This window comes from Sinohyriopsis cumingii, chromosome 4 (genome assembly GCF_028554795.1).
Source record: "Sinohyriopsis cumingii isolate HCF-2022 chromosome 4, ASM2855479v2, whole genome shotgun sequence".
Taxonomy (NCBI): domain Eukaryota; kingdom Metazoa; phylum Mollusca; class Bivalvia; order Unionida; family Unionidae; genus Sinohyriopsis; species Sinohyriopsis cumingii.
In genome coordinates, this window is record NC_142964.1 from 94,402,482 (window position 1) to 94,460,641 (window position 58,160).

Below are 58,160 nucleotides of genomic sequence, written 5' to 3' on the forward strand. Positions count from 1 at the left end.
GATTATTGCAGCTTGGTTTGGGTTCTTTCAGCAGTGCAACACTTTAAAGGTTATATCGTGTAGAGGCAAGTGCCTTGCCAAAGAGATACACCACCGTAACCGCTCCAGGCTTATTCGGGGGGGTGGGGGGGACCGGCACCCTTCTGGTCACGAGTTCAACGCCTTAACCACTGAAAGGTCAAGGCTGAGGTCATTCATCATGTATCACGATACTTACAATATCAATGGCTTAAGTGATTTAAGTAAAACTACATTTTGTAACCTTTATATCTGCACTATAAAACATAAACATGAAAGTCACGAAAAATGTATTATATCTTCGAGTTAGTACCTATGTTAGTACATTTCAACGTCTACAACAAAAGCTAGCTTGATTAGATTAGTTGCTTAGTCACCAATGTTGCTTCAACCATCAGTAATAATAATAATAATTATAATGAGGACATTGTATAGCGCCTTATCTTTAGAAGCTCTAAGCGCTTTACAATATTAGACAACACCTAAAACATAAAAAACATATTTATGATATGATTACAAAAAACAAACACCGTGAAATTAAAAAATATAAAACATGCTGAAAATATTTAAGGTAGGAAACATTATTAGGTCTTTAAGTTTGTTACTGCTGTCGAAATAGGTGAGTTTTAAGAGCACTCTTGAGTGAGATCACTGTCTTTGTGTCAAAGTTCAGTGGACAATTCATCCTACGTTGATGGGCCCTGGTATGCAAAAGAACGTTGTCCATATGACTTCGTTTTCACAGTGGGAATAATGAGTATACGATTGTCAGAAGAGGAGCGTAAATATATTACTGGTGTGTACACATGGGTGAGGTCGGATAGGTATGTTGGACTGGAGTCCGTCAGTAAAAAGTAGCACAGAGGACAAATTTTGTGTTTGATTCTGGATAGAATAGATAGCCAGTGTAGGGTACAGAGCAGCGGGGAGGTGTGCTCTGATTGTGGTACTCTAAGTATGGTCCGAGCAGCTGTGTTTTGAACTTTTTGAAGTTTCTGAAGCAGATATTGAGATGAACCAGACATAACTGAGTTACAATAGTCAAGTCTTGAAAGTACTAATGAACACACAAGTGTTTTATTGGCATCATCTGAAAGATATTTGCGAATGGAGCTAATGCGTCTCAGCTCAAGCTATGCAGCCTTGCATATGTTCATGACATGTTGGTGCAATGTGAGTACTGTCCAGAGTGACACCTAGGTTTCGTACTGACTGCTTGAATTTAATATTGGTGTAGCTGATATTTATTGTTTGAGGTAAAGGATGTGACTGAGAAAGTCTTTATATTGTGATCAGAATGGCCTCATTTTTATCAGTATTCTCTGTAACCCATATTACATCCTGATATCAATCATACACCAAAATCAAGGGAATTAAAGTTTCTTTGAACAATACCTAAGATATACAATGTCTTTTTTAAGTAGCCACTATAACCAGTGAGGAAACACAGGGAAATTCTTTTTCTTTAAAATTCAATACGAAACTGTAGAGCGCCACCTGTAGGAGGTAATGGTAAGATCAGTGTGGTTCACTGTCCGCTCTCCATCTATTACTCTTCGTCATAACGAAGCGAAGAGTGGTTGGGGAACCAGACTATGGGGAGATACTAATGATTTGCAACTGGACCCAGGCAACAATTAATTTTACTATATAATCTACACATTTGTTTCTCAGTACTGAACATTCCACTGCGTGACAGTCAATACAAATCATATGTTAATCAAAAATACCTTCAAAGATGACTTCACGGTGAAATTCTTATTACGGTTTCACCGGCATTTCTTTGAGAGGCTTGATTTTAAACAAACCAAGGTGCAATGAAACAGATTTCACTTCTAGTTCATCACCAAGACCTTAAAACTCACTGTACACTGTCGTTGAAACACACACAGACAACTACACCATAAGCACATATTCTACAGAATAAACAATTACCTTTAAATCCATACCAAGAATGTCTAAATCTAACTGTTGTATCACCACTAAAAGAAGAAAGGAAATAATGCTCTACCTGGCTTATTACTGATTTCCCATTTAGACCAATGTATGTCAGGTTTTTTTTAGTACTATTATCTGCATGTATCTGTTAAGCTTTTATATTTTCAGGAAGACAAGATCAGCAGATTTGGTTCCAGACACTGCCAGTGAAGAGAAACAAGCAGAGAACCACCAGAAAACTGTCAGGTACATTGATATAAGTTTAAAGAGGACATATAATTGGTCTGCTTTTACAGATTAATGTGTGTTTGGAAATGTTTAAGTCCTTTCTTTTTTATTTATTGATTAATTGTTATTATTATTATTATTATTATTATTATTATTATTATTATTTATGTTAGCATATTATAACTTTAAAAGAATATGTTTTCAGAGTCCCATTATTTTATCTTCTGCTTGGAAGAGCTTGCAGGATGAATTTATCTAGCAATGCATCACCTTGTGAGCAAGCTTATGATCATTCATGCAGTAATAATAATAACTGGACAACATTAGACAACATCTATAAGATAAAAAAAAACATATAATGATATGATTACAAAAACAAACACCATGAAATGAGAAAACATTTAAAAAAAACATGCTGAGAATATTTAAGGTAGGAAACATTATTAGGTTTTTAAGATTGTTCTTGCAGTCGAAATAAGTGCGTTTTGAGAGCCCTCTTGAATGTGATCACTGTGTCTTTGTGTCTAAGTTCAGTGGGCAATTCATTCCACGTTGCTGGGCCCTGGTATGCAAAAGAACGCTGTCCATATGACTTCGTTTTCATAGTGGGAATAATGAGTATGCGATTGTCAGACGAGGAACGTAAGTATCTTGCTGGTGTGTACACATAGGTGAGGTCGGATAGATAGGATATGTTGAATTTTCTGTAGTAGATATTGAGACGAACCAGACCGAACTAAGTTACAATAGTCCAGTCTTGAAATTACTAATGAACACACAATTTTTTTAGTGGCATCAGCTTAAAGATATTTGCGAACTGAGCTGATGCGTCTCACCTCAAGATATGCAGCCTTGCAATTATTCATGACATGTTGGTGCAATGTGAGAGTACTGTTGAGAGTAACACCTGTGTGAATTTAATGTTGGTATTGTTGATATTTATTGTTTGATGTAAATGATGTGTATGAGAAAGTCTGTGTGTTGTGATCAGAATGGCTTCAGTTTTATCATCGTTCATCTGCAGCTTGTTACATGTCATCCATGATTTCACATCAGAAATGCACCTCTCTACACCTTGGATAGTAGCATCAACTTCAGTGGGTGGCTAGATTTGTATATTTGGATGTAATCAGCGTACAATTGGTGAGACACTAGATGATGATCTATGACACTTGAGAGCGGCTAAGTGCATAGAATGAAGAGAACGGGTCCAAGAACACACCCCTGTGGAACACCACAACATAAATCAACTGGGCTGGAGTGTATTCCGTTTACGGACACAAATTGTGTCCTGTTGACCAAGTAGGGCTTACACCACAGTAAGGCTGTATCATGAATGCCAAATACATGCTGGAGACGGTGAAGTAATATATCCCAGTCTATTGTGTCAAATGCTGCAGACAAATCAAGGAGGCTGAGGACTGTAATCTTTCCGCTATCCAAAGCAGAGAGAAGGTCAATAACTACTTTTAGAAGAGTAGTTTCAGTACTGTGGCAAGGGCGATATGCAGACTACACATTACTAAGAAGATTGTTTGACTTCAGATGATATACAGGCTACGATAGAACAACGCTTTCTAAGATTTTTTACATGAATGGGAGATTAGAAACCTGGCGGTAATTTTTAAAATCGTTATGGTCGAGTGTTGGTGTCTTCAACAGAGGCTTTACAATGGCAGTTTTGAAAAAATGATGAGAATCCCCCGGATGAGAGGTATTAATAACATCAGTTAGTGAAGGCAATACTGGATATAAGCACTCAAGTAGCAGTGATGTTGGAGTGGGATCAAGTTCACGTGACATTGGTAAACTCTTCATTACGATTGTACGTACTAAATCCATAGAGACAGGTTCAAATGCTGCTAATGGTTGCCGCAGAAATTCTGTATCGCACCTGTATGATGACGACTAGACAGTTGAGATTGTGTTGACAAGCGTATCTCTAATGGTTTGTACTTTGTCAAGGAAGAAATTTGCAAATAGGTCCGGCAGGTCGACTGGATAGAAGGTATTTGGAAGTGGTGTACACACACACGCACACACGCACGCACGCACGCAAAGACATACACGCATACACACATACATACATACATACATGCATGCATGCATGCATGCATGCATGCATACATACATACATACATACATACATACATACATACATACATACATACATACATACATACATACTCAACTGTAACCACCTAATTATTTATAATCATGATCTATCAATTTTCATATTTGAAGAACCGAATAGAAAAGTTGGACAGGAATGTATTCAGATATGGTGCAAATGTAGACTGTCAACAGTTATTCACATTATCGATTATCCGATATTGAGGCGAAAATATAAAAACACTTATGCGCGTCTAAAAATATTTCAATTTTATTGTTTTGAATGTTTACATTAAATACCTAATAAATATATGTTATCCGGTATCGACATTTTCAGTTCTGCTGATTTGAAAATCAATGTCTAGATAAAGGTTAGCAAATTGAAGACCACAAAGCCAGTATTTGCGAACTGATTGCCCCTAACTGTAGCCTTGTCAATATATGAGTCATAATGGATAACTGAATCTATTTATCTTAAATGAAACAGGCAGCCACGAATGTCTATATGTCACGAAATATTGTAGCCATTCAGCTAGTAACAAATAGTTGCTTATATATGATATAATGATGTCTTTAATCATCATTCTACCGAACTGTTTTGCGTTTTTGGCATTTCCTTTTACCTTAATTTCGACTTCCTTATACAAACAATATATCTCGACTTACCTTTGCAGTTGCTTTATGCAAAGTCCGTTCAGATTTAATTCTGCTGTTATATATATGATACGATTATGTTTGGATTGTGTAACTCCTTATAGCATCATTTCTTGCTCGTGAAAAGTGATGTATTACCATATGAAGATTTTATATTTAAAAAGCTTTTATGCAACATCCACACTTACACCCATTAATATAAAATACAAACTTGCAATTATCATTTATCGTTAAAAAGTTCCTAAAAGTCATTAAGTTTAGATTGACTTGGTTTCCCCAGTTTTCTTTATTTTCAGGTTTACCAGGGTGAGTAGATGCATATAAAGCAAAATCATCATCTGTCAATTAAAGTCCGAGTCAACAAACGTAGTTGTTTCAAACATTCGTTCAAGTAATTCGGTGTCTTTCATTGGTTTCCACTGTATTCTGCAGCTTTTTGCTTTACTTCTTTATAGATCGGCATACCTTATTTGTTCTTTATACCCTCCATTATAATTAAATAACTTGACCAAACAATTGTTACCTGTAAATTCTAGACCGTTAACTACTGCTGTAATTACTGATTTGTTTTAACACTGTTTCAAGTGTTTAATTTTCAATACATTTACTAAAATATTCTATTCCAGATGGCATGAAATTTGATTCCTTTACACTGTACAGATTTATATATATATATATATATATATATATATATATATATATATATATATATATATATATATATATATATATATATATATATATATATATATATATATATATATATATATATATATATATATATATATATTCATGACTTATTTGTTTTCTATTAATATGTATGATTTAGGCAACATATTTATTGTACAGTACATTGTGTTAATAATGGGTTGTGGGGGTGAGTGACTCGTCATATGTATTTTGGTGAAAGCTCTAAACTTTAGATGCCAACATAATTAAAGCATTTAGAAGTATAAATCTGACTGAACCTTTAGCACATTTTGCTTTAGCATCAGTATTTGCCTTTTCAGTATTTCTACAAAATATGTCAGGTAATTATGTATACACTGTCAGGCACTGCTTCTACAAAATCTGTCAGGTAATTGTCTATACACTGTCAGGTAATCGATTGTGACCTAAGAGAAGATGGAATAATTAGTTTGTAATTCCTTCAGTAACCTTATTTAATGGTGCATCTGTTAACATCTTAAATAGCAGTAAACAGAACTAATGATATTTATGTTCCTCCAGACTTCGGTCTCAAGGTTAACGCTATGTTATTATTATTTTAAAATGTTAAAGCTTCTTTGGCATTGGCTTATAAGATGTTTACGTCATTCTGTCTTGATGTTACAATTTGTTTTATTGTTCATTGTTAAATGCACCACCTTTTGCAACCAAAACTGGATGATGAAGATTCGGTGAAGAAAGACTTTGCTTTTGACCAAATGAACACTGTTCCTGAAACAGCTACACTACCAATATAAAATAATAAATCCTGCTGTTTGATCTGTTTCAATGTTGTTTCATTTCTTTCCGGTAATGTCATTCAAGCATCGTATGATTGTATTTAATATTGCTATTTCTTCAAACATTCAACTGTGAGTGTGTAAAATTCTGTGGAATGTTTTTAATGTCATTTGCAAAGTTCTACTCTATTCCACAGTTTGGCATTTCTACACTTTCCTGTTACGGTTCTCTGCTGACATTATTATCATTTTTATTATTGTCTTGTTCACCGACCATATACTTAAACTGAAATTTGGAGAGTTAAGGCAACGTGATTTTACCTGTTGCTTCTGAAACAGTTTCAAGCGATGATAAAGGTTAGCTGTAAGTTCAAAATTTCCTATGCTTAAAAATAAACAATGGAAGCAAAGCTATATCTCAAAACCAAATTAAAAAAGATATATGCAGCTATTATATTGATTTGGAAGTTTACCAACCCAAGGAACGATACATACTTCACATGTCTTCTTCGTTTCATTTTTAATTATTCTTTAAATTTTATTGTTCTTTATACCAATTTGTTTTCCTTTATCTCATTGTATGTTCCACTTCCGAAAACTATGTTCAATTTCTGGTCGTACTCTTCAATTTTTGAGAAAATGAGTTGTGTACTATATTTGTCCCCTGTATACTATTTTTCCAGTTGTGTTGTATCCATTTCTTCATAATTTAAATAGCCGAGAAATGTGGTGATGATTTTCATCGCTGATTTGGAAATCCTTTGTATGAAGATGACTATGTAATCGACACAACAAAAATAAATTGACGATGTGTAACTCTTGCTGCAGGTTTTACAGATTGACTGCAGATTCCAGACCTTCACTCCCTATTTTCAACATGAATTAAAAGGACATAAAGTAGAGCATTGTCACGAATGGTATACAGTTCACTTTGGATGAAAAAGCAAAACAAAATATTGCTCACACCAATCATTATAAGCAGCCAGACTTGAAATGAGTTGTTGGTCACAATAGACTGGAGAAAGCAATGCGATGAAAGGGTGTATTCTACTGAGGAGATGCACTCTAAATATCCACTGTTGCACAAAAGCAACAAATGAAAGTACTCGATGTGAGAGATACGAACAATAGGACAGTAATGAGCCATTTGATGAACAGGTAAGATAAGGTGAGTCTATAATTCATGAATCCTTGAGAAGAACTGAAAAAGAGACATTTTACCTGCAGAGAAAAATAGTCACTACACGATAGGAAAGAGAATTTATGGGTTATATAAATGATGTGGAAGTTGTCATTTCAAACATAGCATATTTGCAGTATGATGCTGAAACGTCGGATAAACCGATTGTAAACCAACTATAGGATACCAGCAAAGAAACAGACCTAAGCACAAAAGCTGCATTGCAAAAGCAGTTAGAAAGAGTTGAAAGCATCTAAGTTTACGTAGTTGGACATCTAACACACTTGGAGACAAATATTAAAAGGAGTAATGAAAAGGTTCGATAACAATTATCGTTAGGTAAAAGATTGAAAAGATGCTTCAAACCTAACGGCATAACAGTTGCTATGAAATTAATAGCGATAGCAATGACTACCAACCATTGTTAGTTCTATAGCAAGTTCGATAAGAAGTTGATTTTCTACCTTGCTCAACTTCCATCTTTTACCCCACTTTCTCCTATTCCATATACTCAATTTCCATCAACTCCACATACTCCAACCGAATGGCTTGAAACATTTATCGAGTTATTTGTTTTAGTTAGCGAAAACGTAGCAGTAGCAATAACTGGTATTATCGGTTGTAGGAGAGGTTATCTAAGGGTCCTGTTCAATTTTCTTGCCGATAATATGTTTGCATTGTTGTTCAGTGGTGTAAACAAAGCAACGGTTAGGATTAAAGTTTAGTAACATATTTCAAAACGTAAACTTTAGCAGCTCACGAATTATTAGTATAAATAAAAATGATTGGTTTATTATTCCATGATAAACATTGTTTTAAGGTTTCAAAATCGTCATGTGCTATCATGCTAGGCGCTGTGTATAAGCACACGTGCCGCTATACCATCGGCAGACCTCGCCTACTCGAAAACACAGGCACAGAAACACGCAACGGATGTGCAATTTTGAACATCTAAAATGTCAAATAGTCTTAGATAAAACGTGTTCCAGAGCCACGATCTTATTGGCAGGTGTGACAATACAATTGTCGTCATCATCATCATCATCATTATCATCATCATTCTTCGCTCCATCGTTCCACACACATTTTAGCGGTTTTTGATATTGTCCAAACACACTGTTTGCACCTATGCACCAGACATGCAAACTACACAAGACATTATCGTTTGCTTTAATCTAACACTCTCTCATCTGTTGAATTCGTCACCATTCTGCACAAACACTTAGGTCTAGCCAATAGGTTGATATATGTCTCAATTTTATTTGATCAGCTGACAATAGTATCCAACATTAAAAAGAATCTGATATAGTTATATTTATACTTGTATGAAGCATTCAAATCAGTACATGTAGGCTACACACACACACACACACACACACACACACTTGTATAGTTGTTATGGTCTCCTAGCTATTTATCTATCAATTATTTGCTTGTTTCCATTAGGGTATATCCAGTATTGTGGTCATTAAATTTCAAAATTGTTACATAAATTTCATATTTATGGCACTGTTCTTTGATTTGAATACTTCGCAATGAGGTAAATGCATTTTACATCAGTAATCAGTTTTTGCATATAGGAATAATCATGTAATTGGTATTTGTTAAGTTTATTACATGCTAGTAGGAAATCCAATAACCAGATGTTACCATACATAATGCCCAAATTAGTTCATTTTGCCAGAACTAATGTTACACTGTATAATATATATTATCATCCTCAAAGTTTGCAGAAATGTTATCCGAAATTTTAATGGCTTGCATGTGAAAATTAATACTGTACATGTTAACTTGTCGAATTTACCAGTTTATTGTCTTAACTTGAATCGCAGGACATGGGAAAGGTGATACACCTGCTAGACGTTTTAAATTATCTGGACTCAAGTTATCTACGATAAAATGCTAGCTTTTGCTAAACCATAATTTATATCGAAACTTATTATGAAATTTGTTTTTTGTTTTTCTTGTGTACATATATTGAACCTGTTTTTATTTTGTAATGCACATTCAATTCTTAGTTGATCTCGATCTCTCTCTCCATTCAATATAATAACAGTATAATCTCATTCAGCTGTGTTTCTCTGGTATATTGTAATTCCTTTTTCTATTTCTCAATCAGTTTTTCTGCTACATTTGTAACATTTACAAATTTTTTAAACTCTGATGTCTCTGAAATTAATGAGTTTCGAATATCTAGTTTAATTTCAATTACTAATATATGTAAAGTTAAGTTCATAGTCTAAACACTTTTTCGAGTTCAATGTATTTTTAAAGGCATATAATGCTGTCAAAATGTGTATATATTGTTATCTTTTTCACATGCTTGCCGTTTAATACATCAATATTGTCAGCCTGCCACTGGTCGTTAATATCACTAAAAAAGAACCTGTTGTAGGAATATTTTTTCGCTCTTATCTGTGTAATGGGTACATAGATTTTTAGTCAGTCATTCTGTTCAATTTTAACATATTGTCTGTCGTGTTAGTCCCGTTTAATTTGTTCACTCGGTTGATTAATATCTCTTTAAGGAACTGGACCGTCAGTATCGTACCAAAGATGTCTTAAGTCCTGTTCTTTGCCCGTCATTTGAAACAGCATAAAACATACAGAGAATAGATTATGTTTTAAAAATTGTGATTAACAAAACAGCTGAACATTCGTCTATGAACAGGAACTTTAGTTGTCGAGTTTGTAAAACTCTTTTTAAATGTCTTGAATGATTTGAGATTTATATCAAATTTATCCAATCCTGGTATTGATTTTAAGATATCCAATTATATCATTGACTCTAAGACAGCCAATTATATTACTGATTCGAAGACAGCCAATTCTATTATTGATTCTAAGACAGCAAATCATACCACATGATTCGAAGACATCCAATCCTATTATTGATTCTAAGACAGTCAAGCTTGTTATTGATTCTAAGTCAATCCTGTTACTGATTCTTCGAATACAGCCAATCCTGTTATTGATTCTAGGGCAGCCAGTTCTATTACTGATTCGAAGACAGCCAATCCTGTTATCGATTCTAAGACAACTGCTCAGCTGGTAGACTCAGGGTTGAGTGCCTTGGTTGTATCCTTGGGAAAGGTACTTGTCTCTCGTTTTCTTGGCTTGATATAGCCAATCATGTGTCAAAACTAACCACCCATGCGACGGATAGATAGATAGGTGAACAAAAGTATGGAGTGTGTTTGAATCAGATGGCTGAAAGCACTGAAAAATATAAAGATAAAGTACGTGTGGTATAAATGAAATGAATTTTTATTGTATGTACATTATATATATATATATATATATATATATATATATATATATATATATATATATATATATATATATATATATATATATAACTGAAAATTTGACACATAACCGTTTGATTATCAACTTTTCATCTAGCATGCACGAGGGTCATTTAAAACATTATCAACCTATATCATACAGCTGCGAGTTTTGTTTACGCTTTTACCTCCATGTAATAAATGTCTATTATGTCCTTCACAGCAGGCATTATTTATTTATCTGACCAAACAAAACATTTAATAATCACAAACCACTTGTTTTCGAACCTATCATCCAAATACAGTCCCAAAATCTGTCAAGTCTTTGCTCTTCTTTTTGTGATGAATAAATCTTCTTTCGTTGATTACATTCTCGAGTCTATTATTTCTAGAACGGAGAAATGACAAAACGCTCACGCCAAAATGAAGCAAACTACTTGAAAATGCCAGGGCATTTCTTTATAAATATAGCGCACAAGAGAATGCGTAAACTGGCAAAATTCATCCATAGAAGTTAATAGAGATTGCGCAACATCAAGGGTAATAATTCCTGCAGTAAATGAATAAGTTGAAAGTTATAGGCTATAAATGTCGGTATTAAACCCGGGGTAACTGTGAATGTCTGTCTGGCACATCCCGAAGATAAATCAACTTTCTGAATCGCTTCTGAGCTTTCATTTTTAGGCTTAGAAAATCTTCCTTAGGTGGACATTGAGTAACTTCTATTCTCACATCACCATCGTCTTTCATCAAAATTCTTCTTGTGGATTTTCCAGGCGTATAGTCCAAGAGAGGAGGTATGGTACGATATTCGTTTCTTTGAGACCTCAAGGGTCTGGAATCACTTAGAATGCTGGCTTCATTTTCGGGAATGATTGAGAGAATAGATGGCCTCTCGGATGATAGAGATCTGGATGATTGTTTTGGCGGTGGTGGGGAGACCATGCGTTTTCCCTTTAAATATTGAGATGATTTATTTCCCGAGAGGACTTCATCTTCAGGGATGGCTCCAAGGTTTGGAGTTTGTAGTTTCATACGTTTCGCCCTTTTTGGCCTTAGCCGAAGTATATTAATTTTACCAAATGAGTCATTATTCTTTATGTGGTAAATTTCATCGCCTGAATCATCAGATTCGTCTTCGTTTTTATCTGTCTCACCGCCACTATTTGTGCTATTTTTGTTTTCTTCTTTTTCACTGTCAACTTTTTGATCACCTGTTTTACCATCAATCCCTTTGCCTGTTATATCAATTTGCGGTAGGCTTAGAGCCACATACTTTTTATCACTATCGTCAGTCCTGGGAGATTTGTTCACAAATTTGCTGCTGGAAGGCATAGCATTTTCATAATTTTCAGCTGCCAGGGCGGCTTCTCTTTCCATGCGTAGAATCTGTATACTGTCTTGACGCGTTCCTTTGCTTTTTAAACTGAAGTCCACAATGTCATATAGATCAGATGCACTCACAAAACTAACTTGAACACTGGATCCGGTGTTCTTTAGCCTTTCTGGAAGAGCGGGAAGCAGAACGGCCTCCGGTTGACTCAGAGCATCGGAACTTTTAGTTTTCTCGTCTGTTTTGACGTCCCTTTCGGATAGAGGTCGTCTTTCCAGTTTCGCGGCCTGTGGCCTTTGATCCTTATCTCGACCAATCAATTCATCGAGTGACATCGGTCTTCGCCTTCTGTGGCCTCTTGGAGGATATCTGGGAATATGTTTCGCCCGGACAAACAATGGGTCCGATTGAATCCCATCTCGTCTGGAATCAGTTATTGAACGCATCCGCTCTGTGTAGGCTACCATAGATTCGCGAATGTTTCTATCACGGTTTTCAATCCGTGATACATTCACATCAAAACCCCTTTCATAATGAACCAATCGTTTGTCGTATTCCTGCTTCATTCGGGCTATCTTGGATGTCGTCTGATTACTGTGTTCACTTTGAAAATATAAGGATCCGTACGACATTCTGGAAGAAGTCTTTGGTCACGTGATACAAAAGATGGGAATCGAAAATGAACCTCAATGGTACTTCAATATTTTCGACCGAAACTTGAATACCTGGAATCACGATAGAAAACAATGTCACAATACACATTGATAATAGTACAAAAATGGGGATAATAAGCCAAAACATATCTTGAAATAATTATAATCAATGTTATCTTTCGTCATAATCTCTTCTAATATTTCGATCTTTTTGCATAATGATGTGAAATTATTGAGATTATTTAGACTGCTTTATCTAGGTATCTATCGATATATTTATTCCATGTAAATGTTTTAGAAAGATGCTTCTTGACAAACTAGTGATTGACAAATATATGTAAATGGATAGATAGATATATAGATAAGGCATAAAAACGATATAAGACATTCATATAGACATGCTCCTCTATTATATATATATATATATATATATATATATATATATATATATATATATATATATATATATATATATATATATATAATTTAATCGAAGAGGCGTACACGAGGCGTACACATAGAAATGTAAATACATAAGTATAACCAGCACGCCCTCTAACGCTAATGCTGAGTATTACCAATATACCATATGGACGTTACGAGTACCCTTTTATGTTCTACAAAGTTGTATTGCCCATTACCAACCATAACAGATGATGAACAAGAAGGCTCTGAAGCCGTGGGTTCCAGTCTACAATGTGTGTGTGCGTGTGTGTGTTTTATTATTATTATTATTATTATTATTAAACAAACAATTTTCAAAATCCACCAGATGATGAAGGATGATTCCTTTTGTTCCAGAACTGCACCGCCCAATGTAAAAATATGCACTATCTGTACACCTAATATTTCCATCGATTTCTGAGTAAGATCAGACATACTATATTTCTCTTTTTATGGTATACGTAAATGTATCACTGTGCATAAAGATAACAATTTTTTTTAAATTGTAATTTATCCCAGTAGACTGACCAATATCTGTGAAGAAATAAAGACTAAGTACTCGACAATCTTTCGTATTTTCGACAGAAGCGGATAAAATCAAGCATCTAAATTATAGCAAGAAATGATATTATCTAAACACCTCTATGTGAGTCATGAAGAATCATATCAACCGTTCAGTAAAATTCGACACAACTACATAGATTCCCAATCAAAGCTTACCCTCCATAGCTGAGCGTTAATTCCAACCTATTCATCGGAGTTTTCGGATCAAAATGCTCATCCTTCTCGAATTAGCAAACTTCATCAAACAGGAATTACATAGAACAAATAGACAATGCAATTACTGCCAAAGATTGGGAGAATACGCAGAAATGATACTCATTTAGATGGCAAATATGAAACCACCCTTGGAACAACAATCACAGCTCCTCGTGTTTACAGTAACTTTTGGTCGCGACCCAACCACGATTCCGTGCAAGCCTGAATAACTGCATCAACCAAATATATTTAAAAAATGTCGTATATATTACACGTGTCTCCAGTATTAATGTCAATTTTATTTATATATTTGTAATCAATTCTAATGTATTTTAGCATAAACAAAAGGTTCAGTGGTCAGGCTTGTATATCGATATCCATTTGAGTGTGTGTATAATTCAGCATTGAGATATCTGCCAGTTCCACAATTTGCCGGTAAATACCTAAGTGCGTTTAGCTATAAAGGTATAGAGATTTAACTAGACTAGACTTGTCGATGAATATAAAGAAAGACGATCATAGTCTGTGAATATCACTTTCATAATAATAAATACATCCATCTACATGCACGAAACGGTGACAAAATCGTTAAGCTTCAAACAAACTTTTTTAATCCAGTCTAATCAAAGATTGATGTACTCTGTGTACAGAGATGTACGGCAGCTATTGACAAACTGCCTTACCACGTGTCATCGATTCATATTAAAAGAATATCGATTGTCAAAGTATTTGACAATGCAACTATTGTTGTTTGAATCTTCTGTTATTTAAGTCTAGTATATTGAAATAAATCGACTAAGGAAGGATCACATATCTATTTGGAATAACATTTTAAAAACAGACATACTCCATTCTACTGCGGTCATACTTCAGTGCGTACAAGACTGTGACAATCATTGTTTGAAAATCACCGTACATAAAACTTAACCAATAGAAAACACAATACATCCAGAACTTCCGCAACAGAGTGCGCATGCTCATCAGGATATACGCTGTTGACGTAATGGTCAGTGTTAAAAAATAGGTGCCATTAATGTTCGTCTAAAAAGGCCATTAGCTCGAAATATCCTAATCCTTCAATTCAATTCGGCATGACTTTAAGTCTTTAAGTAGAGTTATTTTGTCACGGTAAATTTTTCCTGAAAATTATAATATTTAATTGCTTCGATTTTCTAGGATCTATTACAGTAATTACGGTAGCTAAGACATTTATGTTTGACTTTGGATTAAGTCTTAGTGACCATAAAGTCTTTACCCACCAGAAACGAAACTAAAACTACATGTAGCTTTACATACTTGTAAGTTCTGGATAAAGTTAATTAGTCACTAAATACTTCTCATCTTCGTAAGAAGGATAAATACCTAATCGTTGTTACATGCCTTATTTATAAAATAATTTATAAGACTGCGCACGTACATTGTGATTACATGAACATTCTGGGTGGAAGTCTTGATAGCCAGGTCTATAAATTTAAATCGTATCGGAATTTCTTTTAACATGCGTTTTGTTTAAACAAAAGATACCTTCACGTCAAGAACTTCAATCAAAAGTTTGCAAAGAAAACAGTCTATAAACAGCCACTTCAATGGCAATATATAATGTGCGAAAGTACGATGCAAAATAATCCATCTGTCAATGGTAAGAGCGGTACGTGCAAAACTAGGTTAAAGTTTTCAATCTCTTGGTCTATATGGTTTCAAAACACATCAATACCAATCAATTATTGGGAACACCACTTTAAGGTTAGCAATTTCAAGGCTGTTTTCTTGCCATATTGAAACTTAAAAACTAAAATATGTACAAGTTAGTATAAATGTTGATAGCAAGGATAATTAACAGTATACTTGTGAGAAATGTATAGACGTTTTTGAAAGTGATATAATTAGCTTTTTGCGGGTTTAAGTGTGTGAATTGATTTGTGTGACGGTAGTAAAATATGAATTAAAGATTTATAGGTATCAGCAACAGGAAAAAAAATTATACCTTGTATAAATAACTTATCACAGCTCATAGTATTGTTTTGGTTCAAACCTGAAGTCAGAAAACTGAAACTTAAAAGAATTACACTACATGCTTTGTTGACTATGTCTTCCATAATAAAAAGAGAAGAATATATGAAATCGAACCTTTGTAGACACTACATATCAAAGTTTCCCTAATCGGTAACTGTTCCACAAAAAAATGAACATAACAGGGACATTTACGGTTATCACGAGGAACAATCGTCTAGCTTTCTTAGCTACACCTAATCAAATCTTATTACTGATGAAAATAATTAATACAGAGATATCTGCAGTTACTATGAAGTACAATCTGATTTCTCTAGCTGCATCTAATCAAATCTGGGTATTGACATTTGCAGTTACCATAAGGTACAATCATTTACCTTCTCTGGCTTCATCTAATCAAATCCGGGTATTGACATTTGCAGTTATCATAAGGTACAGTCATTTACCTTCTCTGGCTTCATCTAATTAAATCCGGATATTGACATTTGCAGTTACCATAAGGTACAATCATTTGTCTTCTCTGGCTTCATCGAATCAAATCTTAGTATTAATGAATATGATAAGCACAGAGACATTTATAATTATGACGAGGTACATACTTTTTCCAGCTGGACCTTACCAGCTGGAGAATAAGGATGAAGATTGATAATCCCAATCTAGAGATTATACAGCTCCTGTACTTTAGTTTGAACTTGAAATCTCTGATAAACCAATTGATAATTGCTGTACTTGTGTACGATCCTGAATCAATACTGATGATGAAACTCAAGCTCATTAGAAGATACATATTCCAACGTTCCAACGTTCAACATATCAAAGTTTATCCATAACGTAACTGCTCCAGAAACATACTTGGTATCAAGGCAATTGCAGTTACCCATAACTTGTAATCATTAGGCTTCTCAAGCTAAACCGGAAAGAGGGTATCCCCAATAGTCCGTGTTTCTTCTGACCCTTGTCACCCCATTTTTAATGTTTGGACATTTATGTTGGGGTGTAGGGTCAGAGTCCATTCCCTATGGAAAAGTTGGAATTCGCCGACACCATTTGGTGTCGGCATGAGGTAGCCGCTTACTAGCCGGCCCAACAAACTTGAACGACCTTTTATCAAAATATACCTGAATGAAATCGATAGGAATATGATTAATTTTCTCAAAAATCATGAGCATAGCATTAGTCATGTCTTTAATCCGCTGACAGACGAGACGAAAGTACGTCGTTGTTAAAATTTGACCTGGATCTGGCCATTTGCATTCCGAGTCACATGACTATACAAATCTCGCAACCTACATGTCAATGACATCAGAGGTCATATAGTGACGTCATATCGACAATAAATAAATTTCCAAAGTTGTTGTACATAGAATCTGGACATATTATATATAAGTCACTTAATGTTTGTAAATAAATATAATGCAAACTTTATTCTCAACATATTTATTCTGAGAACAACGACCAGAAACCTGTCGGTATCGCAGCAAGGTGGAGAAAACCATTTTCAAATAGTACTGTGCACGTGTCAGCGACGTTTTTGTTGGTGTCACGTTACTACCACATTGACATGTGCTCTCTGCGCAGTGAATCTGGTTTTCTTAACATTGCTGCAACATTTACAGATTTTCTGTCGTTGTTTTCGCAATAAATATTTTGAGAAGTTCATGGGGGTTTTTTCCCTTCATTTTTCTAAAAACATTACGTGACTTTCATTTATATGTTCGATTTGTAAACCCAAAACAACAAAACAACACATGAAAGATTCCGAGTTGGTGATGAATAACGATCATAGTGATGTATATACATCACAGAACTACTATGCTTAAGTTTGAACTTGAGATCCGTGCTCAGGTTATTAAAATTTACTGTACTTCTGTAACATTAGTTTCGACTGAAACTTTTCCGCGCATATTTAATTAAAATAGTATTGAACTATTGCACGTAAGCGTGATTCCTATCGTAGACGGAACTGACAAAGATTGTGAATTAGTTTAAAACTTTGCTAAACCGCTCAAAAGATGACTCTCTAACCTCAGGGGATTTGCCACCACCTTCACATAATATCTTCTGTAAGAATATATATGAAAACGGTCTTGATGGCATTTGTTGACTTGTTTTGCCAGGCGTCAGCTAAAATGTACTAAACTATAATGGAATTTTGAATCAGATTTACCCTTGTCATAATTAGTTTTACTTTCTCATAAAACATAATTGCACAGAAAACAATTCAAACTGAGGCAGACACCATGAATCAAAACAGCCTGTGCTAGAAGTGTTTGTGTTCAACAACGCCAACTGAGGGACAGTTTGTCAATGGAATGTAACATGGAATAAAATAAGCCCATGAGAAATTGTATAACATGTCGCCATGGTGAATATAAGTTCAGATGGGTATAATGTCATTGTTTTTCTTTTAAGAAAAGACAACTCAGGATACACAAAGAACACCGGATAGAAATTATTGTAGGAAAAACAAAGAGCCACAGGATATAAATGACCGTTGAAAACGTTTTAACTTTTTCATTAACTTAAAATTTTACAAATGATATAAAGATTCAAACCCATGGACATGTGGCCCATCTTGTGAGTTACCCGACGCGAAGTGCAAATGCTGCACTTATAGTTACCTTTTTAAGTTCATCCTATGCCCAATTAGTTATTTTCAATACTTTATCGTTGCGAAAGTCTAAATTAAACTCCGAGGTAATTCTAAAAGCGTTTATAGAATGCTGACTTCTTTTTATCTCTGAAGTTGAGCCCAACATTTGTAAATAAGACAAATACACTCACACAGAAGAAGAAGAAGAAAACGTTCGTAAATATAGCCTCAGAGTGCGCATTTCTGAACTATAGATTCAAGGCTAATTGAGATTATTAGTGAAACAAAATCTCTTCATTTGAGTAGTATCTGGATGGGTTTTCCTGCATAAACGTCAAAACATTCTAACTCAACCTGAACATCATGAATGTTCTCGCGTAATAGCGTGGATCGCTTAGCACTTAATTAATAGTTAGAAGTATTTCCCCTCGTAAACAGTCAAATTATTAAAGCCGATGTATTTATTTATTTCCTGCGACAAAATTTTTCTCTAAAAAGTCCTTTTTTTATATTCAATAGGGTCATAGTATACAATTTACATTACTGAACTAATGTAATAGAATATCACTGGAACCAAGATTTAGGTTAAAATTTGCCGATCTCTCATAATCATCCAAACTGCAAGGACGCAGATTAAATGTAATTCGATCGAAATAAATGAAAAGAACTGATATGTTTTGCTACTAAAAGCAGGGAGGAAGTTTACTGGTATATAACTAAAGGAAGGCATGCAGCTACAATAATACAAAAAGGATAATGATTGACATGGTTTGACTTCTTCATAAAGGTACCTATTTTAAAAAAAAAAACAATTTTGAAAATCAAATTATTAAATGGCGGCCTTCAACTGCAAAAACTGGGTATAATGAATTACATTAACTGTCCAAACAAGTATAATTAAATTGCAATCAGTCAATATTTAGTGAGCTAATTAAAGGTTAAAAACTGATATGTAACCTATGCTATACCTGAGCGGTATTTGCACATGTGCTCGTTGTCCTATCGTGTTTAGAGTCTTCATTAATTGAATCTCGCGAGTTGTGCATTTGGGTGGTGCAGTATTCAATTGCGTCAAGACAAAATAAAGGGCATACAAAAGGACAACAAATAAATAAAAGCAAGATGGAGATAGATGGGGGGAGGAGGGAGAAAGAGAGAGAGATTACAAAGAATGTATGTACGTATTTGCTTCCATACCTGTGGCCCATGAACATAATAAATTTACAAGTATCATTTTAAACATACATAATCCTGTAGCAAATCTTCCAAATCATCGTGAACCCCATCAGCCTAACCTCGGCAGGTTGATAATGATTTAGGACTATCGCTGAAGTGTAACTTCATACAGGAACAATCCGCTAAATACACACTCACTATGAGTACCGCGCTTTGATGTAAAAGTATGTGACGCTCAAAAATCATTTACACAAAGTTAAAAAAATACTGCCGCCTGGACTGAGCATAGCAGCTACCATTTAACAGCACTGGATGCGCCTTGTCGAACAGTGTTGTGTGTTTTAGAAGAAGAAATACAAGCGTACTGCTTAATGTCCACGACTGTTCAAAACATGCCAAACGTGCCAATTTTATAAATTACTACAGTGTCTTCGTGTAAGTATACTGACCGTTACTGCAATATAACCATTACATGGACATTTACTGGCTGTTTTTCGCGATTTTGACTGAAATGAGCTGGACCACATGGTTTTATAGTTACCAAACAAACTACGCTTCAACCTTTTACAAAGCAATACAAATAAAAGATTCTCTGTTCTTTTATATGTTGGCAGCAAATCTGATGATCACATTTGCTAACACAATTTAATTATAATGGTGAAGTATATAAGCTAGGGAAATTGAAGGCTAGTAATCTTCAAAAAAGATTATATTGAAACTTAAAAAGTGAAATATGTACAAGTTATTTTAAATGTTGATAGCAAGTGAATTGGACATTACATCTGAGATATTTATACAGGCTTATGAAATAGATGTAATTGGCTCTTTTGCGGGGTTGAAGTGTGCGAACTGATATTAGTAAAATTTCATTTAATGATTTGTAGACATAAGAAACAAGATTAAACAAGTATTCCTTTTATAAATAGTTTATCAGAGTCCATGCTATTATAATTCAGTTCCAACTTGAAATTGGAAAACTAGAACTTAAAAGAATTGCACTTCATACTTTGTTGGCTATGAATTCCATAATAAAATGAGAAGAATGTAAACAATCAAACCTTTGTAGACACTACATATCAAAGTTTCCCAATTGGGTAACTGTTCCGAAAAGATAATTAGAGTAGGAACATTTTAGGGTTATCACGAGGTACAATCGTCTGGCTTTCCTAGCTACACCTAATGAAATCTTAGTATTGACGACGATAATCAATCAGTACAGGGATATCTGCAGCTAACAAGAGGTACAGTCATTTGCCTTTCTAGCTGTATCTAACCGAATCTAAGAGGTACAGTCATTTGCCTTTCTAGCTGTACCTAACCGAAATAAGAGGTACAGTCATTTGCTTTTCTAGCTGTACCTAACCGAATCTAAGAGGTACAGTCATTTGCCTTTCTAGCTGTACCTAACCGAATCTAAGAGGTACAGTCATTTGCTTTTCTAGCTGTACCTAACCGAATCTAAGAGGTACAGTCATTTGCTTTTCTAGCTGTACCTAACCGAATCTAAGAGGTACAGTCATTTGCCTTTCTAGCTGTACCTAACCGAATCTAAGAGGTACAGTCATTTGCTTTTCTAGCTGTACCTAACGGAATCTTAGTATGGACAAGAAAAATAGTCTTAATCCAAATATTATAGATCTCTTTTACTTTAATTTGAACTTGAGATCTTTGATCAACTATTGTACTTTTGTAACATCATTTTATATTATTGATGATGAACCTCAAGTTCAAAGGATTATAAGAGTTATGTATATTTAATTTGATTTGTTTGTTAGTTCGTATTTTTATTTTTTTATTCATTATATGTTACGGATAATTGTATTTTGGACTTGACCTTGTCCAAAATCAAGTTCATTTTTTACCTGAATCATTGATATTGGTTTTGTAGACAGATTGTTTATGTCAATCTGAGTCCAGAACATTGGTAAATTCCCACGAAATGCCTGGTTTACTTCTTGTTTACCAAGGTGTTACCTTGGAAACATTTGGAACCTTCCAGAATGAAATTTTTCCATTATATCATAGTTCTTTTAAATTTAAAAAAATGCTAATTGTGACCTGAGGTCAAGTAGATGCCTATATAATCTTGTTTATCTAAAACTTATTCATTCATGCTGTAAATCTGAGCAGAATCAGTTGTATTATAGTTGTTTCCAGTATTTCATTTTGGCTGTAACTTATTTATTCAAATTATTTAATTCTAGTTATTCTTCTCTGGAAATAAAAAAAAGTTCAAAATAACATTCATAGAAATAGAGACTTGGATTTATAATGAAATGCAAATATGAAAATATTCTTGGATTGTATTATTGTGATTCAACAAATGACTGTGCACGTCACTGGGACACATGCCATCACAGGCACATCAACACTTCCCGTGTTCGATTTGTATTGGAATGTCACTAAAAGTTTATTCAGAACTTGAATCATTCGGACAGGTATTAGAAATTACATGATTGTTTTGGATTTACTTCGCAATATCCTTAAGTTCTTTTTACATTTGTTTCACTTTGTATTCGGGGATATATATTTTTCCTTGAATTTTACGAAACTGGTAGGGGCCCCGAGTGGCCGAGTGGTCTAAAGCGCTCTCCGTTACCGATCACTGCCATCTCACCTCTGTCTGCGCCGGTTCGAGTTTCGGATTCAGCCAATGTGGATATGTGAGAAAGTTTGCCAGTAGCTTCTCGTGGGTCGGTGGTTCTTTCCGGGGGTTTCCCCTGGTTCTTCCTCCACCATTAATACTGGCCGCCATGTGTAGCCTATCCTGTGCTGAAAAATGGCGTTAAACCCCACAACAACAACAACAAAACTGGTTGGTTTTTGCTCCTTTCTATTACTTAGTTTAAGACAATAGAGTCGTAATATAAGCAATACAATGTTCGAAGATTCAACATATCAAAGTTTATCCATAAAATAACTGCTCCAAAATCAAAATTGGTATCAAGGCAATTGCAATTACCATTAGGTGCAATTATCTGGCTTCTTTAGCTTCACCGGAAAGAGTTGGAATATTTGGTCAAGAAAAATAATGTAACTCCTGTGCTTTAGTTAGATCTTGATATCTCTGCACAATCGATTATAAAACTGTGTAGTTTGTAGCATTATTCTCGACTAAAACTCGAGTTCAAAAGTTTGTATTTTGTTTGAGAATTTTGGGGGAGGGGTTGGGGTGGAAAAAATGCATATCAGTCTTCTACACATGTTTAGTTAAAACTGGTCAGCAAGTGGTATTGACGATTGCACGTAAGCATGTTTCCTATCGTAAACTGAACTGGTCGAAAATTAGCGATTGTCGAATACTAAAATTTACAAAACTGCTCCAAACGCAGCTCTTTTGCTTCATTTGAATTCGCACCACTAGCACAATGTTTTTTGTAAGAAAATTTACGACAACGGCCTTGATTTTTTTCTTACCCTGTGTTCCAAAACGTTTACTAAAAATGTAATAGAATTAAATGTAATATAATTAATGTAATGTAATATAATGTATGTATAATAATTAATGTAATATAATTAAATGGCATTTACATCAGATCATGCCTTGTCATAATTTGTTTTTCGCACGTTTTCGTCCAAAGGAATTGCAAAAATAACAGAAACAACTCCAGCTAAGGCAGGCACCATGGGTTAAAATAGACTTTGCCAGCAATGATGGTGTTCAACAACGCCAATCGAGGAACAGTTTGACAATGGAATTTAGCATGGAAGAAAATAAGCTCAAGAGAAATTGTATAAAATGTCGCCAAGTTGAATATAATTTCAGATCGGTATAATGTCATTGTTTTCTACAAGAACAGACAAATCAGGAAAAACAAAGAGCAACCGGCTAGAAATGACCGTCATTAAAGTTTTATTTAAAGTTTTTTTTTTTCATTAACCTAAAATCCTACAAATGATTCAGATATTCAAGCCAATGTACTTGTGCTCCCTGCTGTGAGTTACCTGACTCGATGCATAACTCTCACAATGATAGTTACTGTTTTAAATTTATCATACGCCCAGTGAGATATTTTCAACGCTTTCTGGGCGCGAAAGCTGAAATTAAGCTCGGATATCATTCTGAAGGCGTTTAAAGATTACTAACAGGTGTTTTAGCTTTTAATTTGAGCCTAACTTTCGTGAATAAAAACAAACACAGAGAAAAGAAAAACATATTAAAAAAATATGGCATAGGGGCACTCAATTCTGAAATATAGTTTCAATGCTAATTTAAAATAATGAGTGCAATAGAACCTCTTCATTTGACTAATATCTAGAAAGGGGTGGGTGTCGTCCATAAACGTCAGAACATACTAACTCAACCTAAAGATCACGAAGTTTCTCACGTAATAGCCTGGACTCATCAGCACTTACTTAATAGTTCGATGTATTTCCTTACATAAACAGTCAAATTATTAAACAGATGTTTGGATTTATTTCCTGTCACCAAAATGTCCTGTAAAAGGATCATAGTCCATAATTTAGATTATTGAATAACTGTCATACAATAACACAGGCCCATTGAATAACTGTCATACAATAACACAGGCCCATTGAATAACTGTCATACAATAACACAGGCCCATTGAATAACTGTCATACAATAACACAGGCCCAAAGACTTAGGTTAAAATTCGGAGACCTCTAATAATCGTTCAAAATTGCTAGGACGGAGATTAAATGTAATTCGAACCTCTAAATTGAATATAATTGATATTTTTGGGCGATTAAAAATGCAGGAAAAAGTATATATGTATATAAGTAAAAACAGATATACAGTTACAAAAATAAAAATAAAATTGATGATTGGCGTGGTTTGACTTCTTCAAAAAGATGACAATTAAAGACATAGTTTAGAAAAACACATTATTAAATGGCATCCTTCAATTGCATAACTGGCATAATTAAACCTGACTGTCGTAAACGTATAATTTAATTGCAATCAGTCAAAATTTAGTGGGCTAGTGAAAGGTTAAAAACTGATTTTTAACCCATGATGTACCTGAGCAGTATTTGTGCATATGCTCGTTGTCCTATTGTGTTTATCATTGTCGTTAATTTAATCTCATGTGATCTGTCCAGCATGTTATCTGTGCAGTATGTTATCTGTGCAGCATGTTATCTGTCCAGCATGTGGATGGTGCAGTATGCAATTGCGTCGAGACAAAAAGTAAATAAAAGGGCAAACAATGAATGGGGGGTGGAGGTGGAGGAAGGAGAGAGAACCCTAAGAATGTATGTACTTATAAGCAGTGGCGTCGCTAGGGGGATGCGGCGGGTGCGGACCGCACCGGGTGACACCATCTCAGAGGGGTGACACCAAAATGAAAAATTGCAAATTTTACAGAGCACACACTGCTCGGTCTAGTCGGATTTCATAAGCGGATAACCGATCATAGTTAAATACATGACTAGCAGGCACAGCAGTGGCGTCGCTAGGGGGATGCGGGGGGTGCGGACTGCACCGGGTGACACCATCAGAGGGGGTGACACCAAAATGACATTACTAAGGATTCTGTATGGTCTGTTACGGAAGGAGGACCATGGGGTGATACCATGAGCTACCGCACTGGGTGACACCAACACGAGTGACGCCACTGCTTATAAGCTTCCATACTGGTGGCACATGGACATAAAATATGTTCAAGTATCAATTAAAAACATAGATAGTCCTGTAGCAAACCTCTCGATATCGTCATGAACGCCATCAGCCTAACCTTGGCAGGTTGATAATGATTTAGGCCGACAGTCTAAGTGTAACATCATGTATGGACAATCCGCTGAATACACACTCTCGCCGAGTACCTCACTCTGATGTATATTATTTGACTTTCAAAATAATTTACAAAAAGAAAAAATTGTCAAACGTAAGGTAACAGTTCCGGGTGCTTTTTGTCGTGCAGTGTTGTGTGTTTTAGAAGAAGAGAAAACGTAGTATTTAATGTCCGTGTTTGTTCTAAACATGCTAAATCTGCCTAATTTAATTATTACTAAAGATTCTTCGTGTATGTACATTGACCGTTACTGCTAAATAACCATTACATGGAAAATGAATGACTGCTTCATAAGGTGATTTTTGACTCAAACGAGCGAGACTACATGGTTTAACAGTTACTAAACAAACCACTGCCAATTTTACAAACACTCACGGTTCAAAAATAAAACTTGAAATGTTATTTTTTTTTATCTTGAAAGCATATATGCAATCATATCTGATTACACGATTTAAATAAAAATTGATGTTTGCTAGCTAGGGGAATTCTTTGAAAATACAATCGTGTCAAACGGAGAACTAAGGGGCCGTCCATTTAGTACGTTCGCATGGAGGGAGGCGGGTTAACCCAAATGCATACGCTTGCGTATTGGGGGGGGGGGGTCTACTGATACTGTGCATAAGCATAGGAAACGGGGGAGGGGTGAAACCTCGATAATAATTAGTCTAATATGTAACCTGTTCGACTGGGTTCATTCGGCGTTTGAATTTTAGCGGACACTAGATAAACTTTTTAAAGTTACGCAGCTTATTTCTTTGATGCAGCCAGACATTCAACGTCGGTGGACTCTGTTTCATTGAACACGTTAATATTATTAATCCTCGATCGTTTCTGCGTGGATTAAATATAGACAGTTCCATATAATGGGGGGGGGAGGGTTTCAGGCGTACGTACGCAGGTGGGAGGTGTAAAATGTACGCATGTTTACGGGGGGGGGGGTCAAGCTTTGCCAGTTTTTGCGTACGCACTAAATGGACGGCCCGTAACATGTCTTCTTTTCCTTGCAACTTTTTTAATACTTTATACGGTACGTGTTTCTTGTTATTCGCGGTATATGTGAGCACATGAAGGGCCGTAAAAAGCGATCACGGGCCTTGGGGTAAGAAACACCCGGGCGTGTCCTAGTTCTTGTTCAAAAACAAATTTCTTTTATAAAATTAAAAAATGTTGTTCGGCCTGGGCACCTTTACGGGACATATCCCTGGGTTGCCCCCTCACCATCCACCCACCCCTACTCTTGTCGGCCCTGAGTACATGCAAGAAGAATACACATTGTTTCTATTATTTACTCACATAGTCTTTAAAATTAAGGCGATCCCCTCATTTTTCTCGAGAGATAACTCTGATAGGCATACCAATTAGAAAAATAGGAAAACTAGAAAACCGGGATGAAACAAAATGACTACACTACAGAATATCCACAGAAAGAAAAATGTAGGTGTTGGAAAGAATGATGCGTTTGAAAATATACTCTTCAAACAAGTAGAGAAAGAGAAAAGAAAGAAAACCAAATGTGCACCGTAATCTGGTTAATTTTGTTTTTTTTTTTGGGGGGGGGGGTAAATAAGGAGTAAAGCCTTGCTGAGTGCACGAAACTTGTAATGTCTATCTTTAGTCGGATGTTATCATTCCATACTGAACTGAGTAGAAAATTGTATTATCACAGCCGCTCCGGATCTGGTTAACATTCACGTATGTGTGCTGTACAGGAACTATACTTCATATAATATCCAACAGAAGGAAAATAAAATTACAATTATTGGCAGCCGTGTACGTGTTGCGTGTCTATTTTGGGGGAACATACATGCTTATTCAAAGTCAGCATTGGGAATTCGGCATTTTTACATTAAATTTTTTAAAATAATAATGCGAATTGTGGCAACAAAAACTCTGTCCATTAAGTGGTTGTACTTCTACCTTTTAAGTCGGAATCGGCAGCATGCTCATTTCCCTAGGCATGGACCATTTTATCTTCTCGTGATTGGGGGTAGGGGTACCCGGTATTTTCTTTCGTTCATAGTTCTCTCGAAAGGTTATTTTGCTAATCATTTATGTGCAACAAAGGAAAGCGATTTACTTCTACAGCAAAACGAAGACAAATATTTAAAAGCAAACACAGTAAGAAAAAGAATAAAAATCGCCCCCTCCAAATCAGTCAGCGTGAAGGTTAATTAAACATTAGAGTTGGAATGCAAGCACTTATGCAATCAACACAAAGATTTACCTACTCCATCAAGTACGTACAATGTTTGGTCAGTTATCGACTGGAGGCATATGGTAACAATTTATATTTTTAAAAATATTAAAGCTATTTATCAGGACTATCAGGTTGACACTACAGATTGATAACTTTGGGTTTAGCTTAGAAGACAAGCTGATATGTCACTGCGTTCCAAGACCTAGTTACTGATTTCATATAATCTTAGCGTGAATCACAATATTGTGGGTAATTTTTCATCGCGCACATACACCCCCATCCCCACATCCCGTAGAATTTGTACCCATACCATTTATTAATTTTAGATTCTTATGTTTTTTATTAATAATTTTAAATGTACATTTATTAAAGATTTTAAAAATTCCTGTTTAAATATATGTAAACTTGTAATAGCTTGACACATATTTTCGCAAAATACACAGAGGGAACAAAACCGGCAAAATACGCTAGTTTTGTTTATAAAAGGTAACAAGGCATGACAATGCGGATAAACAATAAAATATCAGCAAAATAACAACATCGGAAAAACCGCGAAATTTCTTAGCTAGGAATAATAGTATGTTTACGGTACATTATAGCTGTCCTTACTCGATGGACACACGGAGACTCTTCAATGTACTTTAAAATAAGTTTCAGTGGAATAGGTCTCGTACATGTGACACAGACAGAGGTTTATCGTGCCCTAAACAAATGTAACAAACTGTCATTTCCTCATAGCATGGCGCCAGTCGCTAATCTAATTACATCTTGAAGTGTCCTTGAACTGAATATAGCTGTCTTCAGGGTATGTCTCCTCTTTATAAACCGATATTTTGTTAAGCCTACTGTTTGAATTCACGTCTTGAAGTGTAATGTGGCCGGCATATGGTCTATTTTCAGACATATACTGCTAAACAGACGATGAAGTTGTTTTGATTTTGAAGAGCGTTCATAGCGCAGTGCGCTTAAGAAATTATATAACCTGGGTTTTTTTGTTTTTGTTTTTGTTTTTTTTTTTGTTTGTTTTTTTTTTATGAATTGATTCGTTTTTCTAATCTTAAGCGAAAAATCACTTGCTATAACAGAAAGTACTTACTGAAAACATTTATCGTGTTTTGTGACATACCTGCAGCGAAACAGACGGACACATTCACTGACTGATAGAGAATCAGGCCGATAGGACGCGTAAGACAGATGAACAAAGACAGCGACAATATCAAAGAATCGAGTATTTGAACAAGACAACTGCAATATATACGCAAGTCTGATGAGATGCAATACAAATTTTAACGTTGAGAAGTGCATATATTTGGTATCGAAGTAGATAATATTCAAAGCAGTGAAAGCATTGGAATCAGGGGAAAAAAATTAACTTACTTTGTTGATAGTCAGCATAAGGTGTTATGTGCAAGTCGCTCAGATTGTCCAAGTCCGACAGACTGGTTTCGATCACTGAAAGACTGATTGAATCCAGTACTCACTATCGTAAGTTTCTGGTTGATGCATCTAAAACTCCCAAGGACATGGTTTTATACCATAGATCGGATTCCAACAATCATTCCTCGTGATGATTGACATTTAATCCTTAATTGAATAACACAATATATAACCTATTCTAACAGTAAGTACGGATATACCCTTAGTCTTTAATCCGTTGATTACTTTATGGCGGGATATTCGTGTCAATGCTATCCACTCATGAAGTGCTCACATGACGAATAGTAGATGTCAATGTAAGAGAGTGATACAATAACTTTTAACAGTGTTTTGAGCTTTGCTTTATTGTCCTATACACTGGCTTGAAAATAGGAGTAACATTTTAAATACAATAGTTTGTGTACATAGGTAAAGGTGGACCACACCGTTACAGATGTTACCGATATGCGTATCCGCTACACCTTTTATGATAGTTCTTCGTTATCAATCTTATCCAAAGATCCGTTTGAATTTTTTCACCTTGAATGTTCTTAGCCCTTAGTGTACGTCCTTTTTTCTCTTTCTTTCATTCTCCGAATAAACTATGTCTACTGCAACATTTTTGTAAACCTTTAACATAGTGAGAAAGCAAGCCAGCAACATATTTTACCTAAAATGATTGGCTGACGATATTTGCATGTCAGTTGTTGATGTTTCAGTCAATTACAATTTGTATTGGTCGATGTTGATTGGACGATAATCGACTTGTGTGGATTTCGTAATAATAGTATTACTATAATGTCAACAAAGATATAATCGATTTTGACGTATTAAGACAAAATACGAACAACGAGGGTACGCAAATTACAGCCTCGAGTCTTTCCCTGCAGTAATTAGTAGTTCCTCGTTTTTAAGTCTGTATCACCGACAAAGAACAAGAGCTCACACAGATAACTCAAACTAGTCCATATTCCTCAGAGTTTAAACATTTTATGGTCATATAGATGATGTAGCCATTATGATTCAGACACAAGTTCTCAACTTTATGTGCAACCCTTCCCTTGCATAAAATTATAAAGACACATATCAATAAAGACACGTATCAATAAAGACGCATATCAATAAAGACACGTATCAATAAAGACGCATATCAATAAAGACACGTATCAATAAAGATGCATATCAATAAAGACACATATCAAAATAAAATAATAAATGTGATACAGAGAGAGAGAGAGAGAGAGCTTGAGCTTTTAAAAAAGTTCAGTCATATTGCTATGATGTCTGCGTTGTGGCAGTTTATAGTGATGTCTAGCACTGGGTTATCATACCACAGACATGTAGCATCATGTCCCACCCTGTCACATTATCCTGACACCAGGCCGACCAGTCCTAACACTAGCCTCTTAATGCCGAACGCCTAGCGAGTCAGCTGTTAGTACCATTTTTTTTTATACGTCTTTGGTATGACTCAGCCGGGGTTCGAACCCTCGACCTCCTGCAACCGAGGCGGACGCTCTAACCACTAGACCACCGGGGCGGTCTGAGAGAGAGAGAGACAGAGAGAGAGACAGAGACAGAGATATGAATTATCCAAAATGCTTAAAACTTAAGGATATGAAACTATTGCACTACTTTCCTCATTAAAGACTGTCCTGTTTCAAATTATACATATTACACAAATGCAGCGAATTTTCATCCGACTTGTCTAGGTCGGTAATTATCTTGTTAATATTTAATTTCTGGAATAATGAACTTGTAAATAATAGTCCTTTCACGATGCATTTAATATTTCAGTTTTAGAGTCAGTGGTCTGTGTATTTTATCGATTCAACCACTGACTTTTGTTGCCGGTTTTCAATTAAGTGTTATATTGTACATGTTACTTAAAACTATGCCACATTATTTAGAAGAGAAAAAAATCTGTGCGAGATGATGTCATTTATATATATATATATATATATATATATATATATATATATATATATATATATATATATATATATATATATATATATATATATATATATATATATATATATATATATATATATATATATATATATATAGATAGATAGATAGATAGATAGATAGATATACGGAGAAAATGAGACATGGACAGAAATACATTTATTTAACAGCTGTATACATACATTCAGATAGACATACATACATACATAGATGCACTGATACACATGCAATTACGTAGTTTGAATACCATTTAAACTCACAGAGTTACAGAAATGTCAATTGTAATGCTAGACTCATACTTAATTTGACATTGTTGGACATTACAAACAACGTATTTATTAATTATTATGTGCTACGTAACCGTTTAATTGACTAAGCGCTTTACATGGCAAACATCCTAGTATTACTCGTATTGATTTTTGTATAACCTGATTCATTGTTCTAATGCCAATAATTGGGGTTATGCGTTGTAGATGAATTGTATAGACTTATATCCGTCTCAAGTCAATCATGACCTAAAAGCAATCACTTGTCGAAACAGCCATAGTTGTTTTTGTTTTTGTGGTGTGTTTGTATTATAACGGGTGGGATAGCCATCCCATGGCACCGTAAAAATATATAATGTAAATACCACAAACATCTATCATTCATACATTAAAAATTAATATAATTATCATCATTTTACAAGGATATACTAGAGTTTATGTACATGACAGACAGGCGGACAGATAAAAATAAACCCCATTTAAGTATCATACATGCAAATAGTTGTTTAAATTGTACAGATGAAGACTGCTTTGAACGAATTAATATTAAATATAACCACGATACCATCATTCCGCTAAGTTACACTGTATAACTGGTGTAGAGATGCAAGTTTTCTTTGAATGTATGCCAACAACAGTTTTTAAAAGCTTTATTTTATACATTATAAATTAAAGACACGCAAAGTTATTTATTGTGTTCTTTTCAAGGCTGTCTCCTCATTTTACATTCAAGTATGTGTTTGCTCTCTTCAAAAGGAAAATGAAATCTTGGCTGATATATAATTAAAAAAATGTAAAATATCTGTAAGTAATCATGTATACTCCCTATGTATATGTACGTTATCATGTATACTCCCTATGCATATGTACGTTATCATGTATACTCCCTATGTATATGTACGTTACCATGTATACTCACTAACTACATGAACGTTACCATGTATACTATCTGCGTACATGTAAGTCATCATGTATACTCCCTACGTATATGTACATTACCATGTATACTCACTAACTACATGAAAGTTACCATGTATAGTCTCGAAGTACATGTAAGTACACCATGTATACTCTCTGAGTGCATGCAAGTTACCATGTATACTCTGAGTACATGTAAGTTACCATTTATACCTTCTAAGTACATGTAATTTACCATGTATACTCTCCACGTACATGTAAGTACACCATGTAAACTCTCTGAGTACATGCAAGTTACCATGTATATTCTGAGTACATGTAAGTTACCATTTATACCTTCTAAGTACATGTAATTTACCATGTATACTCTCACGTACATGTAAGCACCCATGTATACTCTCTGAGTACATGTAAGTTATCATGTATACTCTCTAAACACATTTAAGTTGCCATGAATACTCTACGTATATGCAAGTTAACAAGTATACTCTCTAAGTGCATGCAAGTCACGTTGGATACTCTTTACTTATATCTAATTTGCCATTTATACTCTCAAAGTACATGTAGGTTACGGCCTATACTCTCTAGATATATGCAAGTTACTATGTATACTCTTTAAGTACATGTAATTTACCATGTATATTCTCTACGTACAGTAAGACACCACGTATGCTCTCTACGTACATGTAAAGTTGCTACATATACTCTTTTCTTATATACAAGTTACCAAGTATATGGCATACGTAAGTAACCATATATACTCTCTACGTACACAGGCTTTATAAGGTTTCAGAAAACACTCTTGTGTACAATTTTGTCTACAAATAATATTCTGGCAAAGAATGACATCCCTTAAATAAAAAATGTCCCTTAAGAATTCCTTTTAATTTTTATTGGGGGATGGGGGAATAATTTTCATGAATCGATTATGATTGCACTCATATACATAATTTAATTTAAACCTGCGAAAAAGAAAAATTTTTAATATTAGAGTGCAGAAAATCTGACATGACGCTGAATTTCATCCTGTCGCGTTCTAAACAACTATTATCGTAAACTGATCCGAAGTCCCGAGTTTTTGACAAAACATTGAAAGAAAGTATTATAATAGGCTTTTGGTCGAACTGACATTCAACAGACACATGACATAGAAACATTATCGAGAAACTTCAAAAAGTAAACAACAAATATTGAATGAGACTGGTTAGATCAATGTCTGCTTTAACTAGACTTAAATATGTAGAAAAACACAAAAATGCACGCTTAGCTGAATCTCCATTTTCAGTATAAAAAAAAAATATTGTATGTAGGGAGTAAGTAAAATCAAGTGACCAGAAATAAACTTATGCCCCTCACAGTATCGAAACGAACACCCAAAGTTTCCCTGCCATATTTTAACTACAATCTCCATGGAAACAATGTACGATTAATATTCACTTCCGTCTTACACTAGAGCATATTTAGTAAGTTGCAACAGGTAAATTTAGAAGCCCTGTTCAATTTAGTTCTTTTTGATTTAATGTCAAATCCACATCATGTTGTATTCACAACTTGGACATTTTAATCTATTTGCCTTTCCATGTTGTATTGTGCGACACAATTACACATCTGGATTCTCTAACAACATGAACATTTATATCAACAACATGGAATGATAACGAAAGGAGCACGTCTTTTCTGTTCGTAATTTTAAGATTTAATTTGTGCGGCTTATTTAGGTGCAGACATGAATTTAAGTTTTAATTTTTCTACTTGCTATGATCCCATGGACGAAACATGCTATTATCCTTGTTATTATCCCATGGACGAAACATGCTATTATCCTTGCTATTATCCCATGGACGAAACATGCTATTATCCTTGCTATTATCCCATAGACGAAATATGCTATTATCCTTGCTATTAAGATGGACGAAATTTGTTATTATCTCATGGAGGAAGAAGATTTGGTGCAGAAAGCAGAATCTGAACTAAGAATTTCAGAGTACTCTTCAACTAGGTAAAGTATCATGGCATAACAAGAAATGTGTGTGTGTGTGTGTGTGTGTGTGTGTGTGTGTGTGTGTGTGTGATTAAACGAAATATGAGATACTTTGTACGTATGAGCATTTTCATGTCTAAATGAAATAGACAACGAATCATTTTACCTTCATTTTCACACGAATCTGTTCTTTTACTCAATTTTTGAGGGTGGGGGTGGTAGATTCGAAACTAATGATAGTAATATCACCTCAGAAATAACATGTGACGAGCTAACCTACTGTTGTATCCCAGAGTTCTTTTTCCACTAAAATAGTAAGCGTTCATGTAATCATATTTTATTTTTTAGTTGAAGCAAAAAACTGATCGTTTCAAACCAATAACTGCTATTGCAATGTTGGTTTTATGTTTTAATTTTGGTTTCACGTTTCAATGTTGGTTTCATGTTTCAATTTTGGTTTCACATTTCAATGTTCGTTTCACGTTGCAATTTCGGTTTCACATTTCAAAACATGCAGACAGTCCTCCTGCATGAGGTTTTTGCAGATGAAAACCATTTGTCGATAGAATGAAATAAATCAGTGCAATCAATCAAAACACCTAGACAAAAAAGTTTGTTCCCACGATGAATCAAGAGAACAATGATTTATTAAGTGCATGTGACGCAATGCGTGTAAACCAGTTAACTGATTGTAAATTGTATTTAATCATAATAAATGAGAAAATTCTACACGTGCTCTTATCGTTAATTTGTTTTGTTTTTTTAAAGTAAATCAAAACTAATCACTATGGGATTCGATATTAAAACTAATCTAAAGGTTACACTGTTTGGATTGGTCATACTAATATTTCCATTCACGTAATAAATAGTTTGATCGAGTGAATGCGCATGAGTACAACTTTACAAAGGATTATGCCTGTACTTCCTACCTACCTATCATCTATCTATCTATTTTTTTATATATATATATATATATATATATATATATATATATATATATATATATATATATATATATATATATATATATATATATATATATATATATATATATATAGCATAAAATTATGTGTCTCTTTTCTTTCAAACACAAACAAAACCAGAATGAATATTCATACTCTTTCTGAACGGTCTGTATTAAACTGGAGTCTTCCCATGTAACATCCTATGCCATCATCGTCGTTATTTGATTGGTTCATCCCGTCTCATTGCAACCAGCGATCAGAAAAGTGAATGGATCTGTTTATCTGCTCCCTGCCTCGGACATTACTGGTCCTTTACGTTTAGTGAGGTGTAGGTTATTATTCTTTTAGCTTATGCAATATACAGAACGATTGCACCATTCGCTAGACTAGGATGTATATTCCAAATGGGAATATTGATCTCATTAGTCAAAGGCCTATGTACAGCCATTTGTGACTCAATTTATACGAGCGGCCGTTCTTTTTCGGTATCACTAAAACACACTAAAGAAACATATTTGACTTTTCAAAGGTTTACAGCATATACACATGTCATATGATCACAGTAATTTAGGTGTTTGATAAGTCATATCATACAATCACAGTCATTCATTTGTTTGATAAATAATATGTTGGGAGTGATCTGAGTCCAAGAATACAAGTCTGTTATGGTTTGTTATTTTCTTTCGTTTTTCTTTTCTTTCCATTTTTATCGCCTCACAGTTCGTTGTCGAGCTAATGCCAGTATGTCGTCACTTTAAATCCTGGCACCGTCCATTGCTTTATGGACACGTCCCATTGTTTTGTTGACTCGTCTCATAGCTTTATGTACTCATCCCATTGCTTTGTTGACTCGTCCAGACATGGCTGCGAATACTAGCATTATTTCTGCAGGTAATAATTACAATGGGATGACTGGACATAACATTAGGTATATAGATCACAGTAATTCAAAGAATATTTCAACAACAAAAAAAAACTGGTTATCTCTGTCAATAACGTTATAATTTCGGGGTGGGGGGGCGCTAAATAATCAGTACGATTTTTTACTTCACATAATTATTTGTGTTATTGATACGTTGTTGATATATCTGTTCATGTGAATATAGTGTCATTTTATCTTTTATTGAATTATGAGTTTTAAGCTGCAAATAAAGTTTACAGTACCTGTATTAGGAAAGTTTGAATATCCGTAAAATATGGAGTCCACTCAACTTCGATTTTAAAAAAAATCGAAGAAATAATAAATTGGAGACCAAAAACTATAATATAAATATAAAAATAAGTAAAATAAAACTGGATATGGAAACCACAAAGATTGACTTTGTCTTGGCAATAAAATACTCCTACTTATTTTTATAACCACGTTACAACATAGAGAGTATAGCATATATTATAAACTCTGAGTCCACAACGTACAAGCAGAGGGCTGTACCGTTCATGCAGTCTAAACTGGGGTTTTGTCGAGAAATCGTATACTTATTGTGATATGATTGGCTGTTAGATATAGGAAACTATGTGAAAAAGTGACCATCTGGGCAAGCTTATCACCCAATTTGACCACATATGTTTCTGGTTATAGAAGAAGACAAGTTAGCCTACGACAGTGATTTCATTTTTTGGGAAATCAATATTTGTGGTTTTGTAAAAAATAAATTCTAGTACATATTCTTGGGTACTTAAACTCGTGCATTTCGCTCTGACAATTTTTGAACAATTATATTTCATTCGTTTAATTATTTAATCGAATATACACACCCAAAACAAAGAATGTAAAAAGAACAAAAGTATGCCGACACAAAATATTCGTCGCTTTAAGTTAAATAATCTTAACGCAAGAATGAGAACACATAAAACCAAATACCAAAATCAATCACTTACAATACGTGTTCAACATCTAAAAGTGCACCCATCAAACAAATGCAAGGAACAATCAATTACAGTAAGTGCTCAACATCAAAAAGTGCACATATCAAACAAATGCCAAGATCAATCAATTACAGGAATTGCTCAACTTCAGAATGGTTGCTGTTGCTCTTGCTGTGTTACTAAACCTTGTTTGAAATGGTTAGATAACATTGTTACACCTACTCGACCAATCATAACTCATATGAAGCATACGTTATGCACTGGCGACTGACCGGTTTTGAACTTTGACCTTTAACACGTCAAATTTCTCCCCTCCCTCCCCCCCCCCCCCCGCCCGTCCCCGTTGACGCTGAAGAGTACCAACGGTATACTCATATGCAAATGAATCGACACTAGTATATTCGAGCTTCGAAAAACAAGTTTCTGGATCAATTCCTTTTGTTCGAATTCTTCTTTTGACAACTCCAACTGAGAACTACCCGTCATGGAGAATGTAACTCTACTTCAAAAACATCATGCTGAGGTCAGTGAAAGTGTAAATAGAATTTCAACACTGCAAAATAAATCTTGTAATCCGGACATTGTTATCAGTCCCCTACAAATATAAGGCATTTACTGCTGAAGCCATTAACACTTCTTGTCAATAGGTAATTCACTTCAATAAATTGACAAAGCAATGGAAACTAGCTAGTGTAGTGTCACGGCCAGTCTCTACTAATCATTGATACTTAGTGTCAACATTAAGAAAAGACGATCAGCGAATCCACAAATCGCTGCAATGTCCGATTTTTATTTTTTTTATTTTTTATTTTTATTTTATTTTTGCGGATTTTATCTCATTTCATGCAGTCACTAACAACATAGTATGTACTGTTTACTAATGCAGAAATTGAATATTGACTAGATTTTGGATTTTTCTGTATAAAACAAAATCGACCCGATACATCTCATCGCCATCTTGGAGTGGAGTTACCTGAGCAGATGGTTCAAGGTCCAATCGCACTTGTTAGTTAAGTATGCTTCAATGAGTAAAAGGCACACGAGGAAGCGCATGTACTACTTATCTAAAGATGATGTAAGCAAAATATATTTCACTTATATTCGTCACACTCAAGAATACTGAGCTGAAATTGCACTAATTTTCCAACCATCTTTACACAATGTGTTTATTGTTCATTCCATATTTTGAGGAAAAGTACCATAGGTTCATCGTTTTATTAGAGTTCTAAAAGTAATGAATTTGCAATAGATTAACTTGTGTTCCATTTATCGAACTGTATAACCTGTTTTTCAAATTATTTCAACATCCATGTAGTTAAGTTTAAACTTGTTAGTGTTCCATTGGAGTATTGAGTGTGATATTGCCTTAAATTGCAATTACAATGAGAAACATTATATCATCTATGACTGATGTACACGCATGAAAAGTGAAATACTATGTTGCGTATTGCAACTTGAGTGAAATAAAGACTTTTTCATTGTCATTGTCTAATGACTATGTCACTTGATGAGTCATCCTGGTCAGATACTTAGATCACCAGGTCAAAGTTGTATTAGCGCAAATTAGCATGGTCTGCTTTGCTTGTATTATTTGGCTGAATGAATGTGCAAAGTGAGTGTTTCGAAATTCTATTTGACAATTCTTTTTATATAAATCACATAAATCGGGTACGGTTTAGCATGGTAACGTTTTGACTTTTTGGTATATTTTATTCCTAAATGAGTACGTTTCGACTTGGATACATTTTGGCATTTATATATACGTTTTGACTTGGGTAAGTTTCACTTTAGGTACGGTTGCACTTGCCACGTTTCGCTCAACCTATGTTTTAACTTGGATTTGGCTAGAAATCTTTCTAACCATGAACAAAATATTCTCGGAAATTATTAGCACATGTTCTTTGATTTATTTCACCTAAACTTAATAATGACCGTCATGCATCTAAATTATGTTCAGTACGTTCAAATCTACTGGTTCACCATATGGAGTAAGATTGAGAACTGTTGTTGTTAACCGGATTCAAAATATTCTGCTAAAATAAACATCAGCCGATGAAGGCTCGTTTTTCCGTAGGGCTAAGACATAAACAATCTCCTGCAAAAGTTAATTTATTCATAAACTGACCCATGTCCATCAGTTTGGTCTAATTTAAATATCTGAGTGCCTCCGAATTTCCGAACTTCTTAAAAGCTATATTTTGTTCGCATGTAAATTTTATCCAAAAAATTTGATTTAGCGAAAAAAATTAGCATAAAGGAAACTACACGTTTGTCTATTTTCAATCTCTTAATTTTACGACTACAAAATTCTAAAATAATTTATTAAATCAAGCTTCTATTTATGTTGGAAGATTTAGTAAGAAAAAAAGCAGATGAATAGATTTACGTGAAATAAATAATTTTATCAAATTATTTTTCCAATAACCGACCAGTGTCTAGTATCCCAAATAATGAATAACTTGTTTACTTTATTAGTTTTTTTGCATGATTAAATTGTGCCATATCATCTAAATTAAAGAAAAATATAGACTTAATGATCTAAATGTACACATCAAGTTTGGGACATTTTTCATCTCAGAATATTTTATTTCCCATCCATTATGCTTTTCGTTTAGAGACAATACCGTGCAATTCTGAGACCAAGGCAAAGTCTTTAAAAGCCTGCATTATGAACCTATGAGACTGGCGAGTCAACTAGTAATAGAAAAGACATTACAAGTCTGCCCTATGAACTTAAGAGATTTTGGCGAACCGACAATTAATATTGAAATGGGTAGCACACTTTTTTGGTTTAATGGAAGGTCATTATCTGTATCATGACCTAATTTAAATCCCACTTCATCATGAACAATAGTACCATAAAATGCATATTGTGTTTAGGTCACGTGATGAATAGGCCTAACTAATGTTATTGCGCGGAATCCATTGTTTTTTTTTTATTGGTATCTTCTTTCAGCATAATATCCCAACAAATCCTAAAATTTGTCCCTGAAATTGATAAACTTCTTCCTTACTCCAAGTGCAAGTGACTTGCAAAATTTATCAACTGTAGATGGTGAAAGACTCGAATTATTGTTCGGAACGAAATTGTTACAGACGGACGGACCATAATCCCATAACATGGCTTGTGTATGCAAATACCTGTAATACTTTTGTTTTTTTAAAGATCTTTTACAAGCAGTTCAATGCCTACTAATAATAACTAAGAAGAAAAGGGTCTAGCTGACGACAACTTATCTCTAACTTAGATGAAAGAAGATAAATGACAATTAACGAGGACACCGCCAGGAGTCTTGTTGCAAACTATTCTGAACCATTGAAAAATTGAATCTCCAAATTAAAGGATTTCAGAGCATTTTCAAAAAGTCTGATTCAGCAGAGAGAGAGAGAGAGAGAGAGAGAGAGAGAGAGAGAGTGATTTGGATTTTTAACGTAGCTTTAACAATTTTTAAGTCATATCGCTACAATATCTGCAACGTGGCAGTTTATAGCGATGTCTAGTACAGGGGCATCATGCCGCAGACATGTAGCATGATGTCACACCCAGTCACATTATCCAAACACCAGGACGACCCGTCATAAAAATTGTTAAAGTTACGTCAAAAACCCAAATCACACACACACACACACACACACACACACACACACACACACACACACTCTCTCTCTTTTTTATATTTTAAATTTAATGGCGTGTGTACAAATCCTTGAACAACATTTCATTTGAGCACAAATGATGAGTGATTCATTATTAAACATTTTTCATCTTAAGAGCCAGGGTTATCATCGCTGTAATTATCATAACTAATAGACGTAATACATATATCAATCCCGACTATCACACATATCTTTAAATGGAAAATTCATATATATATATATATATATATATATATATATATATATATATATATATATATATATATATATATATATATATATATATATATATATATATATATATATAAGTACAAATAAACAACATATTTTAAATATACCTTCGAATATATTCACACACACATACAGACATAAACAGTGTAAAAGAAAGCAAGACAAGTATAAAGCAAACGATGAATACTATAGAAGAAAGAGCATGCCTTTTAGAAATTGGTTCTTAATCCAGCGTTTTGAGCTATACCAAATAATATTTAAATCAAGTGTCACCGTATTCTAACTTCAAACAACGTAGACCCGGAACTGCAGTATGACAATGTGCAAGTCGATCGGGGTCTATCCATGATTTCAGAGAACAACGTAATCACTGACTTGTTAGTGCAGTGCACCACGATATGTCCGAGTTAACCTTATATGCATTTGGATGCGTGCTATGCGTAAGCAAAGGCGTCCATCCAGCAAGCCATCTAATCATCTCGTTTGTTTAGGGTTTGACTCAAATTTGAGTTTTCTACGCAACTGTCGTTTATAATCAAGAATGCTCGTAATTCGGTTGATCTTGCTGAGTCAAACGTTGATCAACATGGTCTAATGACGTAATCTCAAACTTCAGCATGTTGATTTCGTATGACTAGACTCCTAATAGAAAACGCTCTCTCTCTCTCTCTCTCTCTCTCTCTCTCTCTCTCTTGATCGATCAATCGATAGATCGATCGATTCTATGTTGTGGAACGAAATATAAATCTCAAAATAATACTTATTTATCTCAACCTTCATTGCTTGCAATACACAACCTTGGACTATGGCGCACTATAGAATAATTAGTAATCAGTTTATTCTAACATACCTGGAAAGAATCATTGTGTTTATTTCAGGTAGATACCTAACCTACATATAAAAGAGATATACCGTCTTTATTCGTATAAAACCTCTCCGAATTGCAAGCCACCCAGTCTTGTATGTTCCGTCTTATCCTATCGTCGTTGTTCTGTTTGTCTGTTTGTCTGCTGAAATCATGGGCAGAAGGAACTGCTCAAACCCTGATCTGCACGTGCATCAAGGGAAGGCAGATCTTGATCTACGCTGTTTTCATTTATGCATTAATGATCAGAGACACGAAGCGTGGTTGATCTGCGATAACCCCTTAGCCTGAGACTCGAAGCCACGCAGACAGAGGTGAAATGGCAGTGATCCGTAACTGTATATACGCATGAGGTCAGCAAGTGGTAATGGATAATTTTAAATAGCTAAGAAACGGACGGATATTTGTGCAAATAACGACAATTAAAGGGTTAAAATAGAGAAATTTTCCCGCCGGTTATACAACTTAGAATGGAATCTACGCAAAGGTTTACACGTAAGATCAAATGAAATGATGATAATGTGTACAGAAAAAATTGTTTTATTAACAGCCGTTAGACTCGATATTTAACTCCCTTTGATAGTTTTCTATAAAGAGTACTGAAAATAGATCCATCTGATATATCGTACATTTAGACAAACATTCACAGTAAAACTTGATACGGTGGTCACCTAGAAGTGGCCACCTGTATATAGTAGTAGTAGTTGCATAAATGTAAGGTAAAGTCATTTTCATTTCTACAGAAAATAAATCTTTAGCAGTTTTTCTAAAATTATAAGGAGACCCTGCTTCTGAAAGTCCCAATTTTGACTTTTTTTGTACAGATATGGCGCATAAATCGTGCCGGTTTTTATAATGAATTCTCATACTTGTGTCAGTGAAACTGGTGGTAATGGTGGTGGATGGTGGTTGTAGTGATGGCGGTGCTTTTGATCAATGACGAAGACTACTCTGATTTACGATGCTGAATATAATGCGCATGCGCAATAAAATAACATATCTACTTGTCTATTTTATTATATACTTATTTTATTATAGACGTACTTACTTTACAGAAACGTATTAATCGACAGGCTACTATTTTACAGTTAAATAAGCACAAAAAAACAGTGTGACTTACCTGTACTGTATAAACTGAGATATCATTTTTAAAAGCAACTCATCAAGTATGCAGATAGGTCTAGTATCAAATTCCAGAATTTGATCAGAGATTACGTCCTATTTGTGCGGAAATACTGAAGCCAATATCAGAATCCCCGAATCCATCATTATCTGTTGTCTGTAATACTTTGTTCAACCTTTTCCATGACTTAAGAGATAGATACCTGGCTCAAGTGCGTTCAGTAAGATAACTGGGTGGTAACTGAGCGGAGATAGATGTAGAATGCCGTATTTGAATGCGCATATCACTCACACAAATATGAATAAACAAGACCCACGGCTGTCGTTGGCTAATGCACCAGAAGATCAAGATCTGCAAGGGTTGCATGGGAAAACAATACCCAGATGAACATCATAGACCATGATTTATCGACGCATTTTGCGACTACAGATCTTGCTCCACTCTGTCTGAAGTCAGATGAGTATTATACAGGGTAAACACGATAGTATGTGATCAGGTAGATAGGTATATCTATTGAACACCTAAAATATAAATTAACCTATTGTAGCAACTGCAATCTGTACAACATTTGCGAAACAAAGGAGTTTGTTACAGTTTATTATATATTGTGACTTTAAATAGGTTCTTTGTTTCATTAGTTTATTTTTAAGGATTCGCCCAAGCACGTGTTCTGTACCAGAAAACCAGGTGAAATCATTATACGCGTAAGCTAAAATCTCGTTAAAGCTTCACAACGTATGTCATTGTGGTGGGTGTAGGGGTGAACAACAACAAAGAATTGAATATGAATACTTATTCCATGATTTATGTTATAGCGATGAAAAAGTGGCAATGTTAATCTACCTATACATTTAGTATTTCCTCAACAATCAAGTTATTGTATCCTTAAAGTCATGTGTCAGATAAAATTTCATTAAAAATGCTATTTTTTTTGTGTTTAAATGCACGTGCTCATATATATATATATATATATATATATATATATATATATATATATATATATATATATATATATATATATATATATATATATATATTACTTGCATGCCTTTAAAATTATACATGTTCAGTTTGACTTTTTCCTTTGAAGTTCTACAGATATTATATCAAATATGTTTTTATTTGGATGACTGGTAAATCGTATGCTTAGTTCGGTTCCCAACGACACATAATTTACAAGCATCATTAGCAATCTTTTGCAGGATGGTTACACAGACTGTGCAAAAGGATCACTGCCATCTCACCTCTGTCTGCCTGGGTTCGAGCAGGGCCGTAGAAAGCGACCACGGGCCCTGGGCTAAGAAACACCCGGGCCTCTCCTAGTTCTTGTTCAAAGAAAAATTTTCTTTTATGAAATTAAAAAGTTGTTCTGTCGAGGCCCTGGGGGATATATCCCCGATTGCCCCTTCCCCATTTGTAGAACCTAGGTTCGAGTCTCGGGTTCGGCCAATGTGGGTATGTGAGAAAGCATGCCAGTAACTTCTCGGAGCTCGGTGGTTCTTTGCGTGTTTTTCCCGTGTTCTTCCTTCACTGTTTATACTGGGCGCCATGTATATCCTATCTTGTACTGAAAAAATGGTGTTAAACCGTACAACAACAACAAGAATAACAGTCCGCAGTTATAAAAGAAACTTCTCAAGTAAAACCAACAAGGCTATCGGCGGTGATGACTAACAAGAATACCGAGAACGGCACATTATACGTTAGCCCAGTGTGTAACGTATAGGTTTTGTTATTATTGCCCAGTGTATAACGTAATGGTTTTAATATTATCGCCCAGTGCATAACATATAGTTTTTATTATTATTACCCAGTGTATAACGTATAGGTTTTATTATTACCTTAAATGCAAGCTATCTACAAATGTTGTTGGAATTTACTCTAGAACAAACGTTATTATGTAAAAAGCCATTTTTTATTTTCGGTCACTATGACCTTCACATTCGACCGAAGAAAGCAAAATTTATAAAAAGGTTTCAGATTTTCACCTTTGTAGGTGTTTTGTCGATAACTGAAATTTGTGCATCAACCTTTTTTAAAAACCGCAATGGCCTTGACAATTGGCCTTTTGATCCCAAAAGTAATAGGCTGTACATTGCTCCAATGGCACTATAACCACAACCTTTAGTCCAGGTCCGTGATGTAGAAGAAGCATTTTGTGCTTAAATCATTTTTTTTTCCTTTTAGTGACAGTGATATTGACCATTGACCTTTCGACCATCAAATCGATTGACTGCTTCCTTACCCCAATGAAAGCCATCCACAAAGTTTGGCCCCGATCTGTCTTGCTAAACTAACGTTATTATTCAGAACAGGTCTACCATTTCAGTAGCATTGAGTGTTGAACGTTTTATTATTTACAAAATGCAAGCTGTTTATAACGTTTGGTAATGGTAGATGGTTAAGAACTCGGGTTGTTATCTCGAAACGAACTAGGGAACAAACAGACGGATGGACGTACATACATACATGCATGCATGCATACATACATACATACATACATACATACATACATACATACATACATACATACATACATACATACGCGATAACGTAACGCCTAGGGAGTATAAGAATCAACCAACCTATAAATTTCAAACAAAAGTTATTCTGAAAAACATATTTTCCTTGTGATGATGATCCTAACTTTTTACATTTTGATCCCGACAATCAATATTCATCTTTCATTCATTAAGCGCAATTCCTCCACAAATGTTTGATCAAGGTAAGTGGTCTAGAGCAAAAGATAGTATTCGTATATCATCTTGTCTTTCAGTCAGTTGTCTTTGCCTTTGATTTGTTGACCCAAAAATTAATTACCTTCTAACCCAAAGTGTGAGCCATCGACTTACTTTGGTGAATGGTCGAGAATTGACATTTGCATTCAGAATCGACTTTATTTCCAATTACAATGGCGTTGACCTTTGTTCTTTTGACACCAAATTCAGATAGCTTCATTCTTGCTCCAAGTGCCCAGATCTGTGATTTAGGACTTAAGTTATTGTCATACATTGTTTTTAACTTTCAGTTACAGTGGCATTGCAATTTGAATTTTCGACCTCTATATTGACAGTGTTTTCCCTCATCTCAAGTGTAAAAGATCCACAAAGGTTGGTAACTGTAGATTATGACGAAACAGGCAACGAACGGATGGACGGACAATGCCAGAACAGTATAAAGGGTATATATAAGTCTGTATACAGCGTAAAAATATCCATGTTATAGTCAGTCTGTTTATCAAGGCACCTAAAGCTTCTCCCCCACCCGACTCCAAATATGGCATGTACCTCTGAGTAGAAAATAACGTTAGGTTTGTCCATTCATCTGCTCCGGACCGCTCCAGTAGCATAGTGGTTAGAGCGTCCGCCTCGGATGCGAGAAGTCGTGGATTCGAACCCCGGCCAAGTCATAACAAAAACTTATACAAATGCTACTAACAGCTGCCTCGCTAGGCGCTCAGCATTAAGAGGTTAGTGAAAGGACAGGTCGGTCTGGTGTCAAGATAATGTGACTGAGTGGGACATCATGCTACATGCCTGCGGCATGTCTACCCCAGTGCTAGACATCACTATTAACTGTCACACTGCAGACATCGTAACAATTTGACTGAAACATATTTAATGCTACGTTAAAATTCCAGATCAATCTCTCTCTCTCTCTCTCTCTCTCTCTCTCTCTCTCTCTCTCTCTCTCTCTCTGTTTACACTCATTTGCTCCGTTCCATCATGATGGAGTGAACGTATGTCTTGAAAAATAATGTGCATGTTATATGGTTAAGACGATGGAGTGAATGGATGCTTTTAAAACGCTATGGACTCTAAACGACAAGGACTTAAATCATGAAAAGGCAAATTATGGAATGCATCTATGATCTATAATTTTTTTTTTTTTTTTTTTTTTGGGAGGGTTCTCTCTCCTTTTTGATCTTCTCAGACCAGTTAGGGAGGCCCTCTTGCCCTGCATGTTATGGGTTGCTAATTTTGTATGTTTTGCTATTGTGTTATTGATTTATGTGGTTTTTTTTAATTTTATTTTTTTTATTTTTTTATTTTTTTTTCTTCATTCATTATTTTTTAATGTATTCATCTTTGCTAAACCAGGTTTCGATTTCCATTCTTTTTTCCTCCTCTTGTTTTTGTCTTCTTTTTTCTTTTCTTTTGTTTTTCGTCATTTCTCTGAGCGCCTTTCGTACTTCCGGGCTTGCTGTTCGTTGCTCTTCTTCAGTAGCTTTTGTTTTCCTTTCTTCTTCCAAATTCCTTTGTCTTGTAATTGCATTTTCTATTTGAAGCGATTTTATCTTTTCCCTTTCTTCTTCCTGTGTATCTTGCTGCCTATGTTTCTTAATTGTATTTTCTATCTGTAGTACTTCTATCTTGTTCCTTTCTTTTTCCTCTTTTAATCTCCTAGTTAATGGATGTTCCTGTGTATTTTGTTGCCTAAGTTTCTTAATTGTATTTTCTATCTGTAGTGCATCTATCTTGTTCTTTTCTTCTTCCTCTCTTAATCTCCTCCAATATGGATGTTCATGTGGATCTAAGTTTCCTTGTTGCGGTGACTTGGTGCTTTTTGTTATTTCTGATATTCGAGGTACTTGAGTTTTCTGGATTTCTTGTAATTGGAACGTTGTGATTTCTTCTTGTAATGAATCTTCTCTTAAACTTTTTATATAAGAGTGTTCATCTTGCAGTTGTTTTGCAGTTTCTGTACATTGCTGTACAGACATGGTTTGTTGTTGCTGTTGTGATCTTATTGGTCTATTGTCTTTTCCTTGTAAGCTTTGCAACGTTTGTTGTTGTTGTTGTTGTTGGTTCTTAATTTCTAATTGTTGTTGTGTCCTTTGTTGTTGTTGTTCTCTGGCTTCAATAACTTGTTGGCTTGGTGTGTCTTTTTGTTGTAGACTTATTTCTTCTTGTATTTTAACTAGTTGTTTCTGTTGTTGTTGCTTTTTAGGATCTATTGTCGTCTGTGCGTCTTTATTTCCTGCTTGCATCTGTATTTGTTGTTGTTGTTGTTGTTGTTGTTTATATTCTTGTTGTCTATTTTCTGCTTGAAACTGGGCTCGAGTCTGTTGGTGTTGTTGTTGAATTTTCTGCCCTTGTTTTGTGTTTGTAGTTTCTTTCTGTAGTGACTTTTTTCTTTCCTGTTGCTCTATATTTCCTTGCTGCTGTTGAGGATGTATTTGATCTATCCTTTGTTTTTTAGCTGCTTGTATAGGTTTTATCTGTTCTTGTTGGTTGTTTTCTACCTGTACTTGTTGCTGTTGCTGTTGTTGCTGTAGCTGCTTATAATGTTCTTGTGGGTTCCCATCTTGTGATATTTGTTGTTGTTGGGGCTGCATCTCTTCTCTTGCTAATTGTCTGCTGGATGTGATTGTTGTTGTTGTTGTTGTTGTCGTTGTTGGTACTCTTTCTTCTTGACTTTGAGGACATTTAAATGGTGTGTGACCTATTTTTCCACATCTATTGCATGTACGATCATATATGCATCCTTTGTACCAGGACTTGGCTAGGAACCCGAACATGTAGAAAGCTCTTTTGATCTTCTTCATATCGCTTTTTTCTATTTCTAGTATTCGTGTTCCGTCTAGTATTGTTGTTGTCTCTATAGTTCTGTTTCGTGCTGAGATTACTGAAATATGAAATTTTTCCTCAAACCTTTTTACTATTTCGTCTAATGGAATTTCAAGTGGGATATCGGTCACATGTAGTTCTCCAGTTCATTTTTTTATTTCTCTTAGCAGGGGTGCTGGTTCTTTTACTGTCACTTTTTCTTTCCCAATAATCATCTCTCCATATGGCAAAATCGGTTTTTTCCCTTTCGGTCTTACGATGTAACCTTTGTATCCGTTAGGGTTTATGGAGTACACTCTGTTTATACATTCTGGATGTACCATCCTCATTGCTATCATTACCGAAGTAATACTAGGTATTTTGTCCCTTTGTATGTGCCTCATATCTATCTCTTGTGTACCTTCTCTATATGTGCATTGCAGGTAGTTTATTTCATACGTATCTATCCTTTTCAGCTTAAAGAATTTCTCTAGTTGTTTCACTTCTCTTCTGGTCGCCATATTGCTTCGTGTTTCACGTGCTCTGGTTTCGCTTGCTTGACTTTGACTTTCCATGTTATTTTTCCTTTATATTTGTTGTATATTTGATATAAGTTGAATCTTACCCTTGTTTAGATTTGGAGTCTGTAGTGGACAGTAAAGATAATCCTGTTAGGGGTCCAGTACTTCTAAACTGTTTGCTTTGTCCTTGCCATTTTAGACGATAAAACAACAGACTGTACTTCTCAAGGGCAAGTTGTTTGTCAAACTTTTTGAGAGCGCACAAAAAACACGCCCGCTCTCCTCAACGTCCTGTGTATGCTCTTTCAGCGTGATCTATAAGTCTAAGATAAAGGAGTACATACCCATGATACAACTGTATGAGAGAGAGAGAGAGAGAAAGAGAGAGAGAGAGAGAGAGAGTTATGTTATACCCTATATGCGGCTAACACGGAGTTATGATGTGCACTGTAAGGAAATATGTACACGCTATGAAAAGACTTAATGTGCAGTCGATATAACTGAGATAAGACAGTACAAAGCAGTGCTGGATTACCCATTAAGCACACTAAGCACGTGCTTATGGCACCAGCCCACCAGGGGCACCAGAAAAATTCTAATTATATGTTGAGGATAAAATGAATTATATATAACCTTTTCGATCTGCATGTACGAATATTTTGTTTTAGAATGATGGCAACACTGGTATTTTCCCACCTTGTTAGCTTTTAATATTGTTTTGTTTTTTGTTTGCTTGTTTCACATTTTGTATGAAGGGGTGGGGGCACCATCATATTTTCAGTGCTTAGGGTGCTGGAAGGCCTTAATCCGGCACAGGGTACACGGTCTGAAACTTACGATATGTATAGTGGCGGCACGAAATTGCGATGCACCCTGAGGCAATTTTCTATAGTGGCACCCCTACTGAGACGCCCTGGGCAATGCTTCTTATTGGTTTCACTACTGTGCTACAGGAAACGTTTTAATTGTCAGTTGCTAATCTCCCTTCCACCATCCACTCTTAAATATGATTTTGTGAAAAATTGTCCTCGTTACACTAAGGTGAAAGTGAAATACTATGAATATTTCAGTGCAAACAAAGCAAGAAAAACGCTCCCGACGTCGCCCTCTTTGACTGCCTCCCTCCCCAGCGCAGACACTGTTTATGCGGTATGTACGACTTAGACGAGGAAGCGAGCAAACCTTATGAATTTTTTTTCTCTGTTTGAGTCAACGAGAAAATTTTGGAAGAGCTCTTTATTTCGTATTCAAATTTTTTTATATGAAGCGATTTTTCCTCGATAGTATGTGCAAATTTCGTTAAATGTGCTGCTTTTGCAGTGGCATGCTAAAGGTAAATGGCGCCCGGGGCGACTATGAAGGCTTAAAGGGGTCTTGGCGCCCCAAGACCTCTGGTGCACCGGGCAACCGTCCCGTCCGCCCACCCCTACCCACCCTCCATTAGTACACTACTGTGATTTTGTCCTTATGTCATATAGCAAACCAAAAACTTTATATTCGGTCCATACAGTACTTCCTTATATTCCGTCCAAATGTTTTGATGAAGGCCCGTGAAAGGGTATAAGAGTGATCTATTGTCTCACTTCACCGGTTATTTTTAAGTGACTAAATTGAAATTAAACTGTTGACTATGGGTCAAATATTCTCAAACAAATTAATTTATATTCTTACTTTGCGGTATTTGAAGAACATAAAATCTCGCCCCATACTGTACGCAAGCTATCATAGTCATTAGGTCTGACATCATGTGACCTCGCCTTTGGTCAGCAATCACCTTGGCCGCCATGAATTTCACATCCCCAAAAATTGCGCTTATCGATACAGGATTTACCGATTCTGGATGTCAGTAACACACTGTTTCAGAAGGAACTATATATCGAAGAATGAGATGTGCTTCAGTAAATCTGACTTCTCAGATGTCGTTTATGAAACCCTTAAATAATAAGAGTTCCCACATTGTGGTGAAACAATGATCAGACAAAATTCGTTCCAGAGAAATATCAAAGTTTGTTTTATTATTTAATATCGTTACGATTGTTTTCTTTTTTTTAAATTACGGTAGTCAGAGGCTCACGGGTACTGGTCAATAAACCATTATGTCACTGCCCATATTCGTTCTTTGGTTATACGTTCGCTTAAATAGGAAATCGTGTCTTGCTCTACCTGGATAGAAAAAGGTACCAAGATATCTTGTTCCCAAACATATTTGCAAAGGACTTGTTAAACCTGGCCTTGAAAAGTAGAAAATATTTAGTAATCTACTAATTGCATACCCAAAGAAACTGATGTATTTTTCACAACAGAAATTATGTAGTGCTAAAATAAAGGTACCCGCTACATTTCTTTTATATCTAACACATAAATAGCATGACAGTCAATACGGTGGTAATGTTACTAATTCTCTTAAATGGGCATTCAAATGGCATATTGTCAAGGAAAGTCGATTCACACGGTTCGGCTTATGTGGTCTTATTTAGAACCCATGATTTAGTTACTGAATTTGATTTTAATGTTGTTGTTTGCAGATTAAATGCACGGCTGCCGTGCAAATACCTTTTCAGAAGAGGGAAATTTGGACCCCAGTCTCTGTACTGTCTGTCCTTCATACAACTGTTTGTCTGTACCGTCCAAAACTTACATTGTGTGTCTCACACGTCATGGTCGGCAAGTATGGTGTCTTCAGAATATACGATCTTATGTCATTCTGTTGGATAGGTAAATTCCACCCAATTTCAAAAGTATCTGTGTGGGATTAGCCTGTTTCAGACAGCGCTTGTGATTCTCGTGGATCGATGTTTCCTTCCTTTTCAACTAAACCGATAAGGAGTTTTCGTATCTTTTTTTTAAAAATAACCTCGGGACCTAGAGCTTGCGGAATTGGAAAATTGATTGATATAGGGACCACTTTAGAACTTAGTTATAAAAATGATTTGGCAGCAATATACCAGTATTTCAATGTTCAACATTTATTCTAAATTATTGCATTTAATTTTTATAAAGTTTGTTATGATTTCAAAATCAGTGGTATTTATTTATCTAAAGCAAAGTCCAAAAGGTTGAAGAAAATCTTTGAGGCATAACATCTAGAACAAATTAAAAAAAGATGAGCAGAGGCAAAACAATGTCAGTTAGATCCCTACGTGATTCCGTTCTTTTTAAAAAAAATTAATTCAAAAATTTGGTAAAAATGGACTTCATGAAAGATCGCCCAGAATTTATTTCCAAGTTGACGCCATTTTACGTCTCTTGCTTGGGCGTCTGGTGTAGAGAGACAATACACCCGCTTCGTGCTTCTACAAACGTTCCGACTTTGCTCATCATCGTGAAGAAATTTAGACAGAAATATAACTGTATTTGTGTCACTACGTCATATAGGGACAAAACTCTCCACAAACAAAGAAATAAAATTTGCCTTAAACTATGGATAAAATGATTTCACAAAACAGTTTTTGCTTCTCTGCAGTGTGTTGCGTGCTGATTTATACATAGTTTGTCCTTTAAACAACATTACGGCTATAGAAGAAAACAAAACGCCCAAAATGCGGCCCGACATGACCCTGCGTTACAAATCATTGAAAATAATTGCCACCAGTACATTGATGAATGATTTAAGTACGCAGACCCTACTTTCCCATTCTTCCCAAACCTTGACAAAGAATTAAATTATCATCCATTAGCCAGACTATGAAAAGAGGAATGTTTGTTGAAAAGTTGATAACAAATGACTCAGTAATTGATTAGAAAAATGAAGTTAAAGACTTTTATCGGGTCAAGTCGTGTGCCTCTAAACGCTCGAGCAGCTGAAATCCCACCATTGCCAAAAATGTACAATAAAACCAAGGGTTGCCTAATTTGCGACCATTTTCCTCGAGACCGAAACGTTCAGAAGTTCGGCCACAGCCATTAGCTACATGACCAATCAGAAGTTAGGATATCGAGCTAAAAATGCAATCTTTTTCTGACATACAAGGTCTGTGCCAATTAATACGTTGATTTCAGAAAGTAGATGAATATCACAAAAGGCACATTCACAACAATATCAATGCAAAAGTCGCCAACCACTACAATGCGACTGCACCTTTAGTCTACTCCACTAGATGCTACCAACTGAACCAAACTTGACGGCGGACCGAATAAAATACATAGAAGGAACGTTACAGGATAATACAATTAAAAACTAAAGGTTAAAAAAAAATTCCCGCCGCAATCTTATATAAATTACGATGTTTTAGGATAATAAGTTCCCAACGTAATTATTTTTTTAATAATAATAATAATAATAATAATAATAATAATAATAATAATAATAATTAGTAGTAGTAGTAGTAGTATTGCTGTTGTTGTTGTTGCTGCTGCTGTTGTTGTTCATTATCATTATCCGCTATTCTCTTGATATCTTTCATCAATAAATTCCATGCATTACACTACCGGGATATAATTTCTTTAGCAAATCTTGTAGATGTCGCTGATTTTTCGGCACGCTGTGTTTCCATCCTTTATTGTTGTTCTAGGGTTTAATGCCATTTTCAGCACACGATAGGCTATACATGGCGGCCAGTATTAATGGTGGAGGAAGAACCCGGGAAAACCCCGGAAAGAACCACCGACCCACGAAAGCAAGCTTTCTCAAATACCCACATTGGCCGAATCCGAGACTCAAAAACATGTTGACAGAGGTGAGATGGCACTGATCCGTAACGGAGAGCGCTTTAGACCACTCGGCCACTCAGGGCCCCTCCAACCTGGAATAAGGTTAATTCATGTTTGTTCTTTATGCGATAGACACAATAAGCCGCTCGTTCATTATTGCTTTACAATATTTTTATATTTTGTTATAAATTTCCCCTAGCGATTTTAACAGGTAGGAGTCCATCATTTTTCTTAGATTTTGTGTTTTGTGGTGGTGGTGGGTTGTATGTAAGCTATTTATTCACTGACGAAGAGCTTATATAGCTCTAAACGATGGGAAAATGTTGTGAATTTTGCGCCATTATCAATTTTTGTGCTGACATATACATGTATGTGATCGTTAGACAAATGCATATATGTAATCGTGAGACATACATGTATGCGATACATATACATGTATGTGATCGTTAGACATATACATGTATGTGATCGTTAGACAAATGCATATATGTAATCGTAAGACATACATGTATGCGATACATATACATGTATGTGATCGTTAGACATATACATGTATGTGATCGTTAGACATATACATGTATGTGATAGTTGGACATATACATGTATGTGATCGTTAAACATATACATGTATGTAATCTTTGACATATACATGGAGATCACCAGTAAGTGTATCCGTCTGACTTATGAGCTGAGTGCGACGTTCTTGTCCTTCCAGATAGGCTTTAGTTTTGTCAGCGCTGCTATTATCTGTGCAATCCTGGAGAGTATTTCAGGCTTCGATCCTTCATCTGTTACAGCTGCCCCCAAATACCTGAATCTGTGGACTGTTTCTAGCTTTGTACATTCAACCCTGATGTCAGTGCTGATGCCCTTGTTGTTGTTGGTCATCATTTTAGTCTTCTCTGCACTAATTTCCATGCCATAGGCTGCAGAGGCTTTGTCATGGCTCTCTACTAAGCTAGCTAATTCTTGCTCATTTCCTGCTAGTCCATCAATGTCAGCAGCAAAACGTAAGTTGGTGATTGTCCTGCCTCCGATGTTGACTGTCTCTCTATGCTTATCAAGCGCGTCTGGCATGATTCTCTCCAGAAAGATGTTGAATAGTGTGGGAGAGAGAGAGCAGACAGCCTTGTATGACCCCGACTGTCGTTCTGAACCAGTCCCCTCTGCTGCCGTAGAAGTATACTGCACTTGTGGCCTTGTCATAGAGGTGCTCTATTACTATGATGAGGTTGGCATTGATGTTGTACAGTCTCATGGTCGTCCACAAGGCTGCATGCCCTACCCTGTCAAATGCTTTCTTGAAATCCACGAAGACGTGGTATAGATCTTTCTGGTGTTGGAGGTACTTCTCACACAATATCCTGAGGTTGAAGATCTGCTCTGTTGTGCTGCGCCCTGCACTGAACCCCGCCTGCTCCTCGGCATTGATCTTTTCAGCCTGTGGTTTTAGTCTGTTCAGCACTATCCATAACATGACTTCGCTTGGATGGCTTATAAGACTGATTGTACGGTGGTTTTGACACTGTTGCAAGTTGCCTTTCTTGGGGAGGGTGGTGATCAGTGATCGGGTCCATGGCGATGGCCATACTCCTGTTTGCCAGATCTTGTTGTAGATGTTTGTGAGGGCGCTAATCATAGCTTCTCACCCAGTTTGGATTAGTTCTGCTGGGATGTTTTCCACTCCTGCTGACTTACACTTTTTCAGTGATCTCACTAAGGCTCCTACTTCTTCGCGTATGATAGGGTGGTTGTCGTTGTTAGTTCCCGGAGGGACGTTCAGTACCTCTGGATCTATTGTGGCTCGGTGGTTGTAAAGTTCTGCGCAGTACTCTGTCCATCTTTTCAGAATATATTTTTCTTCTATGAGGCAGTTTCCGGCCTTGAACTGCTTTCCTGCTGTTGTTCCTTTTAAAGTTTCCCTCAATGTCTTTGCACATTTCTTCTATCCAGTTCTCTTTTGCTTTTTTCAAGTTTTTCTTGACTTCCCGGTTAACTGTTTTGTACTGCCTGCTCTGCCCCTTTTGCATCGTTCATTTTCTTCTTCAGTTCCCTCCTCTTGTCACAGAGATTCAGAACCTCAGCTGTGACCCAGGGTTTCTTGACTGGGCGATGTCTACCGAAGACATCGCTGGCTGGTTCGGTCGTTGCTGTATTGAAGGTGGTGATCAACGTGTCCATGTCGATATTGTCAGCGTCGAGGAAAGTGAGCGGTGCAAATTTCCCACCAATCATTGCCTGGAAGGCTTTCGCTACTTCGAGATCCTTCAATTTCTCGAGATCAAATTTTATTCTTGTGTGGTTCTCTTTCTTGACCTTCTTTAGATGTAGCCTGAAAGTCATCATCACCAGATCATGACCACTTCCTATGTCCGCACCGAGAAAGCTTCTAGTTTTGGCGATGTTTATACTTGACTGTAGGCGCCTCTTCACCAGTATGTAGTCGATCGACTTTGATGGTCTCCGCTTGGGCTGTCATGTCCATCTTCTGGATACTTTGTGATGGCCGAAGGTGTATACCAGCATAAGGTCGTTGTAACTAGTGAATTCCAGGAGCCTCAGTCCTCTCTCATTTGTCTGTTCATTGTAACAGCGCCCACATGTTCATTTCCAGTTCATGCAAGCGTCCTCGCCTATCTTGGCATTCCAATCACCTTGCACAACCAGAATGTCTTTTTTCGGTGTTTTATCCACAGTTCCTTGTAGCTGGTCATATAAGTCTTCCACATCCACGTGATCATCTGATGTCTGATGTTGGGCGTATGCCTGTATTATGGTGATGTTGAATGGAGTTGCCCTGAGGCGGATGGTGATGACCCGGCTGGATACTGGCCGACATCCCATGGCAGTACTCACACTGTCCTTGTGTGCAAGGAACCCAACTCCTTGCTCATGCTTGTCTTCTCTGCCACTGAAGCACAGTTTGTGTTCTTCCAAGGTAGTTGTTTCTCCAGTGTTTTTCCATCGTATCTCACGGAGTCATAGGATGTTCCAGTAGTATCTGTTCATTTCATATGTAAGCTCCTCAAGCTTTCCTGTTGCTCTCAGTGTTCTCACATTCCAGGTGCCACTGGTGATGTTGTTCCTGAAACGAATCTTGCTGCTCTGAGCACCAGTCATATAATTTCCACCTCCCCTGGTGCACGACGGAAGGCGCTGCCCTTGTTGAACCGGGCGACAACCGAGCCGGTATGGGATGGGTAATGGTTGTCATTTTTCATGTGGTGTGTCTAGGGCAGCTGTCGCCTGGCGGAGCCCAACCCTCTGACCACAGCCAATTACCTCCAACTTGGTGGCTCGCCTTGGTCACGAACACGTCGTAACTGTTGAGCTGTTAGGCAGCCTTCCCGCTTGGCTGTTGACTTCGTCTCGGAAGTTCTTCCGCCAAGTGATGCCGTATTAACATCGCACTATTTATCCATAGCTGGCAGACTCGTGGAGGGCGGGAGCGTCTACCTTCCCGTGCAAGTTTAGATGACTTGCCCATTTCTCAGGGTGTGTAAATAATAACCTTAAAAGGAATATGGATGTATAATGATCTTAATATATCGAATTATTGCCATCTAAAAGTAATACAATTCTAAAAAGGGAGACTTTGTAGGTACTGAACACTTAAATGATCCGCGTGACTTGTTTTATGGTAAGGACACATTCGAGTATTAATCCAAAGTGGGAAATCTAAACTACTGCATGCTCGTTGAATTTGAAAACTTTGCAAAATGTGTTTCCGGGTAGCGAGTGATTTTTTAATTATTTGAGATAATTTATTGGATGGTGGCTGTTATCTTTATATTCAGACTGCAGAATAATCAGCAGAATAAGGTAAGACCATTGTCAGAGCCTGGTTCAAAATGTCTTTATGTAAGCGAGATTCGTACTGCTGATTAGTCAACACTATTTAAAAACTTACAGTCCCTGTGAAAGAGCTGGTACAGCGATAAAAGCCGAAATTCTTACTCAGACCCTTTACTCAATCATTCTTAAATACTAGTATAGAGATGTCATTACCTCTGAAGTTCTCCATCTTTTATTCATTCTGGAACTTACACTCGTCTTTGATTCTGTCTGGAATCAGATCACAATTATTAGTTCAGGTTCAGTACCCACGAATGTATATTTTTAGAGCATTTTACTGTCTCCTTTTGGTGGTGATAAAAGAGTTGTGATTTATGCATTCTTGGTATGGATTTAAGGACAATTGCTTATTCTTTACAATATGAGCTTATGGCGTGGTTGTCTGTATGTGTTTCGGCGACAGTGCACAGTGAGTAATAAGGCCTTGGTGATGATCCGGAAGTGAAATCTGTTTTCCACTGGACATGGCTTTGTTTACGGTCCAGCCTATCAAAGAAAGGCCGGTGAACCGGTTACAAGAACTTCACAGTGAAGTAATTT

General features: G+C 35.8%; 1 protein-coding gene across 5 annotated transcripts; it reads right to left on the minus strand.

The window, feature by feature from the left end:
* Positions 1-10,829: 10,829 nt before the first annotated feature.
* Positions 10,830-43,478, minus strand: LOC149801698 (uncharacterized). Of its 5 annotated transcripts, none has more exons than XM_089955963.1 (2): positions 43,043-43,478; positions 10,830-12,923 (listed from the first exon to the last, which is right to left on the minus strand). In XM_089955963.1, exon 2 carries the CDS (start codon positions 12,828-12,830, stop codon positions 11,463-11,465), a length of 1,368 nt encoding a protein of 455 aa, XP_089812089.1. In that variant the 5' UTR covers positions 12,831-12,923; positions 43,043-43,478; the 3' UTR covers positions 10,830-11,462. The 5 variants fall into 5 exon arrangements, with proteins under 5 accessions (XP_089812089.1, XP_089812093.1, XP_089812090.1 ...); XM_089955967.1 differs by lacking the exon at positions 43,043-43,478 and adding an exon at positions 35,457-35,694; XM_089955964.1 differs by lacking the exon at positions 43,043-43,478 and adding an exon at positions 29,164-29,776.
* Between the last annotated feature and the right edge of the window lie 14,682 nt (positions 43,479-58,160).

Bases quoted from the DNA above. Each gene is read 5' to 3' on its own strand.
- LOC149801698 (XM_089955963.1), bottom strand. From the start codon at position 12,830: ATGTCGTACGGATCCTTATATTTTCAAAGTGAACACAGTAATCAGACG.